The sequence below is a fragment of the Gossypium hirsutum genome, chromosome D09 (assembly GCF_007990345.1).
Source record: "Gossypium hirsutum isolate 1008001.06 chromosome D09, Gossypium_hirsutum_v2.1, whole genome shotgun sequence".
NCBI lineage: Eukaryota > Viridiplantae > Streptophyta > Magnoliopsida > Malvales > Malvaceae > Gossypium > Gossypium hirsutum.
The window spans coordinates 50,914,472-50,969,157 of NC_053445.1; the positions used below are offsets into that span (position 1 = coordinate 50,914,472).

Genomic DNA, 54,686 nt, shown 5'->3' on the forward strand with positions numbered 1-54,686 from the left:
GAATCAAATCAAAATTTTATGTATAAAATTACACATTAAATCAAAGTTCATGCATAATTTTGAGATTTATCTCGCATTCTTTATTAATTTTTTTCGTTAATTTTTAATAAAAGACAGAATTTTTAACTTCAATTATTCTATTTCTAAATTTTCCATTATTAAATCTTTTGAAATTTTAAAAATATTAATAACAGAGGAATGAAGATTTCATTTTTATTGTACTCTTATACCATATTAATTAGAATCCTATATTATATATTTAAGAGTTTTAAATTTTTATATTAAATTAGTTAAATATTTTCAAATTTTGATCTACCTGAACTATAAATATATATAAAAAACTAATTTTACACTAACATAAATAAATATTTCGTTGATTGAAAAGAAAAAATATTTAGCTCCGAGTCTGATTGTCAATATATAGTTAATAATTTTCTTTCGAATTAATTTTTTAGCTTTGAGTATATATGGTTGTTGTCAATTTAAATCACAGTTTCAACAATTATCCTTCTATTAGATTCGATGGAATGCTAATAAGATGGCTCACCGGTCGCACGTTTGATATTCTTCGTTGTTTATTTTCTTCTTAGTTTATATACATAGATGTTTCTTCTCTTATTGCCAACGAAGTAGAGTGATTTAAAATCAAATGTATAAGGTTAGTTCATCGGTTTGAGATCAAAGACAACACCAAAGGGGGCTAGCAAGGGTCTCGACCCCCTAAAAATATAAAATTTCACATTCGTTCTTTAACTTTTACAATATTTTAATTTAATAAAAAATAAAATTATAATTTGATCCTCTAAAAATGATAACATTCTAATTTAATCATTTAAAATCTTTATAAAAATATAAACTATTAAAATTATAAAATTATTGTTAGAAGTTGAAATAAATACAAGTGACAATATAGGAGATCTACGAGGGCGAAGGCTGAGATGTTTACTTATTCTATTTGATGTTAATTAGAATAAGGTGCTTTAATAACCTTACTGCATTATTTTTATTTGACTTTGATTAAAATAATGTTTTAAACATATAAATAGACGTAATCGTCTCTCCTATTCTATCATTCGAATTCGACATAGGAATTTTCTTCTCCTCTGTCCGTGTTTCTTTTTCTGAAAAGATTTCGACGTAAAATTCTGTGTTCTATTTTTTTTTTCTTTGTAATAAATTGACATTATCAACTTTCTGTTTTTCACAATTATATTTAAACTTTCATAAAATATACAAGTTAGCCCAAAAAAATTTACAGGGTGGCCTCGCTATTTAGAATCGTCCCTTTTGTTTTTATTATTTTGGCATTATCTTTACTCTACGTTTTCAGTGCATTGATATGATTCATCATACTGTAAGTTGGCAACTATAATATCCATCCAAGTGGATCAAGTTGAACCCATTTACAATCCAACGGCATTTCTTGTATGTATATGTGCGTTTATATATAATATACTAGGAGAGGGATTTATTATACTGTTGTAAAATTAAAATTATTTTATATATATTTTTTATTTTTATACAATTAATATTTTAATAATTTAGTCCTCATATTTTATTTATACAGATTATGTAAGTTAATTTTGACATAAATTAATTTTTTATTATTTATTTTATGTAAAAAATTTTAACCGTTCAATAAATTTTAATATATACATTTTTAAGATCGAAATGATAGAGTTATTGAATTAGTTTGAAAATTTACATGCATAACAAGTATAATTATAGCGATAAATATAACACAACAAACATATTATTATGTGTAATGTCATGTTAGCTTGTTATTTTCACATATTACTTACTAGCAAATTAGTTAATAAATTAATGATAGACATTTATGTCAAGACTGAAATACATTTATGTCAAGATTGAAATTTCAAAATTCAAAATATATAAGGACTTAAAATTATTCAATTGAATAATATAGACTAAATTTACAACTGTATGCACAATACAAGACTAGTATTGAATTTAACTGTTACTGTTTGGGTCAAGACTAAAATTTTAAAAATTAAAAAAATACAGAAACTAAAATTAATCAAATTAATATATGAAGACTAAATCCATAGCTCTCATAAAATATAAAGACTAATAGTAGAATTCAACCAATATTTTAATTCAACCAAATTATTTTCCATACATATTAATAACCTGCCATTTTCAATTCCTAAAACATAGAACCATGATAAAAAAAGAAAAAAAGAACAATAATAAAGAAACATTACGTAGAAAAAGATTATTAGGTTCATAGAATATAGCCAAATGGGTCCCTGAAATTTAAAAGGCACCCACCATGTGATAATAACCCATCACGTTCAATGTACTTCATCTTTTTCCCCAAAATGACTATTCCCTTTTATTTTTCTCTTACATTCTCTCTGGACTCTTTAAATCTTACTTTAATCATTCATTGAATTTGACATTTCACGTTTTTCCTATTTATAAAAACCTTTGAAACCCCAAGTTTTTTCCCTATCATCATAAACTCTCCAAAGCCTCTAAGATGGATGTTTCATCTTGTTTTTACTCACGAGAGATGTTTCTATCACTGGTAATTTCGTTCCTTGTTTTGATCTACATTTTCTTGGCTGTTTTGGAGTTTCAGTGGAACAATAATGGAGTTCGTTCTTCGCTGTTTCTTCAAGATTGTTGCTTCCCAATGTCGCATCTCGTTTCGAAAAAAATGGGTAATTTTGTGAGTGATTCTAAGTTTTTGAATGTATTGGAAAATGAAGCGTTTTTCCCTTAGCGATTTGCTTCACGAAATAAGAAAGAGAAAAGTTTGGATTAATGGTTTTTTTTGGGGGTTTAATTTGTAGGGTATTAACCAAATGTTTGATTTAGGGTTTCAATGTAAAAAGAAATGTTAAAATTCTGATGAAGAAAATTTTGTTAGAATCCGTTGTAAAGTTTCGATGTTGTTTAATTTTGATTATGATTTTTTGTTGATATGAATGATTGATTTGGTGAATTGAGTTTCGTACTTTTCAATGAATTTTAGGGTAATAATATTGGCTTTCACCAACCAAAGGAAAAACAGAATAGCATACACAATTAATTTCTCTAAATTCCCTTCAGAGAAAACTTGTTTCAATAATTGAACAAATCACTGTTATATGATCTCCCCAAATTTATATAAATAAAATAGCATTTTTTAGCATACACTCAATTTCCCTCAAAAACAACGTACAATACCCGGAGATCACTTCAAATTAATTTTATAGCTAAAATAGCTATACAATATATTACTGAAGGTGTCTAGGGTGCTCGTCATGGCTATGCAGTGCTTGGAGCTTTAAAAATAAAAAAGGTAAAAATAAAATAGCAAAATTATGATGGAGTAAGTTAAAATTTTGGTTACGCGAAACTGAACCACTACTATTCTTTTATTATTTAAAATTAATTTTATAATTTATGACATAAAACAAATATTTTATATTTAAAATAGTAAAAATACCTTAAAAATTTTATATAAAAATGTTGTACAAAAGTTTTATATTTTATTCCCTTTGAAAATTTATTATTTTTTTGAAATATTTAGGAAAATAATTTTAAAATTTTACTAAATAATATTCAAAAATCAAAAGTCATAAAATAAAAATCATTTTGTAAAAGTAATACGAAAAAGAATAAAAAATCGAATTATACAGTTTTAAAAATCTAAAAACCCAACTAAACTGATATCACCCTGCAAGTAAAAGTGAAACTTCTAACTATATGGCTAAATCTCACGCCACTTTGTTAAACTATTTAAGTCTATAATTAGGCTAAACGAATCATATTCTGCATATTTGCATTCAAAACCATTAAACATGTAACAGTTTACCCTCATTAGCAACAAAGGCAACTTGTTAATATATGTAAAGATATACATATACATGTAGATTATCGTCAGAAGGGTGGGGCACAGGAATAAGGTAGGCTCCACGGAAAAAAAAAATAAAGGTTACTATTTTTTATAATCTCACCAATGATTTATAGAACTCAGAAACTAGAAGGCACATAAGTTATAAGGCCTACTTACTTGTATCATCTACATTTTTGGGAGAACCACCGGCTCTGGGGCTCTCTTTGCCCCTGCTCCCTCTGCCCTTACCATTCCGTCCTGTAGGACTTCTTGGACTGGCCGGGCTTCTTGGGCTCACGATCTTGTTGCAAGCTGTGGAATTCACATCTTCTAGGCCATTCTCTAGTGCTCTAACCAGATTCTCAAAGTACGTTTTTGTGACGCTGTAAATGGAGAAATGCACCGAAAAGAATAAATCAGTGAAGGAAACACCAAGGATTGAAGATTCGGCTCCTAATGCGGAACATTTTCTGCTAAATGTTTGGAAGTACAATAAGTTTGTGCATGTCGAGAATGGCATGAATATGATAAGTGCGGGGTGGATTTTAAATACAGTAATGTATAACAGACAATATTATTGCAAGTTCCTCATAACGTAAACGTCAAGTCAGTCATTGGAAAGCAGATAAAACAAACCTGGTTAGTCCAGTTAACTTTGTGCGGAAGTCATCGAAGTCGCTTAATGGACCATCGGCAGTAACATATTTATCTAATTCCTTCTCAGCACAGCGATGAAGCCTTTCCAAACCAGCCTCGGCCTCCCCTAAACAAAAGCAAAGTAGGTAGTGTCATTAATGGTCCATTCAGAAGAATAAATTTTGACGCACATGTACTTTCAGAAAGAAAAAAAAGTGTATACCTTGCAAATACTCGAAAAACTGTGTCTTTGTTTTCTCATGCTCGGGAAGATAATACCCATATGCGTAAGTCCATTTGAGAACTCGTCTACATTCAACTATCTTCAATATTTTATGTATCAGAAAAGAGAAACCAAATCAATTAACTCATTTCCTTTTCCCGGAAAAGAAAGGATGAATAAATGGCGATTATATGACTATGATTTACCTGAAGCCATGCTTCTGTTATACACTTTAGCTGAGACATTGTTGTGCATTGCACATTGCAAAGCTTTTCCATCTGGAAAAGTTAATAATTTTTCTCAGAAATTTAGAACAAAAATGTAAATGAACGAAGAAGAAAACAAAGTATATATCCAGCGGTTCTAATAAAGCAATGAGGTAGTTATTGATTTGAATGAAAACATGTAATATAATAAAGCAACTTTCTGATCAAATCCACTTCAAAAATTCCGAGGTCAATCGACCATGCTGGAACGCCTCTTCAAATATCTCTCAGGTGCACGATCATCGTTAGATAACTCTAGGAGTTCATTATAACACATAATTTAAAAAAAAAAAAAAACACTCTGGAATAATTTTGAAACAAAAACTAAACCAAAGAAAAAGGCAGTAAAGATGCATCATTCTACACCGAAAACTCTATAAGATCATATTTTAGAGAGCTGCTTTTATTGAGAATATATTTTTAATCTTCACTTGAGAAAAAAAAAAACAAACATCAAAAGCCAATATAAAATGACAAGTTTATCTAAGAAAAAAATAGGTTAAATTCTGCTATTAGTCCCTATACTCTAATTTGATCAAATTTAGTCCCTATTCGTTTTGAATTGATCAATTTTAATAGTTGTACTTTTTAGTACTTTTCAAAATTCGAAATTTCAGTCCTGATCTGGATGGTAATAGTTAAATTTGATTCGTTAAATTCTACTATTAATCTTGTACTATGCACAAAGTTATAGATTTAGTCCATGTTCTTCAATTAGATCATTCTTAGTTCCTATACTTTTTTAATTTCCAAATTTCAGTTTTGATGCAAACAACAACAATTAAATCCATTAACTGGCTTTTTTTTGTGAGTAATATGTGAAAAAGCAAACTGATACGACATTACAAATGGGGTAATTGTTTGCCACATCAAAATTTGAAAATAGCAGAACATAACTTATGAATTTAATAGCTACTATTTGGTAAGGACTACAATTTTAAAAATCTAAAGTTAAAAGGCCTTAAAATGATCAAATTAAAGCATAGAGACTAAATCCACAATTTATGCATAGTAGAGGGACTAATAGGAAAAATTAACAAAAAAAAAATGAAGATGCAATTACAAGCAAAAGATAATTCCGATGTTATTCAAACTTGGGGGTGAGAGTCGGATACGACCATGTGTCTAACATAGGTGTGCTCAATCCTTTTCTAGTTTTTCCATATATTTGGAGGATAGTATCTCCATACGTCCGATTATGTATAGGTTACGAACATTGAAAATGAATGCTTTAGGGAAAATAAAAAGTCGGAGTAATTTAGAATAATACTACTTATAAAAGGAACAAAAAAAGGAATAAGTAGATCCACCTCTCAAAATTAAAAAGATAGGAGATAGGAACTAACATTTTCACTTTCCATCCGATTTAAATCTTCAAGAGCCTTTTCTCTTGACTGCAAATAAGAACATTCAGATTATGTAAATTTGTTATTGAAAGAAAAAGTAAAAATTTTACCAACACAATCAACAAAAGAAAACAGTGCCAACTTGTTTTTTTACTTTAACTTTCTCCACAGATACATGCTAATAAATTGTAGTTTCTAGTAACTACAATCTGAAACGGATGATAGGATTCTCAGAAGGTTAAGCATTTGGTGGTACATCAACGAGTAAAAGTCTCAAGTTATGGTACTCAAACTTAGGCATGGGAAGGTTCGTGTTTGACAAGAAAAGTCAAAATCTTGAGTTGATAGCACTCATCGTGAAGCAGATAAAAACTGGAACATAGAAGTCGATTTAAGAAATTTCTATCAAAGACCTATGCAATGAAAAATCAGAGAAAAACAGCGTACTGATTGATTGCTTGCCCAGCGTTCATAATAATGAGTGTATTTCTCAAAGGAGTTCTTTGCCATTTCTCGCCTCATTTCGGCGTCCACATTCTGCCAGCAAGAATATGAATCATGTCACAAGTTCAACCATTATGCTAGCAGATGTTAAAAAAGACAATGACCAAAAAGGACTATTAATCTCCATACTCCTTTTTGCATTTCAGCTTCATATACATTACAAGAATAGAAACCACCAGTGGCCACACCATGACTTGACCATGCACGAAGGCATAACCTACATTTACATGTAATTGAAATCAAACAAAGGTTAACATGTTATATAAAGAGAGCTACAGTTTAATCCCAATTTTATGTAATTTGATTTTAGGGATTTCCAATCATCTATCATGAATTCTGAGTGGATAATTTTTCAAGGATGGAATTAATTTCAGCAAATAATGCACCCTACGAATATGATTTTGATTGAATTATGTTACTTGGAGAATTTCAAATTATTCTAGGAGATAAGTCTTATTTGCTCCAAGCGCAAGCTTGTTTAGTTAGTTTCCTATCACAATCTTAGTCCCACCCCTAGTAAATTTAGGCTATGCCACTTGGACTTGGGTGTGAGTGTTGGATGCATGTATGTGTCTGAGACTAGTATAGCCTAACAAGTTTCGTATTCTTCTCACTTTCGCTTTCCCACTTCTTACTTTTTCTTTATTGTTATAGTATTCTTGCTTTAACATTTACAGCACATTACCTAGAATTTCCAGCAATCTTTCCCCTCAATCTCACTTTTTTTCTAGATTTATAACTGGATCAAAAGCAGATTGGTTCTTTGTCATTATTCTACTATAGCCTTAAGCCTTAAAATCCGTCAACTCTAATCCTATCCTACTATAAACTCAAAGTAGAGAGACTTAATGAATTATGATGCCATATATCAAGCAGTGTCTTTTTTTTCTCCTGGACAAAGAAAGAATTGAAGCTTACCAGCAGAACTCATAACTACAAGGCGGCGTGCATGTCATGTGCATACACCCTTGGTTCTTTTCAATTGGCCGCTTGCACTTGGGACAAGTCTTGGAATTATGAAGTATCCTACATGGAGCATACAACAAAAACAGTAAACATGATAGCAAGATTCTCCACCATATTTTATGTGAGCAAACAGACTATTTAAACGAATGAAGCTGATAATATGTGGAATAGAATAAAAAAAAGTAGCAGAGGTTTCGGCTTTCACAATAAAAAAAAATAGTTAAAATAAGTTAGCACTTGGTCATCCAGCGTTTAATAATGTACAAGTAGTCCTTGTTAACAACAAAGTAAAAGTGAACTTAGCTTCACTTTCAAACCATTTCATGCATCATAAGCTAGTTCAAAATTTTCCTCCACTTGCCCTTGCAAACAAGATAGCCATGTTAAATGCCAACAAGAATGTGGAATTATGCATTGCTATATTACTTGGACTCAAGTCTGAGTGTCAGATATGGGTATTTGGCTGACACGGGCTTGTTCATTTTTTCTAAGTTTCCATGTACTCGAAGGGTTCCTAAAGGATCTATCCACACACCCATGTCCTAAAATGTATCCTACACAGGCACTTAAGAAAAATGAAGAGTCAAAACAACATAGATACAGAATGCAAAAACTAAAAAGAGGTTTCATATGAAACCTTTTTTCATTTCTCTCAATAACCAATATGCATAGCATATGCTGCACCGGAGGAAAAACAGTTACAGCATTTCTTCATATATTCAGATTACATGATACAAACACAGCAATCATTATTAGCAGAATGGTTCTTCTAGATGTGCAACAAATCTTTACCAGTTCACGTTTTCCCCATCCACGCTATTCTTCAACATCCATTTTGTTACAGTTTCACAGTCAACAGGACGATGGGCTTCTACAGTACACTGCAACCAAGATTTGCTAGAACTTAGACATCTCGAAGAGAGTAATGACCATGAAATTTAATCTAATAATCAAAAAAGAAAAAATAAGAAGAAACTTACATTCCAACAAAATCTATATGAGCACAAACAGGTGATGTCAAAATCCCCACCACCGACAGCAAAATTAACGGCATTTTCACACCCTGGAGCAGGACACCACTTGGCCTAGCAGTGACATGGTCGAAAAAGATAAGAACTTTGAGCAAAAAGAGAGAACCAATTATGCTAAGAGAACCAGCAATTCGTGCTCATTTATGCATTGCATGCATAAGTGCTACTCAAAAGGGGACTCATGCAAGCAAACATACATTACAAAGAGTCTAACCTGACTTTCAAAAGTCCGGTCTTCATCAAACACAAAAGTTCAAATTATTGATGGCTAATCATCCATTATATGCTATTGGTATATCTCAAGGTTCTAATACAAGACATACCTCCCTGTTATCTTCAATATAAGATCTGAGTAAAAACTGAGAATACTTTCCCTTTTCTTCACAAGGTGCCAATTTATCAATCATATCTGGGCCAACAGCAGCTTTACAAGATGGCTCAGGACATCTCAGCAATAAGCATCCAGGACCATCATTAATGCTTGTGCAAATGTAGCCTACCATATTAAACAAAATATCGCAATAAAAAGTATAAGCAAAGGTTTTGTGTCAAAAAGCATTAGAAATGACATAGGCGAAGAACTTACAATTACACTGAATTTAGTATATATTAGCTACCTAATATATGAAAACTGAAACCTTGATAACCAAAACCAGATGGTAGTTCTTTTTAAGACAATATTCATGGGAGATTTTAATTTTAAAGAAAAGGAAAGCATTTGCATACAACCATCACCTAGATTTTATATAAAATTAGCCTATCAAACAAAGAATATGGGAGCTACCTTGCCAGCATTCCCGGCAAAAAGGATGACCACAAGAAGCTGAAGCAAAATTGTCACGTGGAAGCAAATCAAAACAAATCCCACAAGTAAACTGGTTGGGAAGCAAAAAAGATGTGTCAGAGGAACGTAATTTGCAAGGATGAACAATCAGAAGGAACAAGTTTAAAAAAACACAAGCAAACTTGTAACCTATAGAACTTACTTTGCTAGCATCGGATACATCTACAACTGGTCTCTCAAACAATCCAACAGATTTTCGTACTCTTTCTTCATCGGAAAACCATTCATCATGCACTTCATTAACATTCCTACAAAACCAACCATATTTGGGAAAACACAATTCAAAAACTATACAAACAGCTTAACACATGAAATTGCAGCTAAGTAAAGCAGCCACATTCACCTTTCCATCAAAGCCAAATAGTTTACTTGCAATGTTATACAAGGGAAAAGATGCCTTAAAATTAAAATGGTCCATGTAAACTAAGGCTTAAATAGAAAACATACACAAACTTGATATTAAAACCTCAATATTACCAATTATAGTGACGAAGCAAAATGGTTGCCTCAACTTGTGATAATGAAAGAACAGTTGAAACTTTAGAAATATCATCCTCTTGTCGTTGTTTTATATCTGCTTCTTGCAATACAGTATAACCTAGCTGAAATACTAAACAAAACCATATTAATAATGGTAATAATGCCAGAAATAGTTGTATTAAATTCAATGCATAATGTTTTTTATCTTCCAAACAAGGAATATTTGGAGCTCAGCAATTCTACTATTACTAGAAAGAACATGGAGAGCAAGAAACTAGTGCCCCTTTTCCAGTTCTTTTCATCATTAACAACGTAAACCCAAAAGTTCTAGACCTCAAACATATAACATGAAGTAACCAATTTCATCCAATTGTTTCTATGAACCTATTTCATCGTAATGTCAGAATGAAGATGTAATCAAGAACTAACTTGACAAGGTATTTAAATTCCAAATAAATAAAATTCAAGAAGAACACTAGCAATGGCAACCCCTTAAGCCAATCACTGCCACTTTAATACCCAAAGCGTTCAAAAATCCCTGAAAATAGTCTATGGTCAGCTACATAAAGTCCACTTGAATCATTTCACCACCAATATAACGAGCAAAAGATACAAATTTCCAAACATTTCCTTGCATTATCTTCTATTCTTTCTACTTTCTACTTCTAGCAACTAAATTCATTAAAATTTATGTTTCTTCAAAGCTCCATGAAATTTATTCAGAAGCTTCAAATCCAATAACACACTAAAAGCAATTGAATTAAAAAAAAAAAACATTTGACAAGATTACCTTAGGGCGCCGAGAAACCATGGCTCCTGGATCATCGACGTCGTCATCTTCAACCAAACCGTAATCATCATCGTCATCTCCAGCGTCACCGTAATCGTCGTCGTAATAATCGCCGCCGTCGTCGTAATCATAATCATCGCCGTCAAAATCGTCTTCGACGGAGGCTGAGTCCTCAATCACGTTATCCTCCGACACCATCCCGAAAACCTAAGATGACAAGGCCTTGTTTGGATGGTGAAAGAGGGAAAAGAAAAGAAACGAACAAACAGAGAAAACAAAATGAAAAAGAAGAAGAAGATTTTGGTGAGAAATGAGATTGACAAACAGTAACCCATGGTCATTGTGGAGCGAAAATGCGAAGCATGCGGCTCTGGCATTGGTCTCCTGATCATCCGAATTAACGTACCATTCATTTACCTTTGAATTTAACACTTGGGAGCCAAACACGCGTAACATGGAATTTTGGTGCTGTTAAAAGGCACCCAGATTTGTGACGGACGTTGGGTTTTATATTTCCCGCCTCTTATAACTATACCCGTATATATGTTAATGGGTCTGCCCGTCAGCTGTAGAAGACCCGGCCCGATTTGGGTCTAACTGCAGCAATAAATAATATGGTAAAAAGACCTCTCCAGTCCCTTTAATTTTGAAATTGAGCAAATTAGTCCCTATCAAAAAAATTGGAGCAATTTAATCCCTGTCAATTTTGAAAGTGAGCAACTAAGGATAATTAATCATGGCATTAATGTCTTCCTTCAATTATACATAATTTTGATTGGTAAAATAACAAATTTAGCCCTCAATGTTTACATATTTTTTGTCATTTTGACCTTAATTCTAATAATTTCAACAAATTCATCCTCAAAATTACACATTTATACAAATGTTGTGGGATAAATTTATTAAATTAGGATCAATTTGATAGAATGCGTAAATTTTGAAGGCTAAATTTGCTATTATACTGATAAAAATCATGTAAATTTGATGGTAAACATTAACGATGTGATAAATTGTCCTTAGTTGCTCACTTGCAAAATTGACAGTGATTAAATTACTCTAATTTCTTTGAGATGGACCAATTTACTCAATTTCGAAAATGAAAGAGATGGAAGTCTTTTTACCAAATAATTTTATATGAATTCAACTTGAATAATAAAAAATTAGATTTAATTATAATAAAATGATAATTTTTTTGAATGGTAAAATGATGAACATGACAATTAAGGTCTGCACAATAATGATCTTGAGCTTGAATTTTGTTTAACTAGGAGGAAGCTCGACCTATGGACAAATCTTGTCTTAAGTAAGATCCGATTTATTTTATTTAAGGTCAAATTCTGCTATCGATCTTTTTATTATGAATATATTTTAGATTTAATTTTTGTGCTCTAATTTAATAAAATTTAGTAACTATATTTTATGAAAAATTCAATTTTGACTTGAACAATACTTAATAAATCCGTTAAGTCAATTTCTGTTATTAGTCTTGTATTATATGTATATGATTGACTTAGTCATTGTTTTCCAATTTGATAACTTTTAGTTTTTTAGCTTTTCAAAATTTGGAATATGAGTCTTGACTTTAACGATAGTTGTTAAATCTATTAATTAAAATGACATAGACGATAATTTAAAAATACATAAATTTTTTAGAGATATTGAATTTTTTATGAGTCGAATCGAATCATAGATAAATCAGTATGATATATTTAATCTAAATTATCAATAACTTAATAATAAATTGTAATAGTATCATAATCTAAAATTGTAAATGATATATAGACTAGTTTGAGATATATTTTTTTTCAAACCCTTTTAAATATTAAATAACCTCTGAACTTATTAGTATGACATTTACAGATAAATCTGATGCTTATATATATATATAATTAAAAAATCTAGGTTACATCGATGTAAAATCAATTTATTTTTTTAACTTTTTGTAAAAGTAAAAATTTAATATTGGCCTAAGTAAGGATGATAAGCCTGATTTGTCTTACGAAATTTTCCATTATTCTAGGCTAATTTACATTTCGAGTCATAAAAAAGTTATAATTGATGATTAATATTTTTTAAATTAATTTTAAAGAATTTAAATAAAAAATATTAAATTTGAAAAAGAATTCAAACAAAACAACCCCTTTTATACAAAGAGTCGAGTCTTTAGTGGCCTAAGCCTAGTTTTATTATTATTATTTTACATGTTTTCAATTAATTTTCTTATATTTATATCAAAATTGTTCATTTTGGATTGAAGTTATCAAATATTGATTTAAACAATCTTATTACTATGAATAATATTAATTAACCTTAAAGAATGGTTGAGCCAAATATATCAGACATGTAATCCAAATCACAAAATCAAATATTTTTACATAAAAGATTTACATATGTCAGTATTAACTTAAACATCACAAAAGCACAAAATCCAAGCAAACTATACTCATGTAACATTTATATTCACCAGACAACCCAAATCCCTCATTCAACTTGAAAACTTCAGCACCCGGGGTCCGGAAACTAGCGACAGTCGAACTCAACCCTACACGTTGATCTCGTATTTGAAAAGTTGGAAAGAAATACGAATAAAATATTTAGTGATCTGATGAAATCTGCAGTCCAATGATACTAAAAACTGTGTATAGGTTACTGGAATTTCGATAAAAGGTGAAGAAACCGGGCTCATCTGAGTTTTAAGACTCGGGTGCTGGTGCTGGTACTGGAGCAGGAGCCTTCAATAGTGGTTGGAGAGCCTTAACAACGATGCTCATGTTGGGGCGGAACTCAGCTTCGTATTGCACGCATAATGCTGCCACAGCTGCCAACTGCAGCAACAAAACGTAACGTAAACAGTTAACAGCTAGTTCAGTGTGGCTGTTACATGTCTTCCGGCGTTCAAAAACCAAAAACCCGGAAACATATTTAAGTTACAAAATTAAACTACTGCAAGTTAAGCAGACACGGGAGGATAGAAGTACCTTCGCAACTCCTTTAGGAGGATACTCTCCCTTCAGTTTTGGATCTACACATTGTTTAACTTTATCTTCACTCAGTCTTGGAGTAGCCTAAATCGAGATAAAGAAATGCTGGTGAATTAGTCAAATTTAAAGCGAATTGGAAAGATCAAGCACTATATAAATGAAACAAAAACGTGCCACTCATTCTAGTCTAGATAAAGAAAAGGAAGATGATTGACAGAATGAAGAAAGTATCAACTCACCCAGGTAACGAGACTTTGCTGTCCACGCGGCATTGTGTGGTCGACAGGTTTCCTCCCGGTCAAAAGCTCTAGAAGGACAACCCCAAAACTGTAGACATCACTCTTCTGTGTCAACTGTCCAGTCATTGCATACCTGGAAAAGAATTGGAGCCATAATCCATTAAAATCATACATTATATGTGCAACACATTCACAAAAAAATTACACACTTCTGTGAATTCAAGCCTGTAATTATTTACATACAACCATCAAACCATAGATGCCTGCCTATCTATTACAAAAGAGGCAGGAAAGAACATAGAAGGCCTAAATAGTGGGGTACCATTTGGGGAAACTTATGCATGATTTCCTAGATGTTACCCGAGAATGGAATCAAACATAATCAGACACATGCGAGAAGATAATGACTGGTTGGTTCATAGAAAAGGATAACATAAGATAGCATACTCTGGAGCATGATAGCCAAAGGTCCCCAAAACTCGAGTAGAATGAAGACGAGCAGCCATGTCAGGAGACTGGTTTGAGAGGTTAAAATCGGCAATTTTCGCTTTGAAATCTTCAAAGAGAAGGACATTGCTAGATCTGATATCTCGGTGTATAATAGAGGGTTGAACCTTCTCATGCAAGTATTCCAATCCCCTTGCTGCATCAACTGCAATTCTTACCCGTTGCATCCAGTCAAGCACGGGACCTGGTTGTGCCCCTTGAACGCCCTTCCTTCCTAGAGTCGCCAAAAAGAAAGAAGTCAAACTAATCGTGTCTATTTTGTATAACAAGATATTGCCTGAAAAATCTCTATCAGGAACTAATAATGCAAATATGATGACTTCACAAACCATGCAATACGTCATGCAGTGATCCCATTGTAGCGAACTCATATGCAAGCACGCGGAGATTTCCTTCAACACAGTAACCTTGCAACTCGACAAAATTGTCATGCTTTAATCTTGAAACCATTGAAACCTAAACAAAGAAAATTTGTAAAGTTCAAGTGCTATGAAAAAAAGGGGAAGCACATGACACTATCGCAACATAAATTTGCATTATCAATAAAAATAAAAAATATAATTGGAAAAGACCGTTCTGTCAAATTGCTCACACACCTGGGTCAAAAACTAGACATTTGATTCAGCATCGGGGGAGTCAAGCTTTTTCACAGCAACAGCTTTTCCATTGTCCAAGTTTGCATAATAAACTCTTCCATATGAACCCTCACCAATCAAAGCCTTTGATCTGAAATTGTCAGTCTTTTCTTTCAATTCTTCCAATGATAATGCAGGCACTTCGATAGGTGGTGCTGATTTTTGCACTTCGGCCTTGGGAGTAGCTGCCGCCTTTGAGTTCTTTTGATTCCCTGAAAGCACATTACATCATCAATGACAAATTATAGAAAGAACACAAGCATGCAAAAGGGACCAAAAAAGATAATAATTGAATAACTGAGCATTAATAAGAAAATTTTTAGCAAAGAACCTTTGTCAGAGACATTCATATTTTAAATAACAACATTAGAATATCACACAACATATGCCATACGTCTTAAGTTTTATTCCAACACTAAGATTTAAATTGAAAAAGAAAGACAACCCAAAATAGTCTTCTTATATTAGCAAGTAAAAGCCAAATCCCTCCTCCCCAACACGCACAAAGGTAATTATTTTCCAAATTCAAAAAATAAGAGAAATATTTCAGAAGTTATTTTTCTCTTGTGCCTCTCCCTCCTAAGAGCACAGGCTATGCAAATAACAAACATAAAGCCTAATACATGCTAAAGAAGGACTAGAATTCAAAAGTTTCCATCATGAAAATTAAATGAACAGCAAATTAGAATTACCAAATCAAGTTAGCATCAAAGCATACCTTCTGTATTATAGTTGGGGCTCCTCAAGTGCTCATTTTCATGTGATTGGTAAGTATCCTCAACCAGACATGAACAGAAAAGCCATCGACGCATTCTTGTTCGTTTCTTCAAATACAAATCGTCGGAATTTTCTAGTCGAATAAAGTAGCCAGGAGGAGGTGCCTGTCCCTGCATAATGTTTTATGAACTCATTCACGGTCCCATTAACAGTGTAGACTTAAATTAAATTATGCTAATCGAAACAAATATATACGAAGAATCCAACATTGTAAGACTACAGTTCCAATATCAGCAAACAACATATTTAAATTAAAAACATACAATTAAGAAAAAGCCACTAAAAGAGGTTCAACATGAGGTGGATTTTCAATCAAATTTACATCTTTAACATTCAAATTCATATAAACTAAAGGAAAAAAAAAACCATTAAGCATTACCATCAGTCCTTGCCTCTGGTACCTATCTTCCATTAGGCAAATAACAGAGAAATTAAATATCAAAACACAAACAAATAAAAAATTAAATGAAAACCCAGAAATATTAAGCCCACAGTCTAAAATGGGTCGATGAGAATTCACAAAAGAAATCAAAGACTCAAAAGGTAAACGAAATTCTTGAACTTTTAGTTGACAAAAACAAGGAATGAAAAGAGTAATAATTATAGTCGAAGAAAACAGCAGAGACAGATAAGCACACGGAAAGAACAGCAGATTCATAACCGAAAGAAAAGGATTAAAATAGATGAAAATTTGAAAAACAAAAAATGGATTTTTACTATAATAATACCTGGCTTTTCTTCTCTCAAACTTTTTAATTGTTGAAAAATCAGCACTCTTTCTGTTCTAGAATTTGTTGTTAGTTCGATTTTGTGAAGAAGGATTTAGTAAGAAACAGAAACAGAGAGATGTACAGAGTAACAGAAATTGGCAAGAGTTTTGATGATTTTTGAAGGGTTTTTCTTTTTTAGTTCTTGAATTTGAAAGGGAAAATGAAAAAGAAAACATAAAATGTGACAGAGAGGCAACGTGGGGACTAAGACAAAACTAATATTAAAAAAAGAAAAAAGGAAATATTCCTCTCTTTGAGGATGGTTTTTTCATTAAAACATCTCTATAAATTTAAATTAGGATTATTATTTAATGTAAGTAGAATTTTTTTTAATTATATAAAGAATTAAAAATGTATCTATCATAGCTGATTGAGTTGCATACGCATTGTTGTTAATGTAAGAGAACGCGTAAATCCAATAATAACGTTTTTGTTTATATCTAAAAGATTAAATCAACTTTTCATAATTTTTAAGGGTTAAAATGTAATTTTATTTTTATTAATTTAAAATTTTAAAAATTAAAAAAAATCATTTTAAGAGGCTAAGTCCCCTGGTAGCACCCATAATTGCGCCTATAAGGACTTGGATTCGAGTCAGAAGATGTAATAAAATTATTAAAAAAAGTTATCTATCATAATTAGATTATAGTTTAATTATTAAAAATTTTTATTTTTATAAAAGAATAAATTTCAAGTGTTTTCATGTTTTAACTAATAGTTTATTTGAATGGGTAATGCGTTTACTTACGATTAGTTTAAAAATAGCGATGGCAGTGAGATTAGATACTATAATATTATTATCATATGAGACAAAAAATAAGCTAAATACATCGCACTGCACCCACTGTTCATCCAAACTCACCTTAAATAATCGAAGTCTCTTTTTTTTGTATCTTTTATAAATTTATTATATTTTTATCTAAATTGTGTCATAGTCTAATATTATTTATTCATGTCATCATTGTATGATTTGTTTCTAAGGGTATATGAGTCGAAAAAATAATTAAATTTAAGATTTATTATTTAGTTAAATAGTATTAAAAATTCTAAAATACACGTATGTCTGTCGAAACTATATATTTAAAATGTAAAAGATGTTTTTAAAAAATAATATATAATAAATAACAAATTTTATTAAACAAATTAATAATAACACGTGAAATATATGTACAATATTAAAATAAAAAATAAATTAAATTATGAGTAAAATAAAATTTAAATATGCAAATACATCATATTGTGAATACTAAATGCATTATAATAATTTATTACGGTGTTGTTATCAATATTAAATTCGTGTTTGATCAACAATATTATTAATATTATGTAATAACGAATGCACAATAAAATTAAAATGTATATATAATATTAAAATAAAACTTTAATTTATTAGTTAAGTTAATGTTTTATTGGTATAAATGACATTGATTATAATCCTATTATATGTATATTTTTATTAATTTTTATAAAAAAATAAAAATTTAAAATAATATCAAATAATATAATTTATTATACCAATTCAATTTTTTAAAGTGTCATCGTTTATATCTAAATTAACTAAATATATAAAATAAAATTTATTAAACCAATATTTTGCCAAGTAGGCCAATACTCAAATAGTCATAAAAAATTATTATTTTTGGTAATGAAAATTTCTTGACTATAAACTGCCTTTTCAATATTTCATCACCAAAACTTCAAAGTAGGGTCACCAAAAACAGGCAAAGAGAGTGTGACAGAGTTTAATGAACTTCAACCTTCAAAGCATGAACCCATCATCATCATTTGTGGCTACCAGAGATCAAGCTCTCTCTGTTTTCAACCACCCTTTCTCACAATCTCACTCTTTCCTTGTTTCTAATTTCAAAAATGGCTCCTTTCTATCTCCCATCAATACCCACACAAGAAGGCCAAAGACCCACACTTCTTTTACCACTCCTAAGCGATTCCAACCCATCACTGGTTGTTTAGGTGAGAGGAATACACCTGCAAAGGCACTTAGACAGATTCTGGAATCGCCTGGTGCTCACCAAGGCCCTGCTTGTTTCGATGGTCTCAGTGCTAAGCTTGTTGAAAGAGCTGGCTTTCAGTATTGTTTCACCAGTGGTACCTTCTCTTTCCTTTGCTTTCTTTTCCATTTTTTTTCATTGATTTAGGAATTTCAAGATATGGGTTTTCTTCAGTTGGACTTGTTGGATCTAAAAGCTTCAATTTTTCTGTTTGTTTGTGATTTGGGTTTCTTCTAATTTTGATGGTTCATGCAAGTTTTGCTTTGAGTTGATAATCCCAAGACTTGTTCTTTGTTTTGAGTTTCTATGGTTGAATGGTTCTTTAAAATTGGATTTTCCCCCTTTTAATCTGCTATTGTTGTTCCATTACAATTTTCTAAAGTGATAAATGCAATCTTCTGTGAATTTGTCAGTAGTTAGTGCTAACTGATCATTTCATTGATGCTGATTGTTTCTTCATCCAAGGCATTTTGTTTTACTTATGAATCCAGATGTTAGTTTCATTGGACTTGGACCATATATGAATTCATAAGGTTTTTTACAGTCAAAAGTTTGTGATTACTACAGTTTTGGTCTTTCTGTTCTTCCTACACGTTGCCTTTTCATTTTACAACACTATTTCTTATATAAGTTTGATGCATTCCCAGTATCAAAATCTGAAATGTATTAGTTTAAACGATTTTTGCTATCCCATTGCTGAACGGTTTTGAGATGGTATGCATATTAACGTCCTTTGCTGCCATCATTAGGATTTTCCATTTCTGCCGCTCGCCTGGGACTACCAGACACCGGATTTATTTCTTATGGAGAAATGGTGGATCAGGGGCAACAAATTACTCAGGCTGTATCAATTCCTGTCATCGGAGATGGTGACAACGGATACGGAAATGCGATGAATGTGAAGAGAACTGTTAAAGGATATATAAGAGCAGGCTTTGCCGGGATCATTCTCGAAGATCAGGTTCATGTTCTGAATAAAAAAGTCATTTTTTGAAAATTTTTTGTTGCTGTATTGACATTACACAAACACTGTACTGCCGTAAACAATGTTATGGTATTCTAAGCAGTTTCTTTTTAGTCTTTGAATTGCTTATTTGGTTTTGTTCATATTTTGAGGCTCGGATTTTTATCAAACTTCACTGTTAGGTGTCCCCAAAAGCTTGTGGACATACACAAGGCCGGAAGGTGGTTTCCAGAGAGGAAGCTGTCATGAGAATTAAAGCAGCAGTTGACGCTCGCAAAGAGAGTGGTTCCGACATTGTTATTGTGGCACGAACAGATTCTCGTCAAGCACTGTCTTTAGAGGAGTCACTCTGGAGATCAAGAGCATTTGCTGATGCCGGTGCAGATGTCCTTTTTATTGATGCACTATCGTCTAAAGAAGAGATGAAAGCTTTCTGTGAAGTTTCTCAATTAGTTCCAAAAATGGTATGGTATAACTGTATAAGCATCATTTGCATTATAGATTTATTGCATGATAAATTGGACGCCGAGGGAACATAATGCTTATTCAGTGCTATGCCAGTAGCTTTCTCTTGTTGCTTAAATGTTTGAAAATTTAACATCTCTATTGGCTTTTCGATATGAATTTTATTGGTATTTGTCAGTAGCATGGGACTTCTATATGACAATTGCTTGTATTTAACATGCTCTTGAACTACGCTTGTAAGTAGGCCAATATGCTTGAAGGTGGGGGGAAAACACCAATACTAGCTCCGCTTGAACTTGAAGAAATTGGATATAAACTTGTGGCATATCCGCTTTCCTTGATCGGGGTATCCATCCGAGCAATGCAGGTTATGTAACTTCACTTGATTCATGTCTACGAAAGCTCACTTAATCTTGTGTAATATCCGTAGTCTTAACTCTTACATCTACGATACAAAAGTTCTAATTTCTTGTGATTCCCACGATACGGATATTTAGTCACAATTTAATTGTTAATACAATGTTGCTTCTCAAAGGCCAACTTCTACAAAATTTGCAGGATTCACTGACTGCTCTCAATGGTGGTCGTATTCCACCTCCAGGAAGCATGCCATCCTTTGAGGAAATCAAGGAAATCTTAGGTTTCAATAATTACTACGAAGAAGAAAAAAGATATGCTACCAGCAAGTATCAACTATATGCTGACAGAGGTGGGTGAGATATAGTACTTAAAACCTATATTACCATGACTTAGTGTGAGTGTTCGATAAGGGATGTCTGCCCGACATGGGCATTTTCAATTTTTTTCGATGTTTCTTAATGTATTTGGATTTTGGAGGGTCTTTGGTCAGTTGTACCCCTAAAACCATGATAGGATGTCAGACCTTTTGTATTTGTCCTACCTTCTTTGTTGGTATGAGTTATATGGTATCGCCAATTTGGACTCTCAAATTAATGAATATTGTTGCCGTGTCTTCCTAATCCAATAAACATGGTTTATGTTCAGAGGGCAGTAATGCATACAGTATACAAAGGGTTCGAGATGACTCGGAACAAAGAGGTCAAAGTCCTCAAGATCCAGTTGTTGAGGTGATAACTCCTGATGTATACACTAAATATGGTGCAGATGGTTCAAGGGATCCTTTTTCTGGAATCTGGTCTCGGACATTGAGAATCAAAATTACTGGAAGAGATGGATTTGAGAAACTTGATGTTAGAGTTCCAGTAAGTCTTCTGCTTTGAGCAAAGATGCCTTATTATTTAGTTAGCTTATCCATCTGTTAACTTAAAATGCGCGAACTTGTGTTGGATGCATATCAAAGTCCAACCAGAGTTTGAAGAACATAAATATAGTTGATATTCTTTAGTCTTTACCTTTTTTGTTGAAATATGTCTTTTTATCAAAATGATGAAAGCCCTTTTCTTGTTACCATTTTCTGTTTTTCCCCAGGCCGGGTTTTTGGAAGGAATCACAAATATCGTTCCAGGTATATTTTTGTTTTACGATGTAAATTCACCATGACCAAGTTTTCTTGAAAAGATTACCGGTAAGGGTTTGATTTCTGTTCTCGACAGCTTTGGGTGGTGTAAACCTCAAGGCATTGTTGGACGATGCTGCCGAGGAAGTAGGGGGGAAGGTATTGTTGGATTTTAACGACACAATGGGTGATCGAATTCAAGTCTTTCTTGAGTGAAACCCGATTGTGATCAAGCTGTCAGGAGTCCAAACTGGTAGGTACCTTTTAACCTTATTTGCTTTAATGGTTTGTTAGGCCTGAGAGAGAGAAGTATTAATTGTTAACCAAACCTTTCAACAATGGATCGATAGGCCGTAAATCAAGAAATGTTAGTTCTTAGTTGGAACTTCATCTGATCTTTGCTCTGCTGAGGCTGATATAAAATGGTAGAAAAATAATAAAGAAAACTAACATAAGATGTGAGTGTTTGATTCGGGTACTCATGTTTGATCCGAATCCGAGTAACATAGCTCCAAGCCCAGATAGAGTTATGTTCTCTTTATGCTTAATGTCTCGAAAAGTGAGCCGAATCAACAAGTTTAAGACTCGAATTCAAACTGTTTCCATATTTGCTGTTGACACTTCAACTTCTTTCGCAGGTAGTTTTCGGGAGAAATGCGGATGCGATCGCAGAGGTGGCGAGCAGAAAACTAGCAGATTCGCACCATAGTTTAAAGCCTTCCTTAGAATCATCAAGTTTTCGAAAATACTTGGGAACAAATACAAACTGATCAAACCATAGTTTCTTTATAACATCAAAATAAAGGCATGCAAGTTATAAGAACATCTTACGGTATTCAATGATGTAAAGCTTTGTACACTCAAGTTTGATGCAAATTGGTTCTCATTAACAATCCCATTTTTTTATGAGCCCAAAATTTTAATACAATTGGCTTATGCAATTTAGTAGTTTAAAGTTTGAATTTAATCATTTAAACTCCTGTTAAGCTACAATTCAACTTAGGCAAATATAAAAATAAAGAAAATCTAAGATATTCCTGGATAATTTGAGCCAATCCAAATCGACCCACAATATTATTTAAAAATAAAAATATATATTTTTATTTAAATCGGCCATCTAGCCCATCAACTCAAGCTTGCTTGGTAAGAGATACGACCAGACTCGAATAATGAACAAGTCTACTTCATAATTGAAATTATTGAAGAAAAACACATGGATATTTAATCAAATTCAAGCTCTTGGTATCTTTACATGAAGTTTCTTACATACTTTTTATCAGTGCCTCAAGTTTCAACTAATCTACTGTGTATTTAATTAACAATGAGCACAACAACTGCAATAGACGGTTTATGAAAACCTTAGTTATTATTTGCAACCACTCAACTAATTTAACATCAAGGACACAAAATTTGAATGAATCAGTGTTTGAAGTTTGAACCCAGGAATGGGGAGGAGCACGATGGGCTGTGCATATGATTTAAATCTTTGAAACCATTTTCGTAGGACGAGAATTAGTCTACAAGCGGGCATCTGTATGTGAAATGAGCAAACCTGGACAAATCCTCATCCTCAACTAGGAGGAGTGCCTTCTCCTTTGGCTCGATAGATGGCTTCTAAGCACTCTTTAGCCCTATGAACCTTTGACTGAAGGTAGAAGCTCCCGACCTTGGCGTTCTTCTCGAATAAGACATCATACTTCTGCAATAAAGTAACAGGAGAAGTTTTAAAGGTTATTCAAGATGAAAGCAACAGAAAAGGGGAAAGAAAAAACGATACATGAAATACTAGCCTTCATTATCTCCTCCCAAGCAGTATCCTCGCTTACACCAAGAATCTGCTTCGCTTCTTGCTCTGTCATGACTTTGCCAGCTCTACGGGCAGCATTTTGTAGTGTCTCATGAGTAACACCGGATTTGGCAGCATCTGCGATGAACTTACTGTTCAGAAGATTGATACATATGAAGCAAACACATGCCACTATAAAAATATTACTAATCATCTCATTATTGCTCATGGTTATAGCTAAAGCATAAGCATATCTTATTACAAAAGAATGCTGTTTTTGGGCATATATATATTTTTATAAGAAAAAGTGGGTATATACACTCATTAGCAAACAACATATGCATGTATGTATATATATATCAGTGTATGTCAAAAAGGAGAATAAGATTTGATTTAGTTCATTATGAAAATATCCCAATAAGCAGCGTCTGCTACAATGATTATAGCAGACAATTGTACTATTTTTAAGATAATATCTTCATAACAATCTATAAAAACAAGTCTACTTTTCAAGTAAAGTAGAAACACAATATAACGGTAGTGAAATAATGAACTAACTTGCAAGTGCTTGCCGGTATGCCTGAACAACAGCACGAGCAAAAATACCCGAGCCCATTACGATTAAGTTGGCAAGAATCTTTGCAGCCTACAAAAAAGGATATATGGATAAGAGAAAAAAGAATGATAATATCAAAAAAGCAAAAGAGTATAATGAGAATATGTATATAAGAATTTTACAGTCATCCATAGCTACAATCTCTCTGATCCATATCCTTATCAGAAAGAGGACACTATTTCAAATCTGGGAATTCTGGAAATCAGAATCAGAACAAAAAGGCAACGAAGGCAGCTCAACAAAGCTGACTGCAAACAGTTTAATGTTACCTAGAAGTGATTCTATAATTTAAAGTTGCACTTCATGGTTAAATCTAAGGTAATAAAACTTAAAAGAATCACTTTTTACCAGCAATCAATATGTTCTATAATTATTAGGGCCAAAGAACTAAAAAGAAAATCACTTAAGACATCCTGGCTTGGAATGCCATGTTACTCGAACTTGAGAGTGAAGTGTCGGATTTGGGCACATGTCCCACACAAGCATGTTCAATTTTTTCCATGAATTTGGAAAATGCTTGGAGGGCCATACTACCCGTTTCCGTGATTGAGTTGGACACGGGTACTTCAAGGAAAAAGAAGAGTAGACTCAACAGAGTTGGAAAAAATACCTTGACATTATACTAAAAGGTCCTCATCTTACTCGAATGGCTTATAATGTCAAAATTAACATAACTAGGAATGAACTTGTATAGCATGGTCATTGGTCACTTATTTTTAATCTCGGTACAACAATGATATTATCATGGTCATTCTAAAAGTTATGGACTTTAACGCTCAAATTGCTGTTTCGGAAAAACTAGGCACCACACGCAAATAAGGCCCAAGTAACTAGACGCATTTAATATCAAAACCTATATGAAGCATAGAATTAACTATGCAAGTTTAGATTAATTTCCTCCAATCTATCACAACCAAAAAATATGCTAAAGAAACATAAAGTTAAAATCATTCTTAATGTAGCAAGACTAGTTCTAGAATTGATATACAATTTACATTCTTAGGTCTTAACATTAAAATCAATATGAATTTAGATTCATTTCCCTCCAATATATCACAACCAAAATATGCTCAAGAAACCAAGATTCGATAAATGAAAAATCTACAATAAACTCTTGTAATAGAAGCATTCAAGCCCTATAACATCAATGTTAAGAAAAAAGATTAAGAGATAGAGGTGTTGAACCATGACGCAACTTAAACCAACTTCACCAAAGGATTCAAATTTTAGGTCCACCAAGAATAAGAATCAAAACCTTTTCAAATTACATTAGCTGCTTGCAAAAAAAAAAACCCAACTTTATATTGATCCTAAAAGATAGTAAAAAGTTGAACCAGATCAAGTTAACCTAAAATTTGAAAGATCACGTCTAAAGGTTGTTAAAATATTAACCAATATATGGATGCCGATTACCAAAACTTGAATTACCTAAAAACTTCACAAGCTACCTAAACCATCCATATTAGCATTTAGAATTTTTTTTATTACTTTTTCATTTAATTACTATTCCCCAGCTTATTCTAATTTAATTTAAAACTAATCGTAATAAATAAAAAATTCATGCAACTGAATTGAGAAACAAAATTAGAGAAGGTTAAACAGAGAACGTACCATGGCGGATCAAAATTCGATTCAATCAATGATTACGATGACAGAACACGTTTCTTGCTAACCCAAAAGATAAAAGAGAAAATTTGATTGAAACAATTTCTAAAATGAAAACAGAGGCGAGAGAGTTCGAGAAAATGAAGGAAAATGAAGGAAAATGAGAAATATTGTTTTTTAGCAGTGTTTTATATATATATATATTGATTGGAGAAGAAGCAAAATTAGGAGACTTAAAAATTTTAAGATCTCCAATGACAATAGGAAATTTCCAATTTTCTTTAAAGAAAAAGTCCAAAATACTTTTAGGCTATCTTGTACTAATAGTTAGGAAATAAACCCTAAAAAGATTTGAGCTTAACGGCAATTTAGGAAAAAGAAGAATCCAATAATGACATTCCGGCCCAATAAAGCCCAATTATTATAGATACAAAAGAAAGCAAAAGGTCAAATTTTGATATTAGTCCTAATACTATATGTATGCTGCAAGTTTAGTCCCTATACTCCAATCGGTCAATTTTAGTCCAAGACATTTAGAATTCTAAAATTTCAGTCTTGATTCAAACAGTAGTAGTTAAATCCATTAGGTCAAATTATATATTTAGTCCCATGATATGTGCATATGTAAATGAGGGCATACTTTTTCAAATATTGTTTTGTGCACTCAACTTATTTCCTTAAAGCAACAACCAAATAAATTGATATAGTTTCCCCAGCGGAGGCATTCGACTTACCATAACGACTTTTATGCTTGATCATTTGTTGGGTTGTGGTCTTGCTCGAGGTTGATGACTAAGCTTTTTGCTATGTCGATAATAATTGTTTTCAGCGAGTCTACGAAAGAGATCCTTTGCATCGAGGTGACTACTCAGTTTAATGGTTTGTCTTTTATCGGTGATCAATGATGGAGGTCTGATTCAAGTGTTGGCTCAAAACCCCGAAGTTCAGCTACCTCTTAAAACTAAAAAAAGAAAAAAGGAAAAAGAAGTCGTAACCAGTGACGTGTTCGACGTTTTGCCGCAAAGAGAGAGATCCTCACAAATTTCTTTAGGACCTACAAGTAGCTACAGCTGTAGCTAGCTATTTCTTTTTGCCATTTGGTTATTTCATGCATGAATGCACAATCATAATCCCTCTTAATGTAATTGGATCTTTCAAATAAAAATACAAATGACAAAGGAGTATTGATCTTTTCTTTGACCATGTTTTTTTCATCCTGGTCCTCATCAATAATGAGAGCCGCCTGTAAATTAATAGTGCAAAAAGAAAAAAAAGAAAAATTCAAAGACTGAATTGTTAATTATATTAAAAAATATAAGTGCATATAAAATCATTTTAGTATAAGTGGTGTAAGGTATAAATTGCTGGCTAAAAGCATAATTAAGGCATATGAAATAGCTTCAAGTTTGCCATATGTACAATATACTTGCTTTCTCAGTTCACTTTCGTATGATATTTTATTATTCTTTTTTCCCTTTTTCATGACTTTAAGTTTTGAAAATATATGTTATTTTATTAGGAGTTTGGTAAGAGATATTTAGATTTTCAATATGAGAAATACAAATTATTTGTCATTATATAATTGAAAATTGTTTTATTGAAGTTTAAATTACGAGGGATGATATTGAAAAAATAAAATATACAATATTAATTTCATCGTACCGTTAGCATTCAAATTTAAGATTTATTCTATAAATTCTTTTATTAGCTAACAATTCGTCTCACAAAATCACAAATGCATGCCCACAATAAATAGAAACGCTTACACATTTCTGTGCACAATTAAATTAGGTGAAAACCAATATAATTAAAGATGTTATTGAACGATAATTAAACAGCCACTAGGGAAGTTTACTCTCAAGCTTTCTTCCCAAGCCACTTGAACAAATTAAGAGAATGTGTAAGATGGCCACCAAAGAATTGGAAGCAGTATGGCTTGGACTATCGAAATTGTAGCTCCCAAATGCAATGTCCAAACTCTTATTCAATGGACTTGAAAATCTTTCATGGCCAAATTTTCTCTCCTTGGTGCCTTTTTTTATTCTTTTTGAGAAACTAGAACCTGAAATTTTAATTTAAACAAAAAATTTAGAATATTAAATTAATTGTTAGATTATTATTAGTTAACTATAGGTTTGACTAAAATTTTACTTACATGAACGTTGCGATTTTGTGGTTGATCTTTCTAGACTCAATAGTGAGTAGGTGGTGGAGGAGAAGCGTAAATATAGGCTGGAGGTGGAGGTGATTTCACTGGTGGGGGAGGTGAGTGATAGTAGTATGGGGGAGGGGGTGAAGGGGATGGAGGAGGTGGGGACTTGTAATAGTAGGGTGGTGGTGGAGAGTGGACTGGTGGTGGTGGAGATTTGTAGTAGTAGGGAGGAGGTGGAGATGGTGATGGGGGAGGTGGAGATTTGTAGTAGTATGGTGGTGGTGGTGATGGAGATGGAGGTGGTGGAGATTTGTAGTAGTAAGGAGGAGGAGGAGATGGCGATGGGGGAGGAGGAGATTTGTAGTAGTATGGTGGTGGTGGTGATGGAGATGGGGGAGGTGGGGACTTGTAATAGTAGGGTGGTGGTGGAGAGTGGACTGGTGGTGGTGGAGATTTGTAGTAGTAGGGAGGAGGTGGAGATGGTGATGGGGGAGGTGGAGATTTGTAGTAGTATGGTGGTGGTGGTGATGGAGATGGAGGTGGTGGAGATTTGTAGTAGTAGGGAGGAGGAGGAGATGGCGATGGGGGAGGAGGAGATTTGTAGTAATATGGTGGTGGTGGTGATGGAGATGGAGGAGGTGGAGATTTGTAGTAGTATGGTGGTGGTGATGGTGATGGTGGAGGAGGGGAGTTGTAGTGGTAAGTTGGTGCTGGAGCCTTCACTGGAGGTGGTGGTGATTTGTAATAGTATGGTGGTGGAGGGGAATGAATTGGTGGTGGTGGGGATTTGTAATGGTATGGCGGTGGTGGAGAGTGGACTGGTGGTGGTGGAGATTTGTAGTAGTATGGTGGTGGTGGAGAGTGGACTGGTGGTGGTGGGGACTTGTAGTTGTAAGGAGGAGGCGGAGATGAAGACGGGGGAGGAGGGGATTTGTAGTAGTATGGAGGTGGTGGTGATGGAGATGGAGGTGGTGGGGATTTGTAGTAGTAAGGAGGAGGAGGAGATGGTGATGGTGGAGGCGGGGAGTTGTAGTGGTAGGTTGGTGCTGGGGCCTTCACTGGAGGTGGTGGTGATTTGTAGTAGTATGGTGGGGGTGGAGACTTGTAGTAATATGGTGGGGGTGGAGAGTGGACTGGTGGGGGTGGAGATTTGTAGTAGTATGGTGGTGGTGGTGGTGACTTATAAACATAGGTAGGGCTTGGTGGTGGCGGGGACTTGTAATAGTATGGTGGAGGAGGTGGTGACTTGTAAGCATAAGTAGGCGATGGTGGTGGTGGAGAGGTGTAATAGTAAGGAGCTGGAGTAGGCTTTGGCTTTGGCTTCTCACACTCCTTGTAAGGGGTCTTTGGAGCATAGGCAAATGGCTCAGCCTTAAGCACAACCTCATACTTGTCCTTGGACTTCACGGTGAGCATGGCACCCTTGTTGCCCCCATGCAGACCGGTAGCAATGTTGCAAGATGAACCCTTGGGTGGGGCATGGAGCTTGGCCTTGCATGCCTCAGCTCCATATTTGGCATAGTTAAATCCTTCAACTGTGATGCTAAATTTTCCATTGATTTTGGTTTTTCCGTAAGCTGTGATCTCCTTTTCTCCAACCTTGCAAGTCACTTCCACAACAGCATCTGCTCCATGTGAAATAATCAAAGTCAATCACCATATTTAGCATCAATTTGTTGCGAAATGTCAACCAAATTATTCTGTACCATGTATATACTATATTTTTCTTATGTACCGAAAAAGCAAGCATATTTAGCTTTTCATGTGTCTATATGCTGCCAAATGGGATGATAGAAACGGTAAATCAACCAAGTTTTATTATTTTAATAGGAAATTTTTGATCTGGTTATAAGATTTCTATTCAAAATTCTTCACTAATTAATTAGTTAATCTAACAGGCAGGCTTGTCATTGCTTAATTAGATACAATTACAAAAGAAATAAATAGACAAGGACTTTGTTTTCTTGCTTAACCTATTAGTTTTTTTCTCTTTTAATTTAATTTATTTCGGTAAATATATATACATATTGATTCCTTAAAATTATTACAATATTTACATGGTTTAAATTAAAATATTAAATATATAAAATTTTAACTTCTAGAGCACATGATATATGACAGGGTTCCGCGAAAATCTTAACGTAAATTTAAAAGAAAAAAAAAAGAAAACTAATTTACATGCAAATGTAAAATAATATATATTAACAGATGAATCAAAGTTGGACATTTAAAAATTGGAAATGTATGAGAAAATTGTACCTTTGAGATGTTTCTTGTTGTGCGATTTTGCTGGATAGCTCCAGTCATAGCACCTGTAGCAGTAAACTTTACCAACGACCTTGACTATGAATGGGTGGGGGTGGGGGTGAGGGGCGGGATGATATGGAGTTGGAGGAGGTGGTGATTTGTAGTAGTATGGTGGAGAGACGTAATGCGGAGGAGGTGGCGGAGACGTATAGTAGTAAGGTGGTGGAGGAGATGGTGAAGGTGGTGGTGGAGACTTGTAGTAGTAAGGAGGTGGTGGAGATGGTGATGGTGGTGGGGGAGACTTATAATAGTATGGTGGTGGGGGAGACTTCACTGGAGGTGGTGGGGACTTGTAGTAGTAAGGTGGTGGTGGAGATGGTGAGGGTGGTGGTGGAGATTTGTAGTAGTAAGGAGGTGGTGGAGATGGTGATGGTGGTGGTGGAGACTTATAATAGTAAGGTGGGGGTGGTGAAGGAGAAGGTGGGGGGGGAGACTTGTAGTAGTAAGGTGGTGGTGGGGAAGGAGATGGAGGCGGCGGGGATTTGTAGTAGTAAGGAGGAGGTGGTGATGGGGACGGTGGTGGTGGAGATTTGTAGTAATATGGAGGAGGTGGAGATGGAGATGGAGATGGAGGAGGTGGGGACTTGTAGTAGTATGGAGGAGGTGGGGAAGGAGATGGAGGTGGTGGGGATTTGTAGTAATAAGGAGGAGGTGGTGACGGGGACGGAGGTGGTGGAGACTTATAGTAATATGGAGGAGGTGGGGATGGGGATGGAGGTGGTGGAGACTTGTAGTAGTACGGGGGAGGTGGTGATGGGGATGATGGTGGTGGAGACTTGTAGTAGTATGGAGGAGGTGGTGACGGGGATGGTGGTGGAGGAGACTTATAATAGTATGGAGGAGGAGGTGATGGAGACGGTGGTGGTGGAGATTTATAGTGGTATGGAGGGTTCACTTCATGTTTCGGTGGAGGTGGTGGTGACTTGTACTCATAAGGTGGTGGTGGAGAAGGTGAAGGAGGTGGTGGAGATTTATACACGTATGGTGGTGGGGGAGATGGAGAAGGTGGTGGAGGTGACTTATACTCATAAGGTGGTGGAGGAGGTGAAGAGTATACATAACTATCAGCCGACGCAACACCTACATTACTCGCAACAGCAACGACAACAACAGCCAAAGCCACCAACATTTGGGACCAAAACTGACCCCTGGCAGGGTCGCCCCAAGGAGCAGTCATGAATGGTCACTCAAAAACACCACCCTCAGCGGCCAATGTGGTGCAGAATTACTACACTACTTCTCTCTGTTTGTAAGAGAAGGAAAAGGGAGGGAAAGAGAGAAAGATTTGGTTAAAGCCAGCATGAAATGGAAACTGTATATATAGTTGAAAATAGTTGTTGATAAAGAGCTGTCACTAATAGACTAATTCAATGGATTTTATTTTATTTTATTTTCACAAGCTGGCTTCTTAAAAAAATAAATTTTAGATCTTCATGCTTTTGGGATTCCTCCTATGAGCAGTCCAACTACGCATTTAGTCTATGATGTTATAATCTTTAATTTATTTTATTTTATTTTATTTTATTTTATTAAAATTTTTATTGAAATTGTTTCAGGAATCAAATGACACAATAATTGGATAATTAATCAAAATAATGTTATAAGGCTAAATTATTATTTTAAATATAATTTTCTTTTATTTCACAATCTATTTAAAAAAATTGGTATGTAATATTTTTAAATATTTATTATATTTTTATAAAACACTCATCCAATTTCTAACCCTACTTATAAAATCTGAAAACTACCTTAATAAAATAACAAATGACTTCTCTTAATATAATTATATAATCTTTTATTACTTCACATTATGGAAAAATTCAACACTGCTTCTAAGAAGAAAGAAAACAAGAGAGAGGCTGCCGCTTTGCTGGAAAAAGTATTTAAGTCTCTTCTAAAGTTTATTTATTAAATAAATCTTAAATTAAAAGACACATAATTATTTTTAATATTTTATTTTTGTTATATTTAACACATTTTATTCAATAAGTTTTTATTAAAGTAATAAATATATAACAATTATTTAATTTGAATTGGGGTTGTAATTACTTGAGTTGCAAAATTCTTTGTTTACGAGCTGGATTATTGAATCAAGCTAGCCACTTAGACCATGACAAATTTACTTGTAATTAATTTTTTTTTTTGAAAATCTAATTTAATTGTGAAAGTTTTTAAATTGATACAATACTTAAAACTACTCATAATCCATCTCAACTCTAAAAAAAATAATAAATGTGCTTCAGCCTTCAGTATGTTCGAACCTACATTCTTTTACATTAAAATAATTAATTAAAAATAGTGAAAAAATAAATGAAATAAATAACCATGGTAAAATTATATTTTTATTTAAAGGGATTATGTGATTTTCTTCAAAGGGTAAATGAGTATTTTTCAAATTATATGGATAGTAAGTGTCTTATATTTATTATTATTATTTATGGAGAATCACAGCCCTTCGATCATGGTTTAATCAGTCTTATAACTTCCATTTAATTTTATAATCAAAGTGATCAAATTTCGGCCAAATGCTCTACAGACAATTCACACATAGCTTTTTAATTTGACCAATTAAAGCAAAGCTAATTATTAAGGAAGTAGATTCCAGAAACAGATATATAATTTACCCACAAGTTTTTTTTTATTAATGTTTTTATTTTTATTATCTTTACATTTTTTAAATTCTTCAAATATTCATGTTTATAGCATACTCAAAATGAATGCACGTCTATAGGCACCTTCCTTTCACCATTTGCAATACTTTACTTATTTAAAAAATAATTCACTATTTGTCCACATATTCCATTTCCATATCGTTTCCTCAATTATATGGCAATGGCATGTGAAATTCAGTCAAGCCGTCTTATAGTAATTCAACGGATTGGGATAGGTAATCCCAATAGAGATTGGGTGTTTGGGTATAGTCGACATATTAGGAGTTGATTCGATATTAGAAGCTGAACTTCATACGATTGTAAATGGTCTTTAATTGACATGGAAGAGAAAGATACACCGATTAGTTATTGAAAGTGATAATAAAACGACGATAAATTTAATACTAAGAGATAAAAAGAGGGGGCAACATTAAATGGAATCAGAAGTATGTAACTAGATGGCGAATGATTGGTATGTTAAAATTCAATTTGTGCTATGAACAGCAAATATGACAATTAATACGATAGCTAAGGAGGTTAGAGGACACACAATGAAATTAATTGTTTTTCTCAATCACATCTGACGATACATAATGCAATTTTACATGATGAAGTACTAAGCAAATTAATTTTTAGCTTCTGTTGAATACTACTATTCAAGTTCCTTTGTACCGAAAAAGACATAATTTTTTTATTTTCATAATTAATTTTTATGAACATATCTTTTATTATTTAAAAACAATATAAATTATGTTACACCGATTCAAACGTAAATTAGAGATCCATGAATATATCTATTTGCATTATTTTAACAAATTTGTACTAAAATCGTTGCGTGTAAGAAATCATAATTCAAATCCTTAGCTCCCACTTACCAAAATTACTTCAATGCCATAAATTATATTTTGGAGTTTAAAAATATAAAATATTATTTTTATAATATTTTTATTAAGTAATAATTCGAGCCTTTTAAATTTAAAAAGATATTTTTGATTAAAATCCTAAATAAAATATGTAATGTATAAATGGAAGTCAACTTCTTATAAGCTAGCTTTATTTGTTACATAAATTAGCTGTCACATTGTTGAATATGATAATAACTATTTATTTTTTTAAAGCGATGTGGTTAATGTACACAAATCTAGATGAATTCAGTCATTTACTTTCATAAATTAAATCCCAAGTGTAAACTACAAAAACAAAAAATAAACCATTTTTTCTCTAATAAGGTCAATGCCTTCTTAAAAATACTTAGTAATTTTCATATAGGGTAAATTATTAAAATAGTTAATTTTGTTTGTCTTAGATTACATTTTAGTCACTTATGTAATCTTATTGTAACATTTTAGTTATTAAGCCGTTAATTGTTGTTAACAGTGTAACGGTAAGCTGATGTGGTATGTTAAATCATCATTTTAAATGAAATTTAGGTTAAATTATACAATCGGTCCTTATATTTTTTCGTTTTGAGCAATTTAATTTTTTCTTTTATGTTTTTAAACTTTTTTTTTCCACTCTCTGCTGCTTCTCCCTCTATTTTCCTCCCTTCTCCATTTCTTTTAATATATTTTTTCTATGTTTTTCATTTGTTAAAACTAGTCCCTATACTTTTATTTTGATATTCGGTTTTTCTTGTATGTTCTATTTAATGTTCCTTTTGATTAGCTTTTAATATGTTTTCAGGTTAGGGTAACAATTTTGTATTTATCTTCAATGAAAACTCAAAATAAAGATTTTTTAATCTTTTTTTACTTATTATAGACAATTGTGAATTGGAGTTTCTAATATTTTACAATTATTGCTGAAGCTATATAAAGGATCCAAAAATAGATTATTGTGGTGATTAGGGTTAGCTTGGTTTCTAGTACTTGGCATCAAATTAGTAAGCAAATCAATGTCTTTGGTAAAATTTAGCTTGGTGTCCTATTATATATATAAGAAGAATAAGCATTGATTAATTCAATATATAGGATCGATTTTATTCATTTTGCAGTGATAAAAAATGGTCTACGAGTTTACGCACAAAGTATGTAATCAAATATATTTGAATTTAACAAATAAAGAAATAAAATAAAAAAAATAAATTAAATTGTTCAAAAAAAATAAAAGTATAGGGACTAGTGTTAACAAATGGAAAACATAGAAAAACTACATTAAAAGAAATAGAGAATGGAGAAAAACAGAGGGAAAAACATAAGAAAATGGGAAAAAAAGTTAAAAGAATATAAAAGAAAATAATTAAATTGCTCAAAATGAAAAAATATATAGGGACCAATTGTATAATTTAACATAAAATTCCCGTTTAAAATGATGATTTAACATACCACGTCAGCTTACTGTTACACTGTTAACGACAATTAACGGCTCAATGACTAAAATGTTACAACACGATAATATAAGTGACTAAAATATAACCTGAGGTAAACAAAAGTGACTACTTTGATAGTTTACCCTTTCGTATATTAATGAAAACAAAATTGTAGAAAAAATTTAATTAATTAAACTTTATAACTTACGAGATTAAAAAGATTTATACAACAATTTTGTTAACTATGAGATAATTAAAGAATGTATAATATATATATATATATTAGAGACAAAAAATTAATTGTTGAAGTCATGAATGGACTGCTTTCATCAAACCCTTTTGGTTGTATACTTAAATTGCTCTATTCATCTTCACCTAACATTGCCATCATTCATCTGTTTCTAGCCCGTTTTGTGTATATATATTTTTTGAACAATTATGGTTTTTAATTACATAACATGGTTTTTTTTTTCCATGACATGCAATTGTAGTATTTTACTAAACTTTGAATCCATCATATATTAGATTAATTTTGTAAAATTATACATAAACAAAAGGTTTACAATATGAAAAGAATTAGAAAGCATGTTGATAAATAAAAAGTTTTAGTTTTAGTTATTTGTCGGTGCAATCCAATAGTTAGCAATAGCACAACTAAGATGTTGTTATTAGCAGTTGTTCACAGTGATACATCTTTAGTAGTTTTGTTAGTACTGCCAGTTTTGAAACAACTGAATTGCTATTTCTCAAAAAAAAAAAAATCGATGTTATCCTAATCATCGCAATTATTAAAATTACTTATTTTAAAAAATAATTATTAAAATTCTTAAAATCAAAGAAACAAATTTTAAATTTAAACATATTTTAAGTCCTTTAATAATAATCGCCGATTGAGTTTTAACTCGATTGACATGAGTATTGTTGTCAATGCAAGAGTGAGTTCAAATGCATTAAAAAGCATTATCCTCTTATTTATGAGTTAGGAGTAGTTTTAAGTCTTGTGTTAAAAAAAATAGATATATGAACTCATTTTATTACACTTAATAATAACTTAAAATCTATATATTTTTATTACACTTAAATACCGTTAATTTTATTTTGTTACCAAATAAGCTCTTTAATTATTATTTTTGAAATAAGAGCTTATTAGGTTATGAAAAAAGGACTGATTTGAGTACAATTAAAATATATGAACTCATTTTAAGAAAAAGTGAAATGATTTTTTATTAAAAAAAGGTGAATTTTTTATAAATTATTTTAATTTTTTCACCGGTGAAAAAATTAATAGATTCCCTAGTATTAAGATATATAAGACAAATAAAAGACACGTAAAGCTGAATAAATTTTCAATATATATATAGGAAGAAGAGGTAGTCAAGTAGATAGCGTATTTAGAAAGGTGTACAGAGGCATTTGTCAATAAAACCAATTATTGGTTTTGATATCTATAATTAATGCTTCTATAAAGTGCTATCAGTGACAGTCGTTAAATTATTTATAGGGATAAATCATATTTAGTCCCTAAATTTAGTAAATCTTTTAATTTAATCCCTAATTTTTTTTCATCCATGTTAGCCTCAAAACTTGACATTTTTTTCTCAATTTTGTCTTACAACTTGGATTTTATTAAACTGTGATTATGTGAAACTCTGAGATTATACCACATCGTCATCTGAAAATTAAAAAAATTATAAAAAAATTAAAAAAGAATTCCACTGATGATGTGATGTAATCTCAAAGTGTAGTGTCATCATATATAGACGAAATCCAAGTTGAAGGATCAAATTTAAAAAATATGCTAAAATTTGAGACTAATGTAAATAAATAAAATTTAAAAACTAAAGTGTCATATAAAGGATAATGTTATTTAATTTAGCAAGGCATATGCATGCATTTAAGGAGGCTGTCTTAATGGAATAATAATTAATGAATGAGCTTATATCCATGTTTTGGAATCCTCAAAGTTGGATAGTCCCTTTTAAACCCCAAATTGGACATGTAAAAATATTATTATAGGCCGAGTTTACTGGTGAAGTTTTATTTATTTATTTTTGGAATTCACTGGTTAATGTTGATCTGGGGAAAAGATGTTCTAATGTCCAACCTAATTGAAAATTGAACCAACCAATATAAATTTAAAAATTCTTACGTAACATCCTATCCATATTTATTAATCTATTGCTTGAGTTACAGTTAACTTAAAACGGTAATTAATAATTAAATAGTAAAATAAGTAGCCCTAAATGGATCATAAGATCAGCATCAAATCAAATAAGATACTCCCACGCCCCATTTTTCACATGCATGCCATAAATTTTTAGCAACCAATTCTTTCTGTTAACATTAATTTAGATAGAGATTAGAGAAATAATTGTTTTATTTTATTTTAAAATAGTATGATTAAAATTTTTTAAATAATTTTTGCAACGAATATTTAGAACGCGTTAGGACTTTTTTTTTGAAGTTGTTTTTTTTTTTACATTATTAATAAAAATGGTTAAATTTCAATTCTAGTCTCTCTACTTTTAACTATATAAAATGGTTAAATTTCAATTGTTGTCCCTATATATGCTTAAATTTAAGATTTGATCTTTATGTTGACATAATTTGGTACTTTGACATTTATAATACCATTATTTAATCTAAATGTTTTATTTTAATTAAATTGCTAATGTAAACTTAAAGAATTGTTAACATCATTAAAGTTTGGGTAAATTACCAAAAAAAGTCCTATTTTTTTAAAATTTACCGAAATGGGCCCGGTATTTTATTATTTACCGGAATGGGTCATTTCCCCGAAATCGCGTCCACGTCAGCGCAATGTCAGGGGACATGTCAGAACATCGCGTCCACGTCAGCGCGCTTTGCTTACGTGGACACTAACGTGGATGAACAGTTTATATTTTTTAGCTTGGAAAACTTTGAAAGGCCATAACTTTTCGCTCGGTTGTCCGATTGAGACGATTTTTTTTATTTCAAATAACTTTTCGAGATCCATGCGCTGGCAAACCGCCGCAGTTTTCATCGAAAAAGATCTTTTTTTGCCCCTAAATTTCGATTTGCTCGGTTTAAAATCGAATTTTGAAACATTCAAATCATTATTTTCCTTATTTATTTGAAGTAAACACCGGATTTTTTTTTACAGAATTGTTGTATTATTTTTTCTAATTTGACACGTGTATGGAATAGGTCTGATAAATCGTTAGAACGTAAGTAATATAATTAAGATAATAACAGTATTTCTATAATATGTCAATTAATTAGTTTAGTTTAGTTGGTTAAGATGCTTGCTCTTTTCTCTTAGTAGCTTGGTTCAAAATTTGTTGGTAACAATTTTGAATCTTTTTTTGTACTTGTTGCTATTGATGTAATATTGAAGAGTTAATTGATTAAAAAAATAAATACAAGTACAAAAAGATTCAAATTTTATTTTTTCAAAATACCAAAAAAAACCCTATATTTTTAAAATTTATCAAAATGGGCCCAGTATTTTATTTTTTTGACCGTTGGGTACTGTTCACGCGCGGGCCGAAATCGTGTCCACATCAGCGCGAGATGCTGACGTGGAAGGAAATCGCGTCCTTGAGAGCGATTTCCTGACGCGTACCCTGACATCGCGCTGACGTGGATGCGATTTCCCGGAAAAAGGACCATTCCAGTAAATAATTCAAAAATGGGCCCATTTCGGTAATTTTTTTAAAAAAGGGCTTTTATTGGTAAATTACCCTTAAAGTTTTTGTTAAATTCAAACCCATTACAATGTCATTTTTTTGTGACATAATTATCGAGTGAGTATTTTGTTTAAAAATAAAAAAAATTAACAAGATTAATAACTAAATTTAATTTTTAAATTCGAAAAATAAAAAAAATACAAATATATATATAAAGTAAAAAACTATTATAATTTTCAAATTTTAACTATTTAATTAAAAAATAATTAGTTTCGTATCGTAAATGTGAAACCATACTAAATATACATAAATCTAAAACTTTGAAAATGTCCACTTTTCGTTCCTTCATTATTAATCATTTCATTAAATTGACTTATAAAAATTTACATATGCACATGAGTTGTCATACCCTTGTCGGTAAATAAAATAATTTGCCGATAATCTTGTTTTATTCATTGTTTGTTAATTTGTCCCTTTTTATTTTTTTTTTCTATTTCAATCCTTTAGTTTAGTGTTTAAGTTTGAGATTTATCATGTGTAATTATATGTATAGATTTTCGAGTTTTGCCATATACAATTACCAAGTGTGGGTTTTATTTTAGTAAGTTCATTTGTTAGCTTTAGTTTGGGTTGTATCAGTTCTTATACCAGCTGTAATAATTTGATTCAACTTTCTGATTCCCCGGATAATCCATGTTGTAATAGTTTGATACTTATGATTCCTTAGACATATATTTGTATTTGTACTTTGATTATACTTGTAACACTTTTTTCTAAAAGGAAACAACTGAAAATATAAAACAGAACGACAACTACTTGGTTATGTCGAATCTAATCCTCCATTTATAGGTTTTGTGTATAGAGTAATTTACTATCATTCAAATTTAACTCACTTAATACGTTGTATCCTCACTCACATACAACTATTTACATTCAATTCTACTACTAAATATTTCCTCTCTAAAAGTCTAGACTAAGTTGATAAAAAAAAAAACCAATTTATTTACAACATAAAAAATTTCATGAATGATCCTAAACAACATATTTGAGCTCTCTAAAGAGCATATATCAATGCATAAATAAGTTTGTCTTTTGTGGATTAAACTCCTGATTTTAGAATGAGATAATATAAATATTTTCATCAATTGAACTTTTTTTTGACTGTATCTCTCTTTAGACATGAAAAGTAAATCACATTATATCATTTTGTATTGTCCTTACTTAATTGAACATCTTTCATAATGTTCATCGCGAAATTTGTTGCATTATATTCTTTAAAAAATACACATATATAATCATAAATTTCAAGTTAAAATATACCAATAAACAAGCAAGCTATAACCAACTCAGTTGCATTTGACTATTACAACTATAGCATCAACATTTTTCTTTTCAGATACTTGTTACATTAATCAAAATTTCAAATCTCATTTATTTGTTCTCAATTTGTAACACATCAACATAAACCTCTGTAAGACATCTTAAGTAACACATCCTTAAATTATATATTCTTATATTATGTATTAACTTCAATCTAAACTACAAACTTAACCTATCATATATCTATATATTATAGCAATTTGAAGTTACAAAAAAAGGGAACAATTTCTATGTGACATGCTTATAATCTACCATTTGTTACAATGTTATACTAAGATTCCCTTCTCTCTCTCTTAAAAAAATATTTTTATCAATTACATTTGACACTGAATACATTAGAAATTATAGTATTGCACTTGTTTTGTATAATAAAAAATAGAGTTAAATATTAAAATTATACATTAACTTTGATCCAATGTGTAATGTCATACATGAACTTTGATTTTGTGCGATTTTATACATGAAATTTTTATTTGATTTAATTTTCACAAATCACTGATAATATTATCGAATTAATACCAATTTTTTGTTGATATATTGTATACACAAACAATTATATTAATCCTACATGAAAATAGATGTAGATATTTATTTCTTTAAATGTCTATAACTGAATCAAAATAAAAGTTTTATATATACATATGAACCATAATTTAAGCTTCATGTGTATAATTACACCAAATTAAAGTTTACGTATCAAATTACACATTAAACTAAAATTGATGTATAAATTTAGAATGAAAAGTATTTAATATTTAGTAATTATAAAAATGCAGGAATGATATTTTTAATATGACAAGGGTTTTATATAACAAGACAATACTCCCTCTATATTTTATTTAAATTAATTATTGTCACGCGTCAAATTTCATATGTCATATTTTCAGCTTTCAACTTTTACAGTTATGGTGAAATCATCGTACTTTTCAGTCAAAAAAAAATCAAACCCTGTAAATCAAAATGGTTAAGTGTTTTTCATTTTTAAGTAGAATTTTCCCGATGCAAAAAATAAATAAAAAATCCCGTAAACCTTCCTTCTAACTATGGAAAGAATTACATGTCCAATTTTTAAAAGACTATCAAATTACATAATCACCACATATATATTAAAACTATTTAGTTAATATGATTATATTTAGTTTTAAATTTAGTTTTTGATTGCAATGCTATTTTAATTTTTAATTTAATAAATACTTACTTTATTATATAATTTAGTTAATATGATTATATTTTGCATGATATATAATATTTTATAACTATGCTATATGAATTTCAAATTATATTGTTACTAATATTATAAAATATTATATAAAATCAAACAAAAATTGGATCAAGAATTATTATAAAATAAAAGCACAAGAGAGTTAAATAAAATATAAAAATTGGTGAACATAACTTGGAAACTAAAGTTGATTAGATGAAATACTTACAATTCCATTTCCCAAAATGCATTTCACAGTTATATTAGTCACTATCTGCTTACTTTTAATTTATGATCATTTATGATAGCATATCACATATGATGCAACTTTTTTAATAATAATTTAATAATACACATTCAATTCGTGCATCGTATGAGCTTATATATTAATTTAAAATAAATTAAAATATTTAATCATATACAAGCTATATCGTACATATATACAAATTAGTTTTTAACTAAAATCGCTTCAATATCATTTCTCTAACCTTGAACGCCATTATCATGCCATGAATATAAATTATCAAAATTAACAAAGTTAGAGAATCAAAATAACCGAGTTGAAGCCGATTGTGTCTTAGCTCGATTGACATAGATATTGTTGACAATGCAAGAGTACACTGAAATACATTATCCTCCTATATTTGCAAATTGGGAAGAAGCTATCATCAACTATTCAAGAAGAGATAGATGCAATATTGATTTTTTTTTTTTGTTAAATTCATTATAACGTCATTTTTCTATTACACGGCTAGTAAGTAAGTATTTTCTTATTTCAAAATATTACACCATCAAATTTAACAAAAGAATTGTAACGGTGTTAACAATGAAACCTAAAGTTTTTAATCTAAAAAGTAGAGGAATTAAATTCTTAACAACAAATATAAGTAAAAAAACTAAATCCCAATTACATGAAGAGTTCTAATTTTATTGAAATATTTGGTGAAATTAATTATTTGATAAGAAAACTTATTACACTTACAAATATTTTTTTATCAAATTTTGTTAAATAAAATTATTTAATAAAAAATTTTCAAATTTATATTAAATTATTTTTTTTTGAAAAGTTTACGAATACAATTACATGAGTGAGCACTCACAAAGTGTGGAATCAAATAATTACAACAAAAATAAATTAGACTAAAATTGATTAATTGAACTGAAACCCACAAGTGACAATAGCATATAATAATATTCGAAAATGCATCCATATAATTACAATTGGTGGATCTGAAACTTGGGTATTCAAGATTTAGAGTCTCTGTCTTTATCAATTGTGTTAAGGCTTTATTAACTATACAGAAATGAGTGGATTGAAGTTAAGTTGAGTCAGAGAATTAAATTAATGTTTAATTTCAAATCTAATCGAAATCTAATTATGTTGAGAGTATATGGAGACAGGAAAAAATCCGTTCTGCCCCGCGCCGGTGGGTTGACATCTCTAGCTTCCACCAACCAAAGGCGAAAATAAAGAAAATGACAGTCTAACGATGTTGAAACCTTTGACACAAATTTGTAATTATAATTTTCAAAGTTATCTGAAAAAAAGGCTGATATCACTATTAATATTTCGTGTGATATGTTAAGTCTAATCCTAATTTATTTTTTATTTGTCAAATTTGCTTCTTCTTCTTTTCCTTTAAAAAACAGATAATTTATCCACCGAAATTATGAAAAATAATGCAAAAAAAATGTTCTTCACGTCTTTGTCAGTTATCATTGCCAGATTTACTCTCTTTGCACGTTTTGGGTCTCGCACAATTTTTCTTATGTTTCAATTGATTTTTGTTTTGATTTGCCGTTTTATTAAAAAAAATAAAAACAAATTGAAGGAAGACTTAATTAAAAATAATAAAAAAATTGACCCCATTCTTAATTATATACCACTTGTCACATGCAAGCGATAAAATAAATTAAAGTAAGCACATAAAAGGTATATATATTAAGAAAATGTTTTTCTTCTAAATTTTGTAAGATCTTGATGCATGCATTAATTTAACCTAAAGTATTTTAGTTTAATGATTTACTTCAGATTTGAGTTTTTGAGTAGTTTAAATTTTCGTATTCGAATTTTATGTTTTGTAAATTATGTGCAATTTTTTTTGAATTTTATTTTGATTTAAATGTGATAATGGAATATGCCCAAATTCTTTTATTTAAATTTAGATATATTTATATTATCAACTATTGATTACGATTATAATTATTTAAATATATTATTTTCTATTGTAATTATATTAATAGCTTTTTAAATATATATTTATTTTATGAAAGTCATTCTTTTTGATACATTTCTACGACAAGAGATTATCCTCATATAAGTAAATAATTCTTAATTAGTGGCTTATAGATATTGAAAATAATTATTAATCAACGTTTATAAAAAAAGATTAAGAACTTATATATGGTTCGGTTAAGATGGATTCAGGACTGACTACGCGAAAGCAATGGAGACTAGATACTAGGATATAATCAATTCTTGGATAATTGTTCAGTTTTTGATGCAGAGGTATGAGGCATTTTAGATGGCCTTTCTCTTCTTCATAAACGAGGACACAGAAGGGTAATGATTCAATCTGATAGCTTGAAAGTGGTTAGTATTATCCAAGACGGGTCATTGGAGGCTTCGAGTTTTACTTTGCCCAGGCGAACTAAACAATTCTTGAAACATGAAAGTTAGTGGTTTATAAGGCATATTTTTTGAGAGGAGAATCAATTTGTTGATCACCTAATTAGAATGACTTCTAATTGGAAGGAAGGGTTGCAAGTTTTTGTTGATCTGAGAGATTCTAGCAATGATTTGTTTTGGTAAAACAATCGGTGTTTTTGCTTAAAATAGTCCTAAGTAACTAAGTGTTATTTTCTTTTTATTACACAGAAAAATGTACATCCAACTTCTTACAAGGAAGACATTTAACTGAATTTTGTCATTTATTACTATATTTGAGTAAAGCTAAAAATAATTTTAAAAAAATCAAAATCAAAATTGAAATATAAATTTATAATTTTATAAATGTTTGAGTAGTCAAATTGTCCGATCTTACAAGTTTTTTACATGAAAAGTTGATTAATGTGATATTTATTAACAAAATAAATGTATTAGGTTTTTTTTATTAATTTGATGATAAGAAAATAAATATTATTTTTCGATAATTGACACATTTTTTTTCAAGTGAAAGATGCATAAAAGTAGTTTATAGAGTGTGGACTTTTCTTTTTTAGTTACAAAGAATTAAAGAAATAAATTGAATGCGTCCGTACGGTACGACATAGTTTTCATGATGTATGTTTAATATTTCTTAAGCAGCAATCAACCAATTATTATGACCAAATTAAGAATTATTCAGACATTACATTATCCATTGTACGAAACCGAGTAAATGAAAATGTAAGACTTATCCCAACATATTGAATTTCAAAGGAAAATGTTTAATAATTGACTGACTTGTTTAGTTTAACACATTTAATCCAAACCCAATTGTGTCTACAATTTTTTATTAATAAGAATGAGTTATTCAATTTTTTATACATAAATATAAAATATTAAGTCGGTTGAGTCTTAATTCGATTGGCATGAGTATTGTTATCAATATAGAAGGATGTGAGTTCAAATACGTTGAAGCGCATTATCCTCTTATTTATGGGTTGGGAGGGGCTATGGATAGTTCTAGACATTGTGTTAAAAAAATAGATTTGATCGGAACTTATAATTAGATTATTCAAAAAAATATATAAAATATTAATATTACAATATTAGTTTAACATATTTTAAATGAAAAAAAATCGAAATAGAAGTCAAATCGTTGTGATTTCTGGTCATTAATCCAACTAATTATAGGGACGAGTAAAATTTGATCCGATTTAAAAAATAATTTTTTTATTTTGAGTTATTTGATTATTTTAATCAAATTAATAAATATTTAATTTTTTGAGTTTGAGTTGAGTTAAATTTTAAACTTAAAAATTTTGAACTCAAATAATATATTAGTATAAATATCATTCTTTTAAAAATTACAAAATAATATTTAAAAATATAAAATATCTATAATTTCATTTCGAAAAATTGATAAAAATATATAAAAATTCAAAAAAGTAAAATAGCAAAAATTATAAACTATAATTTAGTTTTTTAAAATCCAAAATAATAAATTCGAGATCTTGAACAAGTAAAATATCAAATTAAATTTAACATACTAATTATTTTATTTTTCTCTCTTATTTTGCTTTAAAGGAGTTTTAAAATGCTCATAAACCGTAAAATGAATATGGATGATATCTTTGTGTTATATAGAGAGAGAGAGATTTGAAATATATATGATATCAAAATATGCTAATTAACTTAAAATTCAATCATATTGCCAACTAGGTTTTAATATGGTTGGTTTATTTTTTTTAATTTAATTAAAAACAAATTTATTTAGTCGACTTGACTTGAGCTCCATTTTATTTGGCTTGGTTCGAAAAAAATTCATATTGAATTACGATGATAATAAAATAGGATTCATCAATTTAACTACTCCAAAATTGCTCACTCAATTTAATCAAAAACTCACCCCTACTTGATTAGATGAGATTATATAGTTAAATATACTAAAATATTAAATTATTGATAAATGTTAAGGTTGGATAATTTGATGTCTTAGGTTTGACTTTTCACTTTCTACCTAACTATGGGTTAAAATATATTGGAGGTCCCTTTATTATAGAGATGGGATTAAATTAGTTTATCTATTATTAAATAGATCAACTTAGTTCTATATTATTAAAAAGAATCCAATAAGTCCAAATTGTAACAAAGCTAATATTTACTGTATAAAAAATATATTAAAATTTATTTATATTCAATTGCAATTCATTTCCAAATAAAAAAAAAGATCATTTACATAATCATAAATAGTTTATAAATATTAACTCTATTAAAATGTAAATGATATTTTTTTTTGTTAGAAAAGAACAACTTTTAAACAATTACATTAACAATCAACTTTATTCTAATTTAGTTTTATTTGATTCCTTTTAACAACACAAAGATTAAATTGATTTTTTTAGTAGAAATGGAAATAGGCCAAGCCTTACAAAAAAAAAAAAACTAGTTACTACTTGATTCCACAAGCATACCTAAACAAATATCCTCTTCAAGAAAAATATTATCTCAGACAGTTATTTAAGTATCACCAAATATATTTACCCATAACCATGGGTTGTCCCTAGAATTATTTTCATTGCAATCCCACATGTTTGGTCCTTTTCAAAGTTATTTTAGTTTTGGTTCTAGACATATTTTGGTTTTTAGTTCAATTATCCTTCTACACTGTTTCATTTTTATTACAATTAATTTAGATGTATAAAATTTAAGTTTTAATATGGGAGCAATTGTCAAGTTTAAGGACTAACTTGAAAAAAAAATTTAAGCCTTAATGTAAGAATAATTGTCTAGTTCGGGCCCTAATGTGAGAACAATTATCAAGTTTAAAAATTAACATGGACTAAAAAAATTCAGACCTTAATATAGAAAGTATAGCAAAAAGGGGTTACATTCAAGGTTCCTGGGCTCAACCTAGACCCTCCACCCAACAATTACTGGTCGAATATTGATGATCCAATTAGAAGCCCAAGCCTGCAATATTCGTGCTTCATCAAACGGACCGTCTCAAGGGGGTCGAACGGCAGCGGTGATTTGCATCAGCCTTTTCATTTTCAAGTTTCAACCCGAGTACAGCGATCAGCTCTCGATTCCTTACTTTAAACTTACTGGTAATTTCTGTTTTATATTTTCCTATTGATTTTCAATTGTTCAGTCTTTTCTATTTCTGGGTTTAGATTCTTAAATCCTTTCCTATTATCTTCAATTAATTTCTTTTTTAATTCTTCCTTTCCATTTGTTATCTGATTTGTTTTCCTGTGAAAGGTAAATGAAGCAATAATTTTATTTATTTATTTTCGGTAATTTGTTCATTTATGGGTGCATTTTGATCTGCTCATTAACACCAAGTTGACATGTTATTGGAAACCAATGAATAACTTTGTCATACCAAGCTTTCATTTTACTGCAAATGTAGAAATTCCTAAATACTAAAGCTTCAATTCTCATTTGATCTCATAAATATGTTGTAGATTAGCTGAAATTCTACAAGTTTCGATCTTATCTTGATTGAGGCTGCGAATAGCAAGATGGTGTATGAAATAACTGAGCAACAAAGTAAGCATATTTTTATTGTGTAGAGTTGAAATATTAAGTTTGAAAATTCTTTTGTGAAGATTGTTGATTAATATGATTGATTCTCTCATTGATGTTGGGAATTAATGGTTAGCTCGTATCTTCGTGATTATCATCGTTATTTCTGCCATTGCTTCCCTGTTTGAACCCTAATAAATTTTCTTGTGTAAAGTTGAATTATCAAGCTTGAATTTATTGTGTAAGGACTGTTGACTAATATGATTGATTCTCTCATTGAAGTTAGTAATTAATGGTTTGCTTGTATCAATCACGGTTATTCTGCCATTGCTTCCTTGTTTGAACCTAATACATTTTCAAGAAGCTAGAACTAACCATCTCTTCGGAAACAAGCAATGGTCGAAGAAATTCAAGCTTTAGAGAAAACACATACTTGGGGTTTTGTTGATTTGCCTACTGGAAAGTCTTTTGTTTGCTGTAAATGGGTTCACAAAATTAAAACTCATTTTAATGGTTCGGACACCGATTTGAAATATGATGAATTCCAAGGAATTCGTATTTCTTGAGTTGAATTGAATGTACAAAAGTAGGTTTTGTACCATAGTAAATCCATGGATTATGTACATAAAGAATAAAATCCCTAAAATAAATACTAGAATCACTAATATTAGCCAGCTCAAATGGTGTGCATGCTGCTGACAAGGTCCATAAGATTTATTTGAAATTCAACTTTTCCCATATTCTCTCGAAATCTTTAATAAGTTTATTTATCTTTTGGCTTGTAACATGAGAAATTTTGGCTTTAATTTGCAGAGGTTGGCTTGGGTCTTATTGGCTTCGGTATCTCCTTCACATTTCTAGGTGTATCTCTCTTCTTTGACAGGGGTCTGCTTGCTTTAGGAAATGTAAGGCCCTGCATAGAAACAACATAATTTTTATGTAGATTATGTGTCACAATATGATAATTCATTATATTTCAGTATTCTAACATTCTGGGATTATGCAATCAGATTTTGTGGTTAGCAGGGGTCGTAATATTGATCGGTTGGTATTCTACTTTGCAGCTTTTCAGAAAAAACTACAAGGTACCGTTTACAAAATCATGTTAATTCACTCGTCCCGTAATACTTACAATGGTTTTAATTTCTCGATGTGTATCCATTGGAATAAATCATTCATAAAGAGTTTCATTACCTTCATTAGCATGAGTACTATTCCATACCACTTGTGAAGAGTATGCAGTTTACTTTTTCTGATCAACCTATATAGCTTTAGGTTCCCGTAGTATAAACTTTACCTTTTTTCGGCCTTCTAATGGAAGTTAGGCGCATGTGATGCATCGATTATGCTTGATTTGTTACATCCTAACAATATTTGTAAGAAGTTGCTTTATTTACTTTTATTCACAAATATTTTAAACATATTGACGAATTTAAATTACATAGTATCGGTGGACACTGATGTAATTCTGTCTCTATCTCCTTTCTTACTCAGGGTACTGCTTGTTTTATTCTGGGGCTCTTTTTCTTATTCGTGCGTTGGCCAATAGTTGGTATAATCTTGGAAATATATGGTTGCTTTGTGGTTTTCAGGTTAGTTTTGTGTTGCGTTGCGAGCTTTAAATAAGATAACATGTTTATGCTGCTGCTAAACTTCAGTTGCATTTTTTCTTCTTTCAGTGGCTTTTGGCCTTCGGTCAGTGGGTTCCTCTGTCACATTCCGGTTGTTGGATGGGTTATACAGTATCCGGTCATGGTACGTTGATAAACTTTTCTCGGTTACCTCTTTGTAGTTTTTGTTTGCTTGATGGCTTGACATAAAAATTCGTTGCTTTTCATTTTTTTCGGAAACATCTAGTCCGTAAACATCTGCAATTTATATTAAGCTGCTATGACGTTCTTTAATTCATTTTCTTGCTAATCAAGAAAAACCTTGCATGGATTAGTATTTATGCTTGCACGTTTTCGAGTTCAACATCATGAAGTTATCTGATCCGAGTATCGACTGTTAGCAAAGTATTTCACTTTTGCTATTTCTTAATGGCTGCAGTACCTTGATCGGTTGAGAAGGGGTTAGGATCATCCGAATACAGGATGAAGTATGCGATGTTGATCTTATCTAAGGTACTGTTAGTTCTATAGTTCAGTGTGGCTTACATTTAGTTTCAAAAGCTTAAGATGTTTGTAAATGAAGACATGGAAAACCTCCCTCTTGAAGGGAAACTAGGAATCTCTGAATTTTCAATTTTTAATGATCAAAGCTTTTTGTTGACACCTACAAATGTTAAACCGGTTTATTCCAAATGCTTGTCTGGCTGATAGGATATTGATTTTGCTGGTACAGTTACAGGTAAATGACAATCACAGTATAAATTATAACGGACTGAATTTTGAACTTCATTAATTTTTTCTTTTACTTTATTTTTTTCGTTCTTTTTTCTTTTTCCACGTTTCTTATTCTTTCCTCTCTTTTTTTTTTTTTTTTCCTTTATCACCATCATCTCACCCAAGAACATTCACCATTATCATCTTCAGCCCACTAAACCTACTAACAACCCATGAACCAAGAACCCCAAACCACCAAAACACCAAACCCATAAAGCTGGACAGTGGAGAGGAAAAGCCGGATGAGGCTTTACAGCTCCATTCGTAGATTTCAAGGGTGAAAGTGACGCTTAAGAGAAAAGAAACAACATACAAAAAATGGGGTTGATCCGACGGTGGGGAAGGGAGATCGGAGAAAGCTAGGCTGTAACTTTGGCTTTAGATCCAGGAAAATCAGTGATGATTTTGAAGAAACGAGTTTGGACGAGAAGAATAGATAACGTCGACCACCGGAGATGACTGCCGGCACGGTAACCCGACACCTAAACTAAAGTATCCAGCAATTAACAAAAGGAATATTGTATATATTTAAAGCGTATTAAAGGTAATAGAAACAAAGTATTTATTATAAAGGAAATGAAAATGTTCAAATATCGTTAAATTATATTTAATGCTTATTAAAGGTATGTACAATAATCTTAGGGTACAATCATAAATTTTGTTCTTAATGTTTATAGTTTTTATTTTTTATTTAGTTAAATTTAGTCATTAACTTTTCAAAAAAGTGCCAAATCGATTTTCTTTAATAAAAATATTGGCTAAAACATTAATTCATTAATAAAGTAGGCGTGATAATTCACATGTGGTTTATATTGACGTAACACTATTTATTTTATATCTCATGAACAAGTAATTTAAAAATTATAAAAATAAATTAAAATTCAAAAAAAATTCTGAAAAGTTCATAAAAGTCCAAAAATATAATTTTAACATTTTAATCAATATTTTCATTAACAAAACATCAATTCGATTCTTTTGCGAAATATTAATAGTCAAGTTTATTTTTTTTAAAATGTTAATTAATTAAATTTAACTAAAAGAATAAATGTCAGATTGATAAAAATTAATAACTAATTTTGACGCTATGCCTAAACTTAACGTATGTTGAAATGCACTCTATTTACCTTTAAATATACACATATACATTAGTATATAAATACAAAAGAAAAAGACGATTGTATATATTTGAAGTTGCAATTGTTGTTAACGGTTTACATTTTGAAAAATATTATCTATAAAACCCTAAACTCAGGTATCCAGCAATTAACAAAAGGAATTTTTATAGAAAATAGGATGTTATCACATGCTTTCTCTTATGATGGAAATCATAAATACTTTAATATTATGGCCTCAATTTGTAATTCTTCCATACAAAATTGGTCTGTTGATATGTCACTGTCATGAGGATAGAATTTAAGTCTCGCAAATCGTACAATCTTAAGAAGAAACTTCACTACAAATCTAAGTCAGTCTAACCTTCGAAAGCGAAAATTTACAAATGAAATTCTCTAAGACACCGAGATAAAACGGACACAAACTAAAAGTAAAGAAACAACAAAAAAACTAAAAAACTTACAAGAAAAGAGTGCATACAAAGTGTTTGAATAAACGCTCTCAAGGTGTTTCTATTATTTTAAAGAAATACAAATGAGTAACTACAAATGACGGGAATGATTTTATTTCTAGTTGAGCTCCTCAAATCCAACAGCACAGTTTAAATTACATCGACTGTCGAAATCAAAACCTATCTACAATATAGGAGTCCTAAGAGATTTAAACTCTATATAATATTATCCATTAAGATTACAAATACTCACCACGATAACTCAAGTTTTACTGGAGTATTTCACTGGGCCACCAAAACTTTAATAGATGACATTATTTATATGTTTCACGAATCAGGTCAGTTAACCTCCATGAAACGTTCTGTGTGCATTCCTTATTTGCTTGGATTCACAGCCCGTGACATTACAACATAATTGGTCTTTTGCCTGTCATCCTTATAGTTTTACTATTACTTTTGAACAGTCAAGTAGCTTATTATTATACATGGTATTTTCAGATCACGAGTAAGAAGTGCTAGAATTAAAAGGCATAGTCTCTGAGCTTCGGGAAAAGATAAATGATTTTAAAACAAATCACAGAGAGAACTCACACAAAAACCCTCAAAAATGATGAAGCAAATCGAGTAGAATGTAAAGAGCATGTTCGAAGAAAAATTAGACAACTAACAAAAGAAATGCGACAAATATGAATGCATACTTCTATGAGTTTTCCTACATTTCATTCAACAAAATCACAACCTTTAATAATATTATTTTTAGATTATAACTACAACTTCATAATAAAAATTAAAAATATAATAAAAATAATATAATATTTATCAAAATTCTAATCTTAATTGTATACTTATCAATTGCAGGATAAAGTTTAACTATGGACAAAGCTATTTGCATATGGATTGATTCAAATCTCAAACTTCCTTATTATTATTAGGTGATATAAATAAACCTTCATTTTTCTTACCTTCAATTTTTATTACATCTTGCTTGGTATTGATTTTAGTAACTACGGTTTATAAAAATTTTAGTTATGTGTTTATTATGATTTTACAATTTTCAAGCTTTAGATTTTATGAGTTGGTTAGTTGTAAAATTATTTTTATTAGATTATTTCTTAGATGTTTATTTAAATTTAATTGCAACCAAATAAAGAAATAATCAAATTTTTAAAGATTGTTGTTTACTATTTTTATTACCACTCAGATAATATTTTAGAGCAAAATAAAATTAAACAACCATAATAATATCATTACATATACAGTTTTGTGATCAAATATTTTGGTTGCTGAAATTGACTTTACGCAATGACTAAATACCGTTGTGTTACATAAGATGTGACCAATTGTTATGTGATTGTAAGTTAATATTCCACAACTAAACATCATTACATAAAAAAATTTAACAACCATATTATCATTGTTGCTCAAATTATTTAACCACCACATTTTATAGTTGTTAAAATAAATTATTATTTTTTATAATAACATAATATAATATACAGTCAATTAAAATATGGTGACAACTAATAATATTATTGATACGTAACAAAATTGCAGTAATTAAAATTTATTTGGATCGTTTCACTCAAATCAAGGTCTATGGGTTTGATGGTTGAGTTTGATTCAACTATAGTAGTGTGTGTTGGTGCAAGAATAAAACTGAAAGATCATGGAAATTATGGGTGATGTTTCTTGGATATAGTCTTGTTTTTTAGCATGTTAAACGTGATACAATTTTTGCGGCTGCTTCACTGGTTAAAGTTGGGGTTGATAGGCTTTGCATGTTTAGTGCTTGCTTGGTCCTACTTTACCTGTTTTTTAAAACTACAGGCTGACAGTTCTTGTACTCATCTAAGTTTATCAATTGTTTTCTTTAATTAAATTTAAAAAATCATATTTAAAGAAATTTAGAATTTATGAATTTAAGGTTTAGAGTTTTAATTTTTTTAAATATTAAATTTAGAATCATAATTATTATAATAATGGGATGACTCACATTTGTCTATACAGTTATGGGCTTGAGCTAAGTTTCTTCTCTCTCTTTTTTTTTTGTTGCGTTTTGATTTTGATCTGATTATGAGTTGGGTCACTCGGCCCAATTAAAAAGTCGGCCCAATTAAAAAGTAGAAAGGGTTGGACAAAAATATAAGTCTGAAAAATGGGTTTGGGTAAAAAAATAAAGCCCATTTAAAAAATAAATCAAGCCTTCGATAAGTTTTTTTGGCCCGAGCCTATAAAACGGGGCTGGAATTTTATTATAGTCCAGCCTAACCCACAATCACCTCTTAATTCTGGTTTAGGTTGATTCTGGTTTATATTATTGTTGTAATTGAAACTTTATTTCTTTTTTATTATTGTCCTTAATAAAATTCTTTTACTGTTGAAACAAATGCTTTAAAATGTCAAATATAGTCATCACGAAGCGTGACGACGACAGACTGATGAATATATTAACCCTCATCCATGAGAATGAAGTATATTTCATTGCCAATCATTTACTTATTCGGAGAGCACCTAGGACGAGAAAATTAGTCACTGCTATCAGTAATGAACACACTGATATATATCAATAACCAAGCAGTGGAAAAATTGACAATATCTGACTAGCCAGTGGCAGAGTCGGGGGGCTAGCAGGGGCCCGATCTCCCCTGAAATGGAAAAAAATTTCATTTATACCCTTTATAATTTATAAAATTTTAAATTAGTAATAGTAAAATTAAACTTTATCCCTCCCAAAATGATAAAAATTTGTTTTAGTCCTTTAAAATTTATAAAAACATAAACTACTAAAATGGTGAAATCATATTTTTACTATCTTAAATGTATATAGTATAATTCCGACCCCTAAAACAAATTTTATTGACTCCACTATAACTCGCTCTACTCCACCCCATTATGGTTAGATAATAAGAATAATATTTTGTCCATTAATTTGAAACATGATTGTTACTTAATACGAACCCCCCCCTTTTTTTTCAGAAAGTAACGGCTACATATACTAAGTATTATATATCGTATTCATTATTATCTAGAGTTTGTGTTCAGTTAGATTGCTTGAAACCCTACCGACCACTTACTGTAAAAAAAATAAACCCTTTTTCTTAATAAAATTGGGATGATCTTCTCCGTAAA

At 30.9% G+C, this 54,686-nt stretch overlaps 5 protein-coding genes and 1 pseudogene across 12 annotated transcripts; 2 read left to right on the top strand and 4 right to left on the bottom strand.

Annotated features, from left to right (window-relative positions):
- Nucleotides 1–3,768: 3,768 nt before the first annotated feature.
- Nucleotides 3,769–11,426, bottom strand: LOC107890529 (probable E3 ubiquitin-protein ligase ARI7). 3 transcript variants are annotated; one of them, XM_016814999.2, is made up of 16 exons: nt 11,351–11,426; nt 10,934–11,140; nt 10,141–10,265; nt 9,806–9,911; nt 9,604–9,694; nt 9,143–9,315; nt 8,769–8,873; nt 8,581–8,669; nt 7,741–7,848; nt 6,952–7,039; nt 6,766–6,855; nt 6,319–6,366; nt 4,913–4,984; nt 4,707–4,806; nt 4,484–4,610; nt 3,769–4,230 (listed from the first exon to the last, which is right to left on the bottom strand). In XM_016814999.2, exons 1-16 carry the CDS (start codon nt 11,387–11,389, stop codon nt 4,017–4,019), a joined length of 1,782 nt encoding a protein of 593 aa, XP_016670488.1. In that variant the 5' UTR covers nt 11,390–11,426; the 3' UTR covers nt 3,769–4,016. The 3 variants fall into 3 exon arrangements, with proteins under 3 accessions (XP_016670488.1, XP_016670489.1, XP_016670490.1); XM_016815000.2 differs by having other exon boundaries at nt 11,340–11,426; XM_016815001.2 differs by having other exon boundaries at nt 11,259–11,408.
- Nucleotides 11,427–13,254: 1,828 nt separating this feature from the next.
- On the bottom strand, nt 13,255–16,678 carry LOC107890530 (PTI1-like tyrosine-protein kinase 2; annotated as a pseudogene).
- Nucleotides 16,679–18,504: 1,826 nt separating this feature from the next.
- On the top strand, nt 18,505–22,650 carry LOC107890531 (2,3-dimethylmalate lyase). Of its 4 annotated transcripts, none has more exons than XM_016815003.2 (9): nt 18,505–18,948; nt 19,601–19,812; nt 19,998–20,279; nt 20,525–20,647; nt 20,839–20,989; nt 21,286–21,503; nt 21,730–21,766; nt 21,855–22,014; nt 22,396–22,650. In XM_016815003.2, exons 1-8 carry the CDS (start codon nt 18,588–18,590, stop codon nt 21,971–21,973), a joined length of 1,503 nt encoding a protein of 500 aa, XP_016670492.2. In that variant the 5' UTR covers nt 18,505–18,587; the 3' UTR covers nt 21,974–22,014; nt 22,396–22,650. The 4 variants fall into 4 exon arrangements, with proteins under 4 accessions (XP_016670492.2, XP_016670491.2, XP_016670493.2 ...); XM_016815002.2 differs by having other exon boundaries at nt 21,855–22,010; XM_016815004.2 differs by having other exon boundaries at nt 18,517–18,948; nt 21,406–21,503; nt 21,855–22,010.
- Nucleotides 22,651–22,924: 274 nt separating this feature from the next.
- Nucleotides 22,925–26,102, bottom strand: LOC107890532 (mitochondrial import inner membrane translocase subunit PAM16 like 2). Its single transcript, XM_016815005.2, has 4 exons — nt 25,771–26,102; nt 24,102–24,189; nt 23,548–23,681; nt 22,925–23,456 (listed from the first exon to the last, which is right to left on the bottom strand). The coding sequence occupies exons 1-4, from the start codon at nt 25,771–25,773 to the stop codon at nt 23,328–23,330; spliced, it is 354 nt and encodes a 117-aa protein (XP_016670494.1). The 5' UTR covers nt 25,774–26,102; the 3' UTR covers nt 22,925–23,327.
- A 1,338-nt stretch (nt 26,103–27,440) lies between these two features.
- On the bottom strand, nt 27,441–31,512 carry LOC107890534 (extensin-2). Its single transcript, XM_041101280.1, has 3 exons — nt 30,176–31,512; nt 27,920–29,541; nt 27,441–27,826 (listed from the first exon to the last, which is right to left on the bottom strand). Exons 1-2 carry the CDS (start codon nt 31,398–31,400, stop codon nt 27,956–27,958), a joined length of 2,811 nt encoding a protein of 936 aa, XP_040957214.1. The 5' UTR covers nt 31,401–31,512; the 3' UTR covers nt 27,441–27,826; nt 27,920–27,955.
- A 15,495-nt stretch (nt 31,513–47,007) lies between these two features.
- On the top strand, nt 47,008–49,882 carry LOC107890535 (vesicle transport protein GOT1). 3 transcript variants are annotated; one of them, XM_016815009.2, is made up of 7 exons: nt 47,047–47,188; nt 47,549–47,633; nt 48,423–48,514; nt 48,620–48,694; nt 49,104–49,201; nt 49,289–49,364; nt 49,659–49,882. In XM_016815009.2, the coding sequence occupies exons 2-7, from the start codon at nt 47,606–47,608 to the stop codon at nt 49,683–49,685; spliced, it is 396 nt and encodes a 131-aa protein (XP_016670498.1). In that variant the 5' UTR covers nt 47,047–47,188; nt 47,549–47,605; the 3' UTR covers nt 49,686–49,882. The 3 variants fall into 3 exon arrangements, with proteins under 3 accessions (XP_016670497.1, XP_016670498.1, XP_016670500.1); XM_016815011.2 differs by lacking the exon at nt 47,047–47,188 and adding an exon at nt 47,196–47,342; XM_016815008.2 differs by lacking the exon at nt 47,549–47,633 and having other exon boundaries at nt 47,008–47,188.
- Nucleotides 49,883–54,686: the final 4,804 nt, after the last annotated feature.

Coding starts and splice junctions, on each gene's coding strand:
- LOC107890529 (XM_016814999.2), bottom strand. CDS start 11,389: ATGTTACGCGTGTTTGGCTCCCAAGTGTTAAATTCAAAG. Junction 11,141..11,350: donor CCCAAGTGTTAAATTCAAAG/GTAAATGAATGG, acceptor TTGTCATCTTAG/GTTTTCGGGATGGTGTCGGA. Junction 7,040..7,740: donor TGTAGTTATGAGTTCTGCTG/GTAAGCTTCAAT, acceptor ATGTAAATGTAG/GTTATGCCTTCGTGCATGGT.
- LOC107890531 (XM_016815003.2), top strand. CDS start 18,588: ATGAACTTCAACCTTCAAAGCATGAACCCATCATCATCATTTGTGGCT. Junction 20,280..20,524: donor CTCAATTAGTTCCAAAAATG/GTATGGTATAAC, acceptor GCTTGTAAGTAG/GCCAATATGCTTGAAGGTGG. Junction 21,767..21,854: donor AATCACAAATATCGTTCCAG/GTATATTTTTGT, acceptor TGTTCTCGACAG/CTTTGGGTGGTGTAAACCTC.
- LOC107890532 (XM_016815005.2), bottom strand. Junction 23,682..24,101: donor ATACCGGCAAGCACTTGCAA/GTTAGTTCATTA, acceptor AGTTCATCGCAG/ATGCTGCCAAATCCGGTGTT. Junction 23,457..23,547: donor CTTGGGAGGAGATAATGAAG/GCTAGTATTTCA, acceptor ACTTTATTGCAG/AAGTATGATGTCTTATTCGA.
- LOC107890534 (XM_041101280.1), bottom strand. CDS start 31,400: ATGACTGCTCCTTGGGGCGACCCTGCCAGGGGTCAGTTTTGGTCCCAA. Junction 29,542..30,175: donor CAACAAGAAACATCTCAAAG/GTACAATTTTCT, acceptor CACATGGAGCAG/ATGCTGTTGTGGAAGTGACT.
- LOC107890535 (XM_016815008.2), top strand. CDS start 47,029: ATGATCCAATTAGAAGCCCAAGCCTGCAATATTCGTGCTTCATCAAAC. Junction 48,515..48,619: donor GTCTGCTTGCTTTAGGAAAT/GTAAGGCCCTGC, acceptor TTATGCAATCAG/ATTTTGTGGTTAGCAGGGGT. Junction 49,365..49,658: donor TTATACAGTATCCGGTCATG/GTACGTTGATAA, acceptor TAATGGCTGCAG/TACCTTGATCGGTTGAGAAG.